The 65561-nt window shown below is 46.1% G+C and overlaps 1 protein-coding gene across 1 annotated transcript; it reads left to right on the top strand.

The window, feature by feature from the left end:
• The first annotated feature begins 4891 nt into the window (after nucleotides 1-4891).
• Nucleotides 4892-50621, top strand: LOC128640596 (zinc finger protein 384-like). The gene is made up of 4 exons (XM_053693066.1): nucleotides 4892-4955; nucleotides 6871-7108; nucleotides 10320-10626; nucleotides 50306-50621. Exons 1-4 carry the CDS (start codon nucleotides 4893-4895, stop codon nucleotides 50619-50621), a joined length of 924 nt encoding a protein of 307 aa, XP_053549041.1. The 5' UTR covers nucleotide 4892.
• Nucleotides 50622-65561: the final 14940 nt, after the last annotated feature.

Here is a 65561-nt window from a genome sequence, read left to right as displayed (position 1 = left end):
TTGTACGTATAGACACACACAGTCCTTTGTACGTATAGACACACACACACACACAGTCCTTTGTACGTATAGACACACACACACAGTCCTTTGTACGTATAGACACACACACACACAGTCCTTTGTACGTATAGACACACACACACACAGTCCTTTGTACGTATAGACACACACACAGTCCTTTGTACGTATAGACACACACACAGTCCTTTGTACGTATAGACACACACACAGTCCTTTGTACGTATAGACACACACACACAGTCCTTTGTACGTATAGACACACACACAGTCCTTTGTACGTATAGACACACACACAGTCCTTTGTACGTATAGACACACACACAGTCCTTTGTACGTATAGACACACACACAGTCCTTTGTACGTACAGACACACACACACACACACACACACACACAGTCCTTTGTACGTACAGACACACACACACACAGTCCTTTGTACGTACAGACACACACACACAGTCCTTTGTACGTACAGACACACACACACAGTCCTTTGTACGTATAGACACACACACACAGTCCTTTGTACGTATAGACACACACACACAGTCCTTTGTACGTATAGACAAACACACACACACAGTCCTTTGTACGTATAGACACACACACACAGTCCTTTGTACGTACAGACACACACACACAGTCCTTTGTACGTATAGACACACACACACAGTCCTTTGTACGTATAGACACACACACACAGTCCTTTGTACGTACAGACACACACACACAGTCATTGTACGTACAGACACACACACACAGTCCTTTGTACGTACAGACACACACACACAGTCCTTTGTAGTAGAGACACACACACACAGTCCTTTGTACGTATAGACACACACACACAGTCCTTTGTACGTATAGACACAACACACAGTCCTTTGTACGTATGACACACACACACAGTCCTTTGTCACACACACACACACAGTCCTTTGTACGTATAGACACACACACACAGTCATTTGTACGTATAGACACACACACACACACAGTCCTTTGTACGTATAGACACACACACACACAGTCCTTTGTACGTATAGACACACACACACACAGTCCTTTGTACGTATAGACACACACACACACAGTCCTTTGTACGTATAGACACACACACACACAGTCCTTTGTACGTATAGACACACACACACAGTCCTTTGTACGTATAGACACACACACACCGTCCTTTGTACGTATAGACACACACACACACAGTCCTTTGTACGTATAGACACACACACACACAGTCCTTTGTACGTATAGACACACACACACAGTCCGTTGTACGTATAGACACACACACACAGTCCTTTGTACGTATAGACACACACACACAGTCCTTTGTACGTACAGACACACACACACACAGTCCTTGTACGTACAGACACACACACACAGTCCTTTGTACGTACAGACACACACACACACAGTCCTTTGTACGTACAGACACACACACACACAGTCCTTTGTACGTACAGACACACACACACCACACAGTCCTTGTAAGTCACACACACACAGTCCTTTGTACGTACAGACACACACACAGTCCTTTGTACGTACAGACACACACACACAGTCCTTTGTACGTACAGACACACACACAGTCCTTTGTACGTACAGACACACACACACAGTCCTTTGTACGTACAGACACACACACACACACAGTCCTTTGTACGTATAGACACACACCACAGTCCTTTGTACGTATAGACACACACACACAGTCCTTTGTACGTACAGACACACACAGTCCTTTGTACGTATAGACACACACACAGTCCTTTGTACGTATAGACACACACACACAGTCCTTTGTACGTACAGACACACACACACAGTCCTTTGTACGTACAGACACACACATACACACAGTCCTTTGTACGTACAGACACACACACACACACACAGTCCTTTGTACGTATAGACACACACACACACAGTCCTTTGTACGTATACACACACACACAGTCCTTTGTACGTATAGACACACACACACACAGTCCTTTGTACGTATAGACACACACACATACAATCCTTTGTACGTATAGACACACACACACAGTCCTTTGTACGTACAGACACACACACACAGTCCTTTGTACGTATAGACACACACACACACAGTCCTTTGTACGTATAGACACACACACACAGTCCTTTGTACGTATAGACACACACACACAGTCCTTTGTACGTATAGACACACACAGTCCTTTGTACGTATAGACACACACACACAGTCCTTTGTACGTATAGACACACACACAGTCCTTTGTACGTATAGACACACACACAGTCCTTTGTACGTACAGACACACACACACACAGTCCTTTGTACGTACAGACACACACACACACAGTCCTTTGTACGTACAGACACACACACACACAGTCCTTTGTACGTACAGACACACACACACACACACAGTCCTTTGTACGTACAGACACACACACACAGTCCTTTGTACGTATAGACAAACACACACACAGTCCTTTGTACATATAGACACACACACACACACACAGTCCTTTGTACGTATAGACACACACACACACACAGTCCTTTGTACGTACAGACACACACACACACAGTCCTTTGTACGTATAGACACACACACACAGTCCTTTGTACGTATAGACACACACACACAGTCCTTTGTACGTATAGACACACACACACACAGTCCTTTGTACGTACAGACACACACACACACAGTCCTTTGTACGTATAGACACACACACACACACAGACCCTTTGTACGTATAGACACACACACACAGTCCTTTGTACGTATAGACACACACACACAGTCCTTTGTACGTATAGACACACACACACAGTCCTTTGTACGTATAGACACACACACACAGTCCTTTGTACGTATAGACACACACACACACAGTCCTTTGTACGTACAGACACACACACACACACACAGTCCTTTGTACGTATAGACACACACACACACACAGTCCTTTGTACGTATAGACACACACACACAGTCCTTTGTACGTATAGACACACACACACAGTCCTTTGTACGTACAGACACACACACACAGTCCTTTGTACGTATAGACACACACACACAGTCCTTTGTACGTATAGACACACACACACACAGTCCTTTGTACGTACAGACACACACACACACAGTCCTTTGTACGTATAGACACACACACACACACAGTCCTTTGTACGTATAGACACACACACACAGTCCTTTGTACGTATAGACACACACACACAGTCCTTTGTACGTATAGACACACACACACAGTCCTTTGTACGTATAGACACACACACACAGTCCTTTGTACGTACAGACACACACACACACAGTCCTTTGTACGTATAGACACACACACACACACAGTCCTTTGTACGTACAGACACACACACACACAGTCCTTTGTACGTACAGACACACACACACAGTCCTTTGTACGTACAGACACACACACACACACAGTCCTTTGTACGTACAGACACACACACACACACAGTCCTTTGTACGTACAGACACACACACAGTCCTTTGTACGTACAGACACACACACAGTCCTTTGTACGTACAGACACACACACACAGTCCTTTGTACGTACAGACACACACACACACACAGTCCTTTGTACGTACAGACACACACACACACACAGTCCTTTGTACGTATAGACACACACACACAGTCCTTTGTACGTATAGACACACACACACAGTCCTTTGTACGTATAGACACACACACAGTCCTTTGTACGTATAGACACACACACAGTCCTTTGTACGTATAGACACACACACACAGTCCTTTGTACGTATAGACACACACACACACACACAGTCCTTTGTACGTATAGACACACACACACAGTCCTTTGTACGTATAGACACACACACACACACAGTCCTTTGTACGTATAGACACACACACACACACAGTCCTTTGTACGTATAGACACACACACACACACAGTCCTTTGTACGTATAGACACACACACACACAGTCCTTTGTACGTATAGACACACACACACAGTCCTTTGTACGTATAGACACACACACACAGTCCTTTGTACGTACAGACACACACACACAGTCCTTTGTACGTACAGACACACACACACACAGTCCTTTGTACGTACAGACACACACACACACAGTCCTTTGTACGTACAGACACACACACACACACAGTCCTTTGTACGTACAGACACACACACACACACACACAGTCCTTTGTACGTACAGACACACACACACACACAGTCCTTTGTACGTATAGACACACACACAGTCCTTTGTACGTACAGACACACACACACACACACAGTCCTTTGTACGTATAGACACACACACAGTCCTTTGTACGTATAGACACACACACAGTCCTTTGTACGTATAGACACACACACAGTCCTTTGTACGTATACACACACACACACAGTCCTTTGTACGTATACACACACACACAGTCCTTTGTACGTATAGACACACACACACACACAGTCCTTTGTACGTATAGACACACACACATACAATCCTTTGTACGTATAGACACACACACACACACAGTCCTTTGTACGTATAGACACACACACACACACAGTCCTTTGTACGTATAGACACACACACACACAGTCCTTTGTACGTATAGACACACACACACATTTATAGACACGTGTAAACATACATGGGAAGAGCTTACTATATACTTTGCATGAGTGTGTGTGTGTGTATAGCACATATATACACATGTGCAAGCTATGGTTGTTAGTCTTTCTTGTTGCTGCTTTATTATATGGATTGTGTCTATGGATTGTGTTTGTCATACACATATCATTCTCGCCTGCAGGAGCCATGGAGGAATCTCATTTCAATTCATCGTACTTCTGGTCTGCAGTTCCCACAGTGTCTGGACAGGTATGTAGCAGCCTAGTCCTCTCCGGCTCCTAGCAGCTTGTGTGCTGTGTATAGTTAGCGAGATCTTAAATAATGTGACGGGACCAGCATGGGTTTAGGCAGCTGTCATGGAGCATCATTTGCTTATGTATTCATGTTGCTTTGTTTTGTGCATCTCCATCATCATGATGCTTCTTGGTGAAGTTAATTGTGTGTTGACTGAGCTTCTTGGTCACTATGATAGTATGCTGATCAGTCAGTGTGATTGTAACTTTTCCAGTGTGTGCTGATGGGTCAGTTTGCTTCTCAGCAGTCGTGACTGTGCTGCTTGACGGGTGTGACTGTGTGCTGCTAGACGGATGCGACTGTGTGCTGCTAGACGGATGCGACTGTGTGCTGCTAGACGGATGCGACTGTGTGCTGCTAGACGGATGCGACTGTGTGCTGCTAGACGGGTGCGACGGGTGTGCTGCTAGACGGGTGCGACGGGTGTGCTGCTAGACGGGTGCGACGGGTGTGCTGCTAGACGGGTGCGACGGGTGTGCTGCTAGACGGGTGCGACGGGTGTGCTGCTAGACGGGTGCGACGGGTGTGCTGCTAGACGGGTGCGACGGGTGTGCTGCTAGACGGGTGCGACGGGTGTGCTGCTAGACGGGTGCGACGGGTGTGCTGCTAGACGGGTGCGACGGGTGTGCTGCTAGACGGGTGCGACGGGTGTGCTGCTAGACGGGTGTGACTGTGTGCTGCTAGACGGGTGTGACTGTGTGCTGCTAGACGGGTGTGACTGTGTGCTGCTAGACGGGTGTGACGGTGTGCTGCTAGACGGGTGTGACTGTGTGCGTGTGACTGTGTGCTGCTAGACGGGTGTGACTGTGTGCGTGTGACTGTGTGCTGCTAGACGGGTGTGACGGGTGTGCTGCTAGACGGGTGTGACGGGTGTGCTGCTAGACGGGTGTGACGGGTGTGCTGCTAGACGGGTGTGACGGGTGTGCTGCTAGACGGGTGTGACGGGTGTGCTGCTAGACGGGTGTGACGGGTGTGCTGCTAGACGGGTGTGACGGGTGTGCTGCTAGACGGGTGTGACGCTAGACGGGTGTGACTGCGTGCTGCTAGACGGATGTGCTGCTAGACGGGTGTGACCTGCGTGCTGCTAGACGGGTGTGACCTGCGTGCTGCTAGACGGGTGTGACCTGCGTGCTGCTAGACGGGTGTGACCTGCGTGCTGCTAGACGGGTGTGACCTGCTTGCTGCTAGACGGGTGTGACCTGCGTGCTGCTAGACGGGTGTGACCTGCGTGCTGCTAGACGGGTGTGACCTGCGTGCTGCTAGACGGGTGTGACCTGCGTGCTGCTAGACGGGTGTGACCTGCGTGCTGCTAGACGGGTGTGACCTGCGTGCTGCTAGACGGGTGTGACCTGCGTGCTGCTAGACGGGTGTGACCTGCGTGCTGCTAGACGGGTGTGACCTGCGTGCTGCTAGACGGGTGTGACCTGCGTGCTGCTAGACGGGTGTGACCTGCGTGCTGCTAGACGGGTGTGACCTGCGTGCTGCTAGACGGGTGTGACCTGCGTGCTGCTAGACGGGTGTGACCTGCGTGCTGCTAGACGGGTGTGACCTGCGTGCTGCTAGACGGGTGTGACCTGCGTGCTGCTAGACGGGTGTGACCTGCGTGCTGCTAGACGGGTGTGACCTGCGTGCTGCTAGACGGGTGTGACCTGCGTGCTGCTAGACGGGTGTGACCTGCGTGCTGCTAGACGGGTGTGACCTGCGTGCTGCTAGACGGGTGTGACCTGCGTGCTGCTAGACGGGTGTGACCTGCGTGCTGCTAGACGGGTGTGACTGCTTAAATAACGCATTCTATCTAATCACAGCTGCAGGAGATGCGCAGCTCCCCAGGTTTAATTTTTCACTGCATATAAAACAACTTTTTCAGCAGATTGATAATTCCATGTTCCTGAGCAAGGTAAAGGAGCAACTGATTCAGGAGAAGGGCTGCAATTTGGGGTCACATTATCCCACTCTGCTGACAGTCCCTACATCAGTGTCGCTGCCACATGGGATCAGTGTGGATGGAGAAAACAAAGTTGAGCTTCATGGGATCCCTAATAGCCAGGCATCCGTTACACAAAACATAACCGTGCTTCCTGTACATTCCACAGGGCTCATGACTGCAAGTAAGTATTAGGTCACACATGATGCCATGCCCCAGTACTTCTCGTGTGATATACCTGTGCCCCAGTACCTCTCGTGTGATATACCTGTGCCCCGGTACCTCTCATGTGATATACCTGTGCCCCAGTACTTCTCATGTGATATACCTGTGCCCCAGTACTTCTCGTGTGATATACCTGTGCCCCAGTACCTCTCGTGTGATATACCTGTGCCCCAGTACCTCTCATGTGATATACCTGTGCCCCAGTACCTCTCATGTGATATACCTGTGCCCCAGTACCTCTCATGTGATATACCTGTGCCCCAGTACCTCTCATGTGATATACCTGTGCCCCAGTACTTCTCGTGTGATATACCTGTGCCCCAGTACTTCTCGTGTGATATACCTGTGCCCCAGTACCTCTCATGTGATATACCTGTGCCCCAGTACCTCTTGTGTGATATACCTGTGCCCCAGTACCTCTCATGTGATATACCTGTGCCCCAGTACCTCTCGTGTGATATACCTGTGCCCCAGTACCTCTCATGTGATATACCTGTGCCCCGGTACTTCTCATGTGATATACCTGTGCCCCTGTACTTCTCATGTGATATACCTGTGCCCCAGTACCTCTCATGTGATATACCTGTGCCCCGGTACTTCTCATGTGATATACCTGTGCCCCGGTACTTCTCATGTGATATACCTGTGCCCCGGTACTTCTCATGTGATATACCTGTGCCCCAGTACTTCTCATGTGATATACCTGTGCCCCAGTACTTCTCATGTGATATACCTGTGCCCCAGTACTTCTCATGTGATATACCTGTGCCCCAGTACCTCTCGTGTGATATACCTGTGCCCCAGTACTTCTCATGTGATATACCTGTGCCCCAGTACCTCTCGTGTGATATACCTGTGCCCCAGTACTTCTCATGTGATATACCTGTGCCCCAGTACTTCTCGTGTGATATACCTGTGCCCCAGTACCTCTCATGTGATATACCTGTGCCCCAGTACTTCTCGTGTGATATACCTGTGCCCCAGTACCTCTCATGTGATATACCTGTGCCCCAGTACCTCTTGTGTGATATACCTGTGCCCCAGTACTTCTCATGTGATATACCTGTGCCCCAGTACTTCTCATGTGATATACCTGTGCCCCAGTACTTCTCATGTGATATACCTGTGCCCCAGTACTTCTCATGTGATATACCTGTGCCCCAGTACTTCTCATGTGATATACCTGTGCCCCAGTACCTCTTGTGTGATATACCTGTGCCCCAGTACTTCTCATGTGATATACCTGTGCCCCAGTACTTCTCATGTGATATACCTGTGCCCCAGTACTTCTCATGTGATATACCTGTGCCCCAGTACTTCTCATGTGATATACCTGTGCCCCAGTACTTCTCATGTGATATACCTGTGCCCCAGTACTTCTCATGTGATATACCTGTGCCCCAGTACTTCTCGTGTGATATACCTGTGCCCCAGTACCTCTCATGTGATATACCTGTGCCCCAGTACTTCTCATGTGATATACCTGTGCCCCAGTACTTCTCATGTGATATACCTGTGCCCCAGTACCTCTTGTGTGATATACCTGTGCCCCAGTACTTCTCATGTGATATACCTGTGCCCCAGTACTTCTCATGTGATATACCTGTGCCCCAGTACTTCTCATGTGATATACCTGTGCCCCAGTACTTCTCATGTGATATACCTGTGCCCCAGTACTTCTCATGTGATATACCTGTGCCCCAGTACTTCTCATGTGATATACCTGTGCCCCAGTACTTCTCGTGTGATATACCTGTGCCCCAGTACTTCTCGTGTGATATACCTGTGCCCCAGTACTTCTCGTGTGATATACCTGTGCCCCAGTACTTCTCATGTGATATACCTGTGCCCCAGTACTTCTCATGTGATATACCTTTGCCCCAGTACTTCTCATGTGATATACCTGTGCCCCAGTACCTCTTGTGTGATATACCTGTGCCCCAGTACTTCTCATGTGATATACCTGTGCCCCAGTACTTCTCATGTGATATACCTGTGCCCCAGTACTTCTCATGTGATATACCTGTGCCCCAGTACTTCTCATGTGATATACCTGTGCCCCAGTACTTCTCATGTGATATACCTGTGCCCCAGTACCTCTCGTGTGATATACCTGTGCCCCAGTACTTCTCGTGTGATATACCTGTGCCCCAGTACCTCTCGTGTGATATACCTGTGCCCCAGTACCTCTCGTGTGATATACCTGTGCCCCAGTACCTCTCGTGTGATATACCTGTGCCCCAGTACCTCTCGTGTGATATACCTGTGCCCCAGTACCTCTCGTGGGATATACCTGTGCCCCAGTACCTCTCGTGGGATATACCTGTGCCCCCGTACCTCTCGTGGGATTTACCTGTGCCCCCGTACCTCCTTGTTTGGTATACCTGTGCCTCAGGACCCCTAGTGATATTTTCCTCCCAGTAGCCCTCATAGCATACCTATGCCTAGTACCTATTTTGCGATTTGCCGTACCATAATACCTTTCATGTGATGTGCTCTTGTTCTCCTTGTGTGACCTGTACTTGCTCAAGTTCCAGTTATGTGACATATCTGTCCCAGTAACCCTCAAGTGACATCGCTGTTCCCCATTTCATTTTGTGTGATGATCTCTTACCATAGTATACCAAGTATTAGACATGCCTGTTCCCAGATCCCCTTTGTGTGATGTGTGCCTTAATACCTATTGAGGTACATGCCTGCACTTCTGTACTTGTGTCCTGTATCCATGGCCCCTGGTAGCCCTTGAGGTCACATGCCCATGTTCCAGTGCCCTTTAAGTTGTCTTTACCCCAGTGTCACTTATATGATATGTCCATTCACTCATACCCATGTGATGTGGCCATTCCCGGGTACACGTCTTGTACGATATACCTGTACCCTAGTTCCCGGGTACACGTCTTGTACGATATACCTGTGCCCTAGTTCCCGGGTACACGTCTTGTACGATATACCTGTGCCCTAGTTGTCATCTTTGTGATGTGATGATCATCTGCCCCAGTAGCGCCTTATGTTGTGCCCATGCCCCAGTGTGTTTTGCCCATATACCAGTACTGCTCATATCCCTTGGCAAAATATACTTTGCATAATGTCCCTTTGCCTCCACTGCCCCTCAGCTATGTGTCTTTGTTTGCAAGACATCTGATTTTATTTTATAATCTCTCTCTATACAGCTGGATTGGTAATTACATCTCCATCAGGGTCTCTGGTCACCACTCCATCATCCTCCGGTCAGACGTTTCCCATTTCTGCCCCTAGTACCATGATTGTGTCAACGCTGCCTGGTTCACAAACCCTGCAAGTTGTATCAGAACTTACAAAAGCTAAGATCTCTGAGGTGGGGACAGCGGGAGCTCCTAAAACAGGCCGAGGCCGCAAAAAGAAACGTCTCCCAGAGCAGACTCTACCCAACCTTAATGACCCATATGATCTGTCTAATGAGGAGGATGAGGATGCACAAAAGGATGGGAAGACATACAGGTGAGATGTAGCCATAGGCAGTTTAATAGCAAGTGGATGTCCTGAGACTGAACGTTTACTGTCTGCGGTTGGGAGGATTAATGCTGCGTAAGTATAGGGGTATTGAGGGCTTATTAGAGGGAAATCAGTCATATAAATGAATGTTATGATGCCAGTTGCTCTCACAAGTGAATGGCTGGCGTACAGTTGTTAGCTTATGTACTGGTTAATTGCACCGTGTATGGCACTACATTAACCCCGGGGTAAGTGAATCATGCATTGCACCTATTAAAGTCTGTGTCTTGTATACCAGGATTATAAAGCTCGTGAGTCTGCTAAACAGGCACCTGACTCTTGACCTACGTAGTTAATCTTAAAGAGACACTCAATCCAAAATTAAACTTTCATGATTCAGATAGAGCAGCAATTTCTCCTGTTAAGTGTGATCAGTCCACGGGTCATCATTACTTGTGGGATATTAACTGCTCCCCTACAGGAAGTGCAAGAGGATTCACCCAGCAGAGCTGCCATATAGCTCCTCCCCTCTACGTCACCCCCAGTCATTCTCTTGCACCCAACGACTAGATAGGATGTGTGAGAGGACTATGGTGATTATATTTAGTTTTTATACCTTCAATCAAAAGTTTGTTATTTTATAATAGCACCGGAGTGTGTTATTCCTTCTCTGGTAGAATTTGAAGAAGAATCTACCTGAGTTTTTTCTATGATTTTAGCCGGAGTAGTTAAGATCATATTGCTGTTTCTCGGCCATCTGAGGAGAGGTAAACTTCAGATCAGGGGACAGCAGGCAGATTAATCTGCAAAGAGGTATGTAGCAGTTTATTATTTTCTGACATGGAATTGATGAGAAAATCCTGCCATACCGTTATAATGTAAACTCAGCCTTGAATGCAGTAGATGTAGCTGATATCAGGCTGTCATGTATGTATATTTTACACTTCAGTATTCTGGGGAATGGTACTTCTCTGGTTTTATACTGTATGCATAGACTTAACCTAATTTGCAGGGACTTGCAATAGGTTTTAAATGACAATTAATTATTGAGGTAAAACGTTTTTTTGCTGGCATGTAAAAACGTTTTTTTCTCTGAGGTACTGGGTGAAAAAATGTTTTGGGCACTATTTTTTCCACTTGGCAATAGTTTTGGTTTAAATTAGAGCAGTTCACTGATCCCTCTCACTGTTATGTGTGTGGGGGAGGGGCCATTTTTGGCGCTTTTACTACGCATCAAAAAAACTCAGTCAGAGGTTAATTTTCTTCCTGCATGATCCGGTTCATCTCTACAGAGTTCAGGGATCTCCAAAGCCTTTTTTGAGGGAAGTAATCATTACAGCAGAGCTGTGCTGATTGTAATTGTGATAAAAAACGTTTATTTGTGTATTTTTTTCTGCTGCCTGGGTTAGTTATCATTTGCTGAGGGGAACAATCCTTTGCTAAAACTGTATATTCTGACAAAGATTGATGCTATAACTTAATTATTTTAACTGTTATAATTTTTTTCTGTGCTTCTTAAAGGCACAGTACGTTTTCATATTATTTGTAAATTACTTTGAAAAGTATTTCCAAGTTGCTAGTTTATTTGCTAGTGTGTTAAACATGTCTGATTCAGAGGAATATCTCTGTGCTCTATGTGTTAATGCCAAAGTTGAGCCCAATAGAAATTTATGTACTAAATGTATTGATGCTACTTTAAATAACAGTCAATCTGTACAAATTGAACATATTTCACCAAACAACGAGGGGAGAGTTATGCCGACTAACTCGCCTCACGTGTCAGTACCTGCATCTCCCGCTCGGGAGGTGCGTGATATTGTAGCGCCGAGTACATCTGGGCGGCCATTACAAATCACATTACAAGATATGGCTACTGTTATGACTGAAGTTTTGGCTAAACTACCAGAACTAAGAGGTAAGCGTGATCACTCTGGGGTGAGAACAGAGTGCGCTGATAATGCAAGGGCCATGTCTGATACTGCGTCACAGTTTGCAGAACGTGAAGACGGAGAGCTTCATTCTGTGGGTGACGGTTCTGATCCAAATAAACTGGACTCAGACATTTCAAATTTTAAATTTAAGCTTGAGAACCTCCGTGTGTTACTAGGGGAGGTATTAGCGGCTCTGAATGATTGTAACACAGTTGCAATCCCAGAGAAAATGTGTAGGTTGGATAAATATTTTGCGGTACCGACGAGTACTGACGTTTTTCCTATACCTAAGAGACTTACTGAAATTGTTACTAAGGAGTGGGATAGACCCGGTGTGCCTTTCTCACCCCCTCCTATATTCAGAAAGATGTTTCCAATAGACGCCGCCACACGGGACTTATGGCAAATGGTCCCTAAGGTGGAGGGAGCAGTTTCTACTTTAGCTAAGCGTACCACTATCCCGGTGGAGGATAGCTGTGCTTTTTCAGATCCAATGGATAAAAAATTAGAGGGTTACCTTAAGAAAATGTTTGTTCAACAAGGGTTTATATTGCAACCTCTTGCATGTATTGCGCCTGTCACGGCCGCAGCAGCATTTTGGTTTGAGTCTCTGGAAGAGACACTTGAATCATCCACACTAGATGACATCACACACAAACTTAAATTCCTTAAGTTAGCTAATTCATTTATTTCAGATGCCGTAGTACATTTAACTAAACTTGCGGCTAAAAATTCAGGATTCGCCATTCAGGCACGCAGAGCTCTGTGGCTGAAATCCTGGTCAGCTGATGTTACGTCTAAATCTAAATTGCTTAATATTCCTTTCAAAGGGCAGACCTTATTCGGGCCCGGCTTGAAAGAGATTATTGCTGACATTACAGGAGGTAAAGGTCATGCCCTGCCTCAGGACAAGGCCAAAGCCAAGGCTAGACAGTCCAATTTTCGTTCCTTTCGTAATTTCAAAGCAGGAGCAGCATCAACTTCCTCTGCACCAAAACAGGAAGGAGCTGTTGCTCGCTACAGACAAGGCTGGAAACCTAACCAGTCCTGGAACAGGGGCAAACAGGCCAGAAAACCTGCTGCTGCCCCTAAGACAGCATGAATTGAGGGCCCCCGATCCGGGACCGGATCTAGTGGGGGGCAGACTTTCCCTCTTCGCCCAGGCTTGGGCAAGAGATGTTCAGGATCCCTGGGCGTTAGAGATCATATCTCAGGGATACCTTCTGGACTTCAAATCCTCTCCCCCAAGAGGGAGATTTCATCTGTCAAGGTTGTCAACAAACCTAGCAAAGAAGGAAGCGTTTCTACGCTGCGTACAAGATCTTTTATTAATGGGAGTGATCCATCCAGTTCCGCGGTTGGAACAAGGACAAGGGTTTTACTCAAATCTGTTTGTAGTTCCCAAGAAAGAGGGAACCTTCAGGCCAATCTTGGATTTAAAGATCCTAAACAAATTCCTAAGAGTTCCATCGTTCAAGATGGAAACTATTCGAACAATTTTGCCCATGATCCAAGAGGGTCAGTACATGACCACAGTGGATTTAAAGGATGCTTACCTTCACATACCGATTCACAGAAATCATTACCGGTATCTAAGGTTTGCCTTTTTAGACAGGCATTACCAGTTTGTAGCTCTTCCATTCGGACTGGCTACTGCTCCAAGAATCTTCACAAAGGTTCTGGGCACTCTTCTGGCGGTACTAAGACCGCGAGGAATTTCAGTAGCTCCGTACCTAGACGACATACTGATACAAGCTTCAAGCTTTCAAACTGCCAAGTCTCATACAGAGATAGTACTGGCATTTCTAAGGTCGCATGGATGGAAGGTGAACGAAGAGAAAAGTTCTCTCTTTCCACTCACAAGAGTTCCCTTCCTGGGGACTCTGATAGATTCTGTAGAAATGAAGATTTACCTGACAGAGGACAGGTTAACAAAACTTCAAAATGCATGCCGTGTCCTTCATTCCATTCAACACCCGTCAGTAGCTCAATGCATGGAGGTAATCGGACTAATGGTAGCAGCAATGGACATAGTTCCTTTTGCACGCCTACATCTCAGACCACTACAATTGTGCATGCTAAGTCAGTGGAATGGGGATTACTCAGATTTGTCCCCCACTCTAAATCTAAATCAAGAGACCAGAAATTCTCTTCTATGGTGGCTTTATCGGCCACATCTGTCCAGGGGAATGCCATTCAGCAGGCCAGACTGGACAATTGTAACAACAGACGCCAGCCTACTAGGTTCGGGCGCTGTCTGGAATTCTCTGAAGGCTCAGGGACTATGGAATCAGGAGGAGAGTCTCCTTCCAATAAACATTCTGGAATTGAGAGCAGTCCTCAATGCTCTTCTGGCTTGGCCCCAGTTAACAACTCGGGGGTTCATCAGGTTCCAGTCGGACAACATCACGACTGTAGCTTATATCAACCATCAGGGAGGGACAAGAAGCTCCCTAGCAATGATGGAAGTATCGAAGATAATTCGCTGGGCAGAGTCTCACTCTTGCCACCTGTCTGCAATCCACATCCCGGGAGTGGAGAACTGGGAGGCGGATTTCTTAAGTCGTCAGACTTTTCATCCGGGGGAGTGGGAACTTCATCCAGAGGTCTTTGCCCAAATACTTCGACGTTGGGGCAAACCAGAGATAGATCTCATGGCGTCTCGACAGAACGCCAAGCTTCCGCGTTACGGGTCCAGATCCAGGGATCCGGGAGCGGTCCTGATAGATGCCTTGACAGCACCATGGACCTTCAGGATGGCTTATGTGTTTCCACCTTTCCCGATGCTTCCTCGATTGATTGCCAGAATCAAACAGGAGAAAGCATCAGTGATTCTAATAGCGCCTGCATGGCCACGCAGGACTTGGTATGCAGATCTGGTGGACATGTCATTCTGTCCACCTTGGTCGTTACCTCTGAAACAGGACCTTCTGATTCAGGGTCCTTTCAAACATCAAAATCTAACTTCTCTGAAGCTGACTGCTTGGAAATTGAACGCTTGATTTTATCAAAGCGTGGCTTTTCTGAGTCAGTTATTGATACCTTAATACAGGCTAGGAAGCCTGTTACCAGAAAGATTTACCATAAAATATGGCGTAAATACCTATATTGGTGCGAATCCAAAGGTTACTCTTGGAGTAAGGTTAGGATTCCTAGGATATTGTCTTTTCTACAAGAAGGTTTAGAAAAGGGGTTATCCGCTAGTTCCTTAAAGGGACAGATCTCAGCTCTGTCCATTCTGTTACACAAACGTCTGTCAGAAGTTCCAGACGTTCAGGCTTTTTGTCAGGCTTTGGCCAGGATTAAACCTGTGTTTAAAGCTGTGGCTCCACCATGGAGTTTAAACCTTGTTCTTAACGTTTTACAGGGCGTTCCGTTTGAACCCCTTCATTCCATTGATATAAAGTTGTTATCTTGGAAAGTTCTATTTTTAATGGCTATTTCCTCGGCTCGAAGAGTCTCTGAGTTATCAGCCTTACATTGTGATTCTCCTTATTTGATTTTTCACTCGGATAAGGTAGTTCTGCGTACTAAACCTGGGTTCTTACCTAAGGTAGTCACTAACAGGAATATCAATCAGGAGATTGTTGTTCCATCCTTGTGCCCAAATCCTTCTTCAAGGAAGGAACGTCTTTTGCACAATCTGGATGTAGTTCGTGCCCTTAAATTTTATTTACAGGCAACTAAAGATTTTCGACAAACGTCTTCCCTGTTTGTCGTCTACTCTGGTCAGAGGAGAGGTCAAAAAGCTTCTGCTACCTCTCTCTCTTTTTGGCTTCGTAGCATAATTCGTTTAGCTTATGAGACTGCTGGACAGCAGCCTCCTGAAAGAATTACAGCTCATTCCACTAGAGCTGTGGCTTCCACTTGGGCCTTTAAGAATGAGGCCTCTGTTGAACAGATTTGCAAGGCTGCAACTTGGTCTTCGCTTCATACTTTTTCCAAATTTTACAAATTTGACACTTTTGCTTCTTCGGAGGCTATTTTTGGGAGAAAGGTTCTTCAGGCAGTGGTTCCTTCTGTATAAAGAGCCTGCCTGTCCCTCCCGTCATCCGTGTACTTTTGCTTTGGTATTGGTATCCCACAAGTAATGATGACCCGTGGACTGATCACACTTAACAGGAGAAAACATAATTTATGCTTACCTGATAAATTCCTTTCTCCTGTAGTGTGATCAGTCCACGGCCCGCCCTGTGTTTTTTACGGCAGGCAAATACTTTTTAAATTATACTACAGTCACCACTACACCCTTTGGCTTCTCCTTTCTCGTTGGTCCTTGGTCGAATGACTGGAGGTGACGTAGAGGGGAGGAGCTATATGGCAGCTCTGCTGGGTGAATCCTCTTGCACTTCCTGTAGGGGAGCAGTTAATATCCCACAAGTAATGATGACCCGTGGACTGATCACACTACAGGAGAAAGGAATTTATCAGGTAAGCATAAATTATGTTTTTAACCAACTTTACAATTTGCTTCCATTGACAAAATGTGCACAGTCTTTTTTTATATTTACACTGAGGAATTCACAGTATATATGTATATGCATTTGTGATTGGCTGATGGCTGTCACATGGTACGTATATGCATTTGTGATTGGCTGCTGGCTGTCACATGGTACGTTTATGCATTTGTGATTGGCTGATGGCTGTCACATGGTACGTATATGCATTTGTGATTGGCTGATGGCTGTCACATGGTACGTTTATGCATTTGTGATACAGGAGGAGTGGAAATAGACATAACTTTGAAATTTGTCAGTAATAATCTACTCATCTGAAGTTTAGACTAAGTACTATTGCATTGTCTTTTTATCATGCATTTGTTGATTATGTAAATCTACTGTATTTACTGGTCCTTTAACCTCGGTTTTGTATAAACAATATTTCTGTCCAATGGCATGGAGAGCCCACAAATGCATTCTAATTACTAGTGGGAATTCAACTCCCAGTCACCATAAAGGAGGCAAAGAACACCTCAGCAAAGCTTTAAGTATCCCCCCCACTTCCCATAATCCCCCAGTCATTCTTTGCCTCTGTGTATCCAGGAGGTGTGCGAAGATGGTGCTCTGAAGAAACTTAAGTTTTAATCCTTTAAAGGGTAATTTCCCTGCAAGTAAGGATTTGGGGTATTGCTGTGTCTACATAATCCTCTTGAGTAAGAGTTGTGATGGCTATTAGCGGTTGGAGGTCGGCAGGGTAGTCCTTGCTTTTCCTCCAACAAATTATGCTAACCCTCATATAGATAACCAGGGTTGGTTACTCTGCTTTTCTTTTCTCTTCAGGTCCCTGTCAGTAGTCGTCTGGATCTGTCAGACCTGAGATGCTGTGACTGCCCTGCAGCTGAACTCCACAGTTTAGTGCTTTTTCCCTTCTAGGTGAGAAGGCTCTAGCACTTTAGGGGTTAACATTCCTCCTTGTTACAGTGGAGACTGGGACAATGTTATATCTCTTCATGTTGGGCAGTGAGAGCAGGGTATTGAGCTGCACTCATTTCTTTATTGGGAAGGCTGTCAATGAGAGGGTTCTGTTGGGTGGTTATCTTTTCTTTATTTGTGGAGCAAGTGTGGATTACTTTAAAGGAGTGGAGTGTATTAGTTTTTATTAGGTGCTTTATGTGACTTTGTAGATTTTACTGCGCAACGTAATTCGCGCACATTTTTTGTATGTCACATTTAGTTTTTGTTTGCGGTCACGTGACGACTGCACGGCCCCTTTCTTCCACCTGAAGCGGATATTTCAGAAAGTTTCAGCGGCTGTATCCGTATCGGAGGGAGAATGTATTTCTAGTCGGTCCATTGATAGAAATGTTTTCTTCTCAACGGCTGCTAGCCTGTGCAGTGAGACCGAAGGGGTGAGTTCACTCCAGCAGAGCTGGGTGTATAGACGTGCCTTCCTGCAATGTATTTCTTATTGTTAAGTTAAGGATCTGCAGGATCATTTTATTTCATTGTGGCTGAAAAATGTATTAGCTGGGCCAATATTCCTTAGGATATAATGAAATCTGATCAGACCCTTTCTATGTCTTTTGAAAAATGCTTATATTGTCTAGAGGCTCAGGTTATTCCTCCTGTGCAGTTTTGCTCCACATGAGTAAAAAATGTTATTTTCAAAAAGTCTTCTTTTTCAAAGAAATTAACCCTCTTAGAGCCATCTGCCTCTCAGGATATTGTTGTCCCTGACATGCCTCAACTTTCTCCTCAGACGTCCCAGTCCCTAGTAGTTACACAAGCAGTGCCCAGCGGTTCCTCTCAGTCAGTGCCTGGGGGGAGTATTTTCGTCATAAATGGAAAGAGTCCACAGCTGCATTCATTACTTTTGGGAAATTCAGAACCTGGCCACCAGGAGAAGGTAAAGACACCCCAGCCAAAAAGCTTAATTACCCCTCCCACTTCTCTCATCCCGCAGTCATTCTTTGCCTTTCGTCCCAGGAGGTTGGCAGAGAAGTGTCAGAAGTTTTAGCTTAGTCTCTTATGGAGGGTAGTACTCTTCGGCATGGGACTAGAGTTTTAAGTATTCCTGTCAGCCTCTCAGAGCATGGATGAAAGTTAGAGTCCGGAGATGCAGGGAGAGTCTTTCTGCGAAACCATCCCGACTCATATTAACAGCTCCACAAGCAATCGGCGTTGACGAGTTTCGCTGCCTGCTTTCTTCTCTCAAGTCCATGGCAGAAGCGATGCTACTATCTTCACACTTGAAGGGCCGTGTTCCTGTTCCACGGCGTAGATTCTGGTAAAATTGTTTCATTTTACTTCATGAAATGTACAGTATTACAGATGGTTTTTCCGAGGGGCTACCACCTCGCGGGACTAACTTATAACACAGGGTCTCAGTGAGGCTCCTTTTGTATCTTGGAATTAAGGGTTAATATCTCCTGAGGGGGGTTATTAAACAGGGTTTTTTTTTATCATGTTTATTATATGATTCAACCTGCTTATGTGTAGTGTTATTTTGGCTCATGGCTTGTGGAACATAACGGCTTTTGGAAAGTGACGCGACCTTACGGTCGGGCGTGCTTTTTTGGACTATACGGTTCATCTGGAGACCGGGCGTGGTCACGTTTTTGGGCTCCATTTCCACATTCCTGACCGTGTCGCGACTGAGAAATTCTGGTCTGCTGGTGTCTGGTTCTTAAGAGGTGGTAAGTGCCCCAGCCATTGTGGGTGTCAGGTGCCGTTTAGATTTCCATCTAAAGGGGAGGAGAGTCCACGGCTTCATTCATTACTGTTGGGAATTAAGAACCTGGCCACCAGGAGGAGGCAGACACCCCAGCCAAAGGCTTAAATACCTCCCCCACCTCCCTCATCCCCCAGTCATTCTTTGCCTTTCGCCACAGGAGGACGGCTGAGAAGTGCTGAAGATCGGAGTAGTGATAGTACTCTTCATAATGGGACTGGAGTTTTAAGTAGTCCTGTCAGCCTCTCAGTTAGAGCATGGATGAAAGTTAGAGTCCGGAGATGCAGGGAGAGTCTTTCTGTGAAACCATCCTGACTCATATTAACAACTCCACAAGCAATCAGCGTTGACTAGTTTTGCTGCCTGCTTTTTACACTCAAGTCCATGTCAGGAGCGAGGCTACTAACCTGTCACACTTGAAGGGCCGTGTTCATGTTCCACGGCGTAGATTCTGGTAAGATAGTTTCATTTTTATTATAGAATGATAACGCAGAAGACAGGGTCACAGTGTGAGGCCTTTTATCTTTAAAGAATCAAGGGTTAATATTCCTGGAAAGGGGATTATTGAACGGGGGGGGGGTTATACATGATATTGTGTGGCACTTTTAGGTGACTTATGTGAGTATGGCGCGGCCCTTTTTTGGCACGTTTTCTCCTTAGGCAGGGGCGGTTCCTGCCGGGCATTCCATGTGACCAGGTGTGGCTATCTATCTTCCTCTGTTGATCAGCGGCTCAGGAGACGAAACGGTTTCTGTAGTCCGGGTCATAGGAGGTGGTAAATGCCCCAGCCATTGGAGGTATAAAGGTGCATATTTATTAAGTTAATCTAGTCCTTAACATCACAAGCTATGGAGGACTGACGCCTTGGAGAGCTCGCCCTCTTTAACTAGGTCTCATTCCTGTGTTTATTGTGAGGAGGTTCTGGTAGATCAGCCTGCTCAACTATGTTCCACATGCCTTAATAAAGTTATGACATCTAAGAGCAAATGGATGTCTAGTACTACTGAGCCGTCCACCTCTGAGGGGTCCCCGTCCCGTGAGGTGCGTTCCCTGCATCCATCTCCTATTGCACATGCAGCGCCCCAGGGACCAACCATTACTCCTGCGGAAGAGATTCGTTGGCCATAAGATTTTGCGGATCAACTGCAAACGGCGATATCGAAAGTGTTCCATGCCTTACCACGTTCTGCTAAGCGCAAGTGTAGGGTGTATCATGGCGGCCCGGCCCAGGGGTTGTCTACGCCCATGGAAATCTCTGAGGCGTTATACGATGACGAGTCCCACTCCGACTCTTCGGAGGAGGCCCCTTCTGGGTCTGAGTCCGTGTCATCTAAACCTCCAGCTGCGGAAGAGCCTGACTTTAGGTTTAGGATGGAGAATTTGCGCTTTTTGCTCAGACAAGTGCGTGCTACTCTGGAAGTTCCGGAACCAAAACTTCCAGAAGAACCTGCGATACCTAAGCTTGATAAGGTATATGAGGACAGGGTGGTGCCTCAGGCCTTCCCGGTTCCTGTTAAGATGGCAAATATTATTAAGAATGAATAGGAGCGATTAGGTTCTTCCTTTTCCCCTTCTTCCTTTAAGAAACTTTTCCCCGTCCCGGCCTGTCAGCTGGAGCTGTGGGGTACTCTCCCTAAGGTGGATGGTGCTATCTCCACGCTCGCGAAGCGGACAACTATTCCCCTCGAGGATAGTTTGTCGTTCAAAGAGCCCATGGATAAAAAGTTGGAAAAAATGTTGAGGAAGATGTTTCAACACACAGGGTTTGTTTTTTAGCCGGCGGCGCCGCAACATATTGGTGTGAATCCCTTTGTGAAAAGGTTGAGGGGGAGACTTCCATTAACGAGATACAGGACAAGATTAAGGCGATGAAGATTGCCAATTCTTTCATATGTGATGCCAATATGCAAATTATTCGCTTGAACGCTAAAGTGTCAGTTTTTTTCCGTTTTATCTCGCAGGGCTCTGTGGCTAAAGTCTTGGTCTGCGGACATGACCTCTAAGTCAAGGCTGTTGTTCCCTGCCTTTTCAAGTAAAAATTCTGTTCAGTCCAGAATTGGATTCGATCATATCCACGGTTACGGGAGGCAAGGGAGCTTTCCTACCGCAGTATAAGAAGGCTAAGCCTAAAGGATCTACTTTTCGTCCCATTCGTGCGGACAAGGCCCAGCGCAAGCAGCATGCCGCAAAAGCGGACCAGTCCAAGGAGAACTTGGAAGCCGGCTCATTCTTGGAACAAGTCCTAAGCAGAGCAAGAAGCCTGCCGAGATCAAGTCAGCATGAAGGGGCGGCCCCCGACCGGTCTCTGGACCAAGTAGGGGGCAGATTATCTCTCTTCTCAGAAGCCTGGTTCCAAGACGTTCAGGATCCTTGGGTTCTGGAAGTTGTCGCCCAGGGCTACAGGATAGGGTTCAGATCCCATCCGCCCAGGGGCAGATTCCTCCTATCAAACCTGTCTTCAAGGCCGGAAAAGAGAGAAGCCTTTCTAGAATGTATGATGGATCTCTCCTCTCTAGGTGTCATTGTACCAGTACCCAAAGCAGAAAGGGGTCTAGGGTACTATACAAATCTTTTTGTGGTTCCAAAGAAGGAGGGCATGTTCCGCACAATTCTGGACCTAAGGTGTTTAAACAAGTTTCTGAGTGTTCCATCGTTCAAAATGGAAACTATCAGATCTATTCTGCCCCTAGTTCAAGAGGGACAGTTCATGACAACTATAGACTTGAAGGACGCTTACCTTCATGTGCCAATCCACAGGGACCACTTCAAGTTCCTGAGATTTGCGATTCTGGCCCTGAGAGTCTTCAAAAAGGTTCTGAGGGCTCTACTTGCGGTGGCCAGAGCCAGAGGCATTGCTGTGGCGCCCTATCTGGACGACATCCTAGTACAGGCCCCGTCACTCAGTCTCGCAGAGGATCATTCAAGGGCTCTTCTTTTTCTGCTCCAATCTCACGGTTGGAAGATCAACTCAGAAAAGAGTTCCCTGATTCCCAGCAACAGGGTGGAGTTCTTGGGTACTATAATAGACTCTCTGTCCATGAAAATTATTCTCACAGACCTTCGACGCAGGAAGATTGCGTCCTCTTGTCTTGCCCTTCAGTCCTCAAGCCCCTCAATGGCTCAGTGTATGGAGGTGATCGGACTCATGGTTTCCAGCATAGACGTCATTCCATTCGCCAGGTTCCATCTCAGACCTCTTCAATTGTGCATGTTAAGACAGTGGAACGGCGATCATTCAGATCTATCACAGCAGATATCCATGGATGCTCGGACTCTGAACTCCCTCTCGTGGTGGTTACGTCCGGAGCTACTGTCCATGGGGACATCTTCTTGAGGCCGTCCTGGGTAATTGTGACCACGGAAGCGAGTCTGGCAGGATGGGGAGCTGTTTGGGGTGCCAGGATGGCACAAGGAAAATGTTCCTGGGAGGAGTCTCTCCTTCCGATAAATATTCTGGAACTCAGAGCAATCTACAATGCTCTGAAGGCATGGCCTCTTCTGGGATAGTTCAGCTTTATCAGATTCCAGACCGACAACATTACCTCGGTGGCTTACATCAACCACCAGGGGGGTACAAGGTGGAGTGGAAGAAGTCCCACAGCTGCTTGCTCTCAGCGATTCACATTCCAGGTGTGGACAACTGGGAAGCAGACTTTCTCAGCAGGCAATCGTTCCATCTGGAGGAATGGTCTCTTCACCCCAAAGTGTTTGCAGAGATTTGTCTCAGGTGGGGATCGGCGGAGGTAGACCCCATGGCGTCCAGACTCATTTACAAGCTACCCCGATACGAGTCGAGGTCCAGGGATCCCCAGGCAGAACTAATAGATGCCTTAGCGGTGCCTTGGGGGTTAAGCCTAGCTTACATTACCACTTCTACCTCGTGTAGTGGCATGCATCAAACAGGAGTGAGCTTCGGCCGTTCTGATTGCTCCATCGTGGCCGCGGAGGATGTGGTTTGCGGATCTGATGGGGATGTCATCCTCTCTGCCATCGAGGTTACCCTGATGCAGGGATCTGCTGGAAGAGGGCCCCTTTCAACATCAAAATCTCAATTTTCTGAGGCTGACTGCGTGGAGATTGAACGTCTAGTCTTGGCCAAGAGATGCTTTTCGGGAAGTGTGATTGACACTCTTATTCAGGCAAGGAAGCCAGTCACTCGTCGCATCTACCATAAGGTGTGGAGGACTTACTTGTCCTGGTGTGAAAAGCATGGATATCCTTGGCATAGGATGAAGGTATCCAGGATTCTGTGTTTTCTCCAAGACGGTTTGGAGAAGGGTCTTGACGCTAGTTCCTTAAAGGGACAGATTTTTGCATGGTCAGTCTTACTGCATAGGAGACTCGCTGAGCTCCCTGACATCCAATCTTTTGTTCAGGCTCTGTCTAGAATCAGGCCTGTCTTTAGACAGTCTGGTCCCCCATGGAGTTTAAACTTGGTCCTTAAGGTTTTGCAGAGGGTTCCGTTTGAGCCTATGCATTCCATTGACATTAAGATTCTGTCCTGGAAGGTTCTCTTCCTGTTGGCCATTGCATTGGCACGCAGAGTATCTGAACTGGCTGCCTTGCAATGTGAGCCGCCTTATCTGTTTTTTCATGCGGATAAGGCTGTGCTTCGCACTGGTTTGGGGTTTCTTCCCAAGGTGGTGTCTAACCGTAACATCAATCAGGAAATAGTGGCTCCTTCTTTGTGTCCTAACCCTTCTTCTAAGGAGAGGTTACTTCATAATCTGGGTGGGGTTCATGCCTTGAAGTTCTATCTTCAGGCTACGTAGGATTTCAGACAGTCTACATCTTTTTGTGGTGTATTCAGGGAAGCGCACGGGCCAGAAAGCCTCTTCTACTTCTTTGTCCTTTTGGTTGAGGAGCTTGATTCGCTTGGCCTATGAGACAGCGGTACATAAGCCTCCTCAGAGGATCACAGCTCATTCAACCAGAGCTGTGGCTTCTTTTTGGGCCTTCAAGAATGAGGCCTCTATGGAGCAAATTTGTAAGGCGACTACCTGGTCCTCCTTAAACACTTTTTTACAAAGTTTTACAAATTTGACGTTTTTGCTGCTGCGGAAGCTGTTTTTGGGAGAGAGGTTTTGCAGGCTGTGGTGCCCTCAGATTAGGGTCCGCCTTTTACCCTCCTGTTTTCATTCAGTGTCCTCTAGAGCTTGGGTATGTGTTCCCAACAGTAATGAATGAAGCCGTAGACTCTCCTCCCCTTTAGATGGAAAACATAAATTATGCTTACCTGATCATTTCTTTTCCATCGAGGGGAGGAGAGTCCACGGCTCCCGCCCGTATCTCCGATGGGCGGACCTAAATTTTATTTATCTTCTGGCACCATTTATACCCTGATATTTCTCCTACTGTTCCTTATTCCCTCGGCAGAATGACTGAGGGATGAGGGAGGTGGGGGAGGTATATAAGCATTTGGCTGGGGTGTCTGCCTCCTCCTGGTGGCCAGGTTCTTAATTTCCAACAGTAATGAATGAAGCCGTGGACTCTCCTCCCCTCAATGGAAATTAAATTATCAGGTAAGCATAATTTGTTTTTTAGTCCATTCTTTTGTGTTCAATATCCTAGTTATGGAGGAGTCTGATATTGTGGAGACGGACGTCTCTGTTTCAGATTCTACCCCGGATGATACAAGCCTATCAGTTATGTTCTGAATGCCGTATTAGAGTGCTCAATTCATCGGGATCATGGAATCAAGGGGCTGCTGAGCCATCTGCCTCTGGGGTTTCTGTCCTCCAAGTGGCGAGTTCCCTTCCACCATCTCTTACTTCGCATGCAGGTAACCCAGACTTTGCTTATCCTTCTTGGAGAAGGTGGCTTATTCCCACTGGGGGTTTCGGCACAATGTTGCATGTCCATAATTTTGGCGCTGTTGGATCTGTAACTTCCAGAAAGTTGCTTCAGATATTGTTAGTGTTCCGTTATCCGGGGCTCCTCAGGCATGGGATGGCCTGTTCAGCTCTCTGGGGGAATGACTGTCCCTGAGGCTTTAGGGGGTCAACCTTCGGGGCCAGTCTCGTCTTTGGCTCCGGCGGGGGTATGCTTTTCGGACCCTGTTCCTGCGGGTGCGTCTGTTCTTATTGGGCGATAACCTACGGGTTGCCTTCTTTATTCACTCCGGTTAGGATGATTGTTTATTGCTTACAGCTCATGTTTGTTTTATTTTTCCTTCGGGAATTTTATTTTCTGGAATAGATACTTGTGACTTTTTGATCTCATTGTTTACTTTTACGGAAGTTTGTTTAGTGGACGTGTTTGGTCCTATGTCATCTGCCGTTTATTCTCTCTCTGGGGGTGAATATGTGAGGCCTTGGGCCCTTGGTTGCAGGCTAGTCCTGCTTGGGTTCAGATCCTTCTGTCCCTATTTCAGAATCGTGGCGCCTGTTCTACCTGGCTGATCCAGGTAGAGCGCAGAGTGCTTCACGTTATTAGTATTCTTGTTTTTAATTTACAAGTTCTGCTGAGCATTCTGGAAGGACCTAAGGGTTTGTGTGGCGTGGAGGATTGGTTCAGTCCTCATTAGCCTTTTTAGCTGGTCGTCTTAGATTCAGTGGAGTTGCGCTGTGACACTCAGTTGTTTTTGATGTCTGTTGGGACTTAGAGTCTTCCTTTCCGCGTAGGTGAGGGTTTGGAGGATTTAGGGCCTCCTTGCCGTTGGTTCCTGGCAGTCTTGCCTTTTAGGGGCTTTTTGGAGACTTCCGGATTTTGTCAGTTATCCTTAGCGGTTTAGCTGCTTTCTGGTAGGGCCTGTGGCCTTTTTCCTGTTTTTGGGAGTTAGTTTTTTCCCTATTGGGGACGATAGGCTGTGTTGTCTCCTCCAAGCTTTGCTTAGGGTTTTTTTTTTTTCTACCGGGGTTGGGATGCTTTGCATTCTTTTTCCTTAGGTGGGTTCCTCTGGTTGCGTACTCTGAGGTGTTTATGGAGACGTTTAGGGGCACACTGGCGTGTCCTCGTGGTTTGCTGTAGCCTTGTTCTACTTCCTCTTCAGACGACTTGGTTCTCTATGTTTTCCCTTGGTCTTGGATGTCTTGGTGGTGTTCTGCATGCCTTTTGGGCTCTAGAGTCTTGTAGTGACTCTGTTGTGCTCTAGCTCCTTTTGGAGTGCTGGACTCCAGCACGGGGTATTCTCTCCCTTTGAGTTGGAAATTTTTGAGTTACTCTTGTTTTCTGTTTTTCTGGTTAGTCCAGTCATTCCCCTGTGAGGTCTGTTTTCAGACGGGGTATTTGTGTTCCCTGGGGTGTGGTTGGTTCCACACATTTCTGGGCTCGGGCCTATAGTTTTTGTCTTGGATCTTTCCGGATGTCCGGAACCTTATGATCCTGTGGCTGGTTCAGTGCGTTCCAGTTTTTCCAGGATACATTGGCTATGACTTAGGGTCTAGTTAGTGAGCTGCTTGCAGCTTGGCCAGGATCTGAGCAGAATCTGGGATCTGGGGTTAGTCCTCGGGTCTTGAGGTACGGTGAGCCTCTTTAAGGTTTAAAACCAAATACACGACAGGCAGAAAATGTGCCTGACCGGTATTTATAAGAGGCGCCAACAAAGTATATTGGAGTAATCTAAATAAAAAATATAATATATAGAAGGGGAAGAAAGGCGCGCTAGACAGCAGATTATTATAATATTACAATGTTCATACAGTTCATGAATAGAGAAAGAGATAAAATCTGTTGGTGGATATTTCTGACCGTAAGAAGTAGTGTTTATAGTGGATGTAAAAAACAAGGCTGCTCCTCTTGATCCCGGAGTGTAGAAAAAGCTGTTAAAAGATATAAACAAGAAGAGGGCGCCTCATAGCATAATACTGTTTGACAAGCACAAATATGCTGTTAAGAAATGCGCTTACCAGATGGAATGGCACTGTACTTTGACCAGTGCAAATCAGCAGGCTAGCACTTAACAGTGGCTAGTACACTGAACCCGGTTTTGGCTTGTGATGATCGCCGCTGATTCCTCAATGCTGCACAGCTGCAGAAAGCTATTCAATCTCTGTTTGAATCGCCAATACCACTGAATAAAAACAAAGGCAACTTCCGATCTTTACTTTAAAAGAATACAACGGTTTATTTTTGTAACGCTTTTCTCGACCAATCTCCTGGTCGTTTCTCCTGGTCTTGTCTGAGGAAACGACCAGGAGATTGGTCGAGAAACTGCAGACACTCAGGCTCGTCTGGAACAGGTGATATCCTCGTCCCACCAGAGGGTGTCCAAGGATGAAGTGTGTGTCTCACTGGATATACCAGGCTACAAGTGATGGAAGTAGCCAATCTTTAATTGAGCCCCCGTAGTAGATAGATGTAGATCCACAGGGATGGCAATAAAGTATCAGATCCAGAAAGAATAGTACAGTGTAGCAGCAAAGGTGACCAGACTCAGTGAGTTTATATGGCAGTACCTTTTAATCTTGACAGCAGCTCCAGCTTCCTCCACCTTGGAAGCTGGAGCTGCTGTCAAGATTAAAAGGTACTGCCGTATAAACTCACTGTGAGTCTGGTCTGGTCATCTTTGCTCAATGGATGTTTTGCAGTTTGAAGGTGGGTTTGGTGCTCTGATCTGGTATAATGGTAAGAGCAACAGCTTGGGTCTTTTGACAACTCAGGTTTGATTCCCATTACTGGGAAGTGTATTTTTATCAAATCTACTTCATCTGCTCTTTACTTGCTCTGCAAGTATTTTTGTTTACAAGTCATCCTGGTATGACTATTGCGTGTGCTTGATGCAGGTGTTTTCTATCTGGGTTTGCAGCACATATTTTGGCTCTGTATATTTTGATATTCTGAGTTCCTTGCGACTTGAGGACTTTGTCTTCAGTTGTTATTTAGGGTGCATTTGCACTGTATTAGGAGAAGTTTTTCTTCTCTGTTTTCAGATCCCGGTCCTAATCTTGTGGTTTCTGTACTCTTTGGGGACTTGGTGTTGCCTCCCCTTGTTTCCCAGGACTGGTTTTCGGTCTCTGTGAGCTTAACTTGGTTCTGGAGTTTTTTCCTTATTTTTTTTTGGATCTTGTTGTACCCTATTTAGGGTCTTCCGGGTATCCTTGTCTGGTTTCTCTGTGTTCTCTTCCTTTTGGGAGTTTACGGAGTTAATCCCTTTCTCTAGTAAGGGGTGTGTTGGGGACCGACTGCTGGGCGATGGTGTCTCCCGGAGGTGTGTTGGCTCCGAGTCTTTTTTCTGCGGTCTCTAGCAAGGCTTGTGATCTTCTGTGGGTCAGTGTCCTTTTTCAAAGTTTTCTCGGCTTCGGACGAAGCAGGTTTTTTGCTGGGTAGCTTGGGTATAGTTTTCCCAAAAGTAATGAATGCAGTTGTGGACTCCTTTCCATTTATGAAGAAAAAACGTAAATTATGCTTATATGATGATTTTATTTTCTACAGATGGAAAGAGTCCACAGCTCCCCACCCGTATTTTTTTCTGTGCAGCGTCTGGTTTTTTTGTTCTTCTGGCACCTTTTTACCCTGATATTTCTTCTGCTGTTCCTTGTTCCTCAGCAGAATGACTGGGGGATGAGGGAAGTGGGAGGGGTATTTAAGCCTTTGACTGGGGTGTCTTTGCCTCCTCCTGGTGGCCAGGTTCTGAATTTCCCAAAAGTAATGAATGCAGCTGTGGACCTGCAAATTATCAGGTAAGCATAATATATGTTTTTTACCAGGTGATTTTGCAGTGCAGCTTACTTCTGTGGTGTCTGCAGCCCTGAGTGCCTTACCGATCTCCGCCTACTACTTAAGGAGGTTTTGGCTACTCTAGAGGATTCAGAAACTACAGTCGCGGAGACTCCTAAGGTCAACAAGCTATGGCAGCCAGTTGCTAGTATGGCGGCAGTCTCAGGTGCGGCCTCTTATTGGTGTGACTCCTTATCGGACCTAATTTTGGAGGAAACTACTGTGGAGGAGATCCAAGACAGGATCAAGGCCTTAAAACTGTCTAATACCTTCATTTGTGATGCCAGTATGCAGGTAGTACGTCTAGTGCAAAGACTAGTCTTGCCATTCTATCTCGCAGAGCCTTGTGGTTAAAGTCTTGGTCTGCAGATATGGTTTCCAAGTCTAGACTTCTGTCTTTTCCTTTTAAAGGGAAGACCTTGTTTGGGCCTGGCCTGGCTGAGATAATCTCCACGGTCATGGGTGGAAAGGGATTCTTTCTACCCCAGGATAAGATGATTAGACCTAAGGGTCGCCAGACTTCTAATTTTCGTTCCTTTTGCAATTTCAAAGGACAGAAATTCTTCTTCTTCTTCTTCTTCTTCTTCTTCTTCTTCTTCTTCTTCTTCTTCTTCTTCTCCTCCTCCTCCTCCTCCTCCTCCTCCTCCTCCTCCTCCTCCTCCTCCTCCTCCTCCTCCTCCTCCTCCTCCTCCTCCTCCTCCTCCCTCCCTCCCTCCCTCCCTCCCTCCCTCCCTCCCTCCCTCCCTCCCTCCCTCCCTCCCTCCCTCCTCCTCCTCCCTCCTCTCCCTCCACTCCCTCCTCACCTTCCTCTCCCTCCTCTTCCTCCTGTCCCTCCTCACCCTCCTCTCCCTCCTCTCCCTCCTCTCCCTCCTCTCCCTCCTCTCCCTCCTCGCCCTCCTCTCCCTCCTCTCCCTCCTCTCCCTCCTCTCCCTCCTCTCCCTCCTCTCCCTCCCTCCTCTCCCCCTCCAACCTTGGAATAAGGGTAAGCAGTCCAAGAAGCCTTCCTCTGAGAAGAAAATCAGCATGAAGCGTTCGCCCCCGATCCGAGTGTGGATCAAGTTCGGGGCAGACTTTCATTTTTTTTCAAGAGGCTTGGATTTGCGATGTTCCCGAACATTGGGCGATGGAAGTAGTCAGGGATACAAGATCGGTTTCAAATCTCGTCCTCAGAGAGGCAGATTTCTCCTGTCAAGATTATCAGCTATCCACGAAAAAAAGAAAGGCATTCTTAAACTGCGTCAGGGATCTCTCTTCTTTAGGAGTGATCGCTACTGTTCCTCTGTCAGAACAGGGTCGAGGATTATATTCCAACCTATTTATGGTTCCCAAGAAAGAGGGAACCTTTCGACCTATTCTAGACCTGAAGTGCCTCAACAAACTTCTCAAGACTATTTCTTCTATTCTCCCCTTAAATTTCGGTCTGATTGACCTATTTCCACCGTTTGCCCTTCTTCCTCGGGTGATAGCCCGTATCAAACGGAAGCAGGCTTCTGTGATTCTAATTGCTCCAGCTTGGCCTTGCAGAATTCTGTTTGTGGACCTGGTGAAGATGTCATCCTCTTCTCCTGTGGAAATTACCGCTGAGGAAGGACCTTCTACTTCAGGGTCCTTTTCTTCATCCAAATCTAGATTCTCTGAAGCTGACCGAGTGGAGATTTAACGCCTAGTCTTGTCTAGACAAGGTTTTTCTGAAAAGGTTATTGACACCGGCAACTTATATACCATGAGGTTTGGCACACATACCTTTACTGGTGCGAATCTCTGGGTTTTCCTTGGCGTAAAGTGAGTGCCCAGTATTCTGTCTTTTCTCCAGGAAGTTCTGGAGAAGGGCTTGTCAGTCAGTTCCCTGAAGGGTCAGATTTCTGCCCGTTCTGTTACATAAGAGTTTGGCCGACTTACCTGATGTTCAGTCCTTTGTTCAGGCCCTGGTCAGAATCAGGCCTGTGTCTAAACCTGTTGCTCCTCCTTGGAGCCTTAATCTTGTTCTTCGGGTTCTGCAGCAAGCTCCGTTTGAGCCTATGCATTCGGTTGATATTAAGTTGTTGTCTTGGAAAGTTTTGTTTTTACTTGCTATTTCTTCTGCTCGTAGAGTCTCAGAGCTTTCGGCTCTACAGTGTGACCCCCCTTATCTTATTTTCCATGATGATTAGGCGGTCATTCGTACCAAATTGGGATTTTTTCCTAAGGTGGTTTCACACCGCAATATCAGGAAATTGTTCCTTCGTTCTGTCCTAATCCTTCTCAGAAAAAACGTCTGTTACATAACCTGGATTTAGTTTGTGCTCTAAAATTCTATCTCCATGCTACTAAGGATTTTCGGCAATCTTCTGCCCTTTTTGTACTGTTTGCTGGCAAATGTAAGGTCCAGAAGGCCACGTCTACTACTCTCTCCTTTTGATTAAGAAGTGTCATTCGGTTGGCTTATGAGACAGCTGGACAGCATCCCACTAGTAATTAGAATGGATTCATGGACTCTCCATGCCAGGAAAGAAAAGAATGTATCAGGTAAGCATAAATTTAGTTTTTGCTGCTTGCTTCAGACATTGTTATACCTGTTCTCAGTCATGTCAGTCCTGGAGTAAGAAGTTCCCCAAGCAATGAAATAATGCAGCCACATATCTCTTGGTGCTGTTTTCCACACTTTTCTGTGAGAGAGCTGCAGACTTCATCTTGTGTAAAGTATCAGCATTCCTCTGCTGATTTAGTGTATGCTGCCAGCTGCAGTCTGACCCTGTGAGAGAGCTGCAGACTTCATCTTGTGTAAAGTAACAGCATTCCTCTGCTGATTTAGTGTTTGCTGCCAGCTGCAGTCTGACCCTGTGAGAGAGCTGCAGACTCCATCTTGTGTAAAGTAACAGCATTCATCTGATCTGCTGATTTAGTGTTTGCTGCCAGCTGCAGTCTGACCCTGTGAGAGAGCTGCAGACTCCATCTTGTGTAAAGTAACAGCATTCCTCTGATCTGCTGATTTAGTGTTTGCTGCCAGCTGCAGTCTGATCTGTGAGAGAGCTGCAGACTTCATCTTGTGTAAAGTAACAGCATTCCTCTGCTGATTTAGTGTTTGCTGCCAGCTGCAGTCTGACCCTGTGAGAGAGCTGCAGACTCCATCTTGTGTAAAGTAACAGCATTCATCTGCTGATTTAGTGTATGCTGCCAGCTGTAGTCTGACCCTGTGTGAGAGCTGCAGACTCCATCTTGTGTAAAGTAACAGCATTCCTCTGATCTGCTGATTTAGTGTTTGCTGCCAGCTGCAGTCTGACTCTGTGAGAGAGCTGCAGACTTCATCTTGTGTAAAGTAACAGCATTCCTCTGCTGATTTAGTGTTTGCTGCCAGCTGCAGTCTGACTCTGTGAGAGAGCTGCAGACTTCATCTTGTGTAAAGTAACAGCATTCCTCTGCTGATTTAGTGTTTGCTGCCAGCTGCAGTCTGACCCTGTGAGAGAGCTGCAGACTCCATCTTGTGTAAAGTAACAGCATTCCTCTGCTGATTTAGTGTTTGCTGCCAGCTGCAGTCTGACCCTGTGAGAGAGCTGCAGACTCCATCTTGTGTAAAGTAACAGCATTCCTCTGCTGATTTAGTGTATGCTGCCAGCTGCAGTCTGACCCTGTGAGAGAGCTGCAGACTCCATCTTGTGTAAAGTAACAGCATTCCTCTAATCTGCTGATTTAGTGTATGCTGCCAGCTGCAGTCTGACCCTGTGAGAGAGCTGCAGACTTCATCTTGTGTAAAGTAACAGCATTCCTCTGATCTGCTGATTTAGTGTATGCTGCCAGCTGCAGTCTGACCCTGTGAGAGAGCTGCAGACTTCATCTTGTGTAAAGTAACAGCATTCCTCTGATCTGCTGATTTAGTGTATGCTGCCAGCTGTAGTCTGACCCTGTGTGAGAGCTGCAGACTCCATCTTCTGTAAAGTAACAGCATTCCTCTGATCTGCTGATTTAGTGTTTGTTGCCAGCTGCAGTCTGACTCTGTGAGAGAGCTGCAGACTTCATCTTGTGTAAAGTAACAGCATTCCTCTGCTGATTTAGTGTTTGCTGCCAGCTGCAGTCTGACTCTGTGAGAGAGCTGCAGACTTCATCTTGTGTAAAGTAACAGCATTCCTCTGCTGATTTAGTGTTTGCTGCCAGCTGCAGTCTGACCCTGTGAGAGAGCTGCAGACTCCATCTTGTGTAAAGTAACAGCATTCCTCTGCTGATTTAGTGTTTGCTGCCAGCTGCAGTCTGACCCTGTGAGAGAGCTGCAGACTTCATCTTGTGTAAAGTAACAGCATTCCTCTAATCTGCTGATTTAGTGTATGCTGCCAGCTGCAGTCTGACCCTGTGAGAGAGCTGCAGACTTCATCTTGTGTAAAGTAACAGCATTCCTCTGATCTGCTGATTTAGTGTATGCTGCCAGCTGCAGTCTGACCCTGTGAGAGAGCTGCAGACTTCATCTTGTGTAAAGTAACAGCATTCCTCTGATCTGCTGATTTAGTGTATGCTGCCAGCTGCAGTCTGACCCTGTGAGAGAGCTGCAGACTTCATCTTGTGTAAAGTAACAGCATTCCTCTGCTGATTTAGTGTATGCTGCCAGCTGCAGTCTGACCCTGTGAGAGAGCTGCAGACTTCATCTTGTGTAAAGTAACAGCATTCCTCTGATCTGCTGATTTAGTGTATGCTGCCAGCTGCAGTCAGACCCTGTGAGAGAGCTGCAAGAGCTGCAGACTCCATCTTATGTAAAGTAACAGCATTCCTCTGCTGATTTAGTGTTTGCTGCCAGCTGCAGTCTGACCCTGTGAGAGAGCTGCAGACTTCATCTTGTGTAAAGTAACAGCATTCCTCTAATCTGCTGATTTAGTGTATGCTACCAGCTGTAGTCTGACCCTGTGAGAGAGCTGCAGACTTCATCTTGTGTAAAGTAACAGCATTCCTCTGATCTGCTGATTTAGTGTATGCTACCAGCTGCAGTCTGACCCTGTGAGAGAGCTGCAGACTCCATCTTGTGTAAAGTAACAGCATTCCTCTGCTGATTTAGTGTATGCTACCAGCTGCAGTCTGACCCTGTGAGAGAGCTGCAGACTTCATCTTGTGTAAAGTAACAGCATTCCTCTGCTGATTTAGTGTTTGCTGCCAGCTGCAGTCTGACCCTGTGAGAGAGCTGCAGACTCCATCTTGTGTAAAGTAACAGCATTCATCTGCTGATTTAGTGTATGCTGCCAGCTGTAGTCTGACCCTGTGTGAGAGCTGCAGACTCCATCTTGTGTAAAGTAACAGCATTCCTCTGATCTGCTGATTTAGTGTTTGCTGCCAGCTGCAGTCTGACTCTGTGAGAGAGCTGCAGACTTCATCTTGTGTAAAGTAACAGCATTCCTCTGCTGATTTAGTGTTTGCTGCCAGCTGCAGTCTGACTCTGTGAGAGAGCTGCAGACTTCATCTTGTGTAAAGTAACAGCATTCCTCTGATCTGCTGATTTAGTGTATGCTGCCAGCTGCAGTCTGACCCTGTGAGAGAGCTGCAGACTTCATCTTGTGTAAAGTAACAGCATTCCTCTGATCTGCTGATTTAGTGTATGCTGCCAGCTGCAGTCTGACCCTGTGAGAGAGCTGCAGACTTCATCTTGTGTAAAGTAACAGCATTCCTCTGATCTGCTGATTTAGTGTATGCTGCCAGCTGCAGTCAGACCCTGTGAGAGAGCTGCAAGAGCTGCAGACTCCATCTTATGTAAAGTAACAGCATTCCTCTGCTGATTTAGTGTTTGCTGCCAGCTGCAGTCTGACCCTGTGAGAGAGCTGCAGACTTCATCTTGTGTAAAGTAACAGCATTCCTCTGATCTGCTGATTTAGTGTATGCTGCCAGCTGCAGTCTGACCCTGTGAGAGAGCTGCAGACTTCATCTTGTGTAAAGTAACAGCATACACTAAATCAGCAGATCAGAGGAATGCTGTTACTTTACACAAGATGAAGTCTGCAGCTCTCTCACAGGGTCAGACTGCAGCTGGCAGCATACACTAAATCAGCAGATCAGAGGAATGCTGTTACTTTACACAAGCTGCAGTCTGACCCTGTGAGAGAGCTGCAGACTCCATCTTGTGTAAAGTAACAGCATTCCTCTGCTGATTTAGTGTATGCTACCAGCTGCAGTCTGACCCTGTGAGAGAGCTGCAGACTTCATCTTGTGTAAAGTAACAGCATTCCTCTGCTGATTTAGTGTATGCTGCCAGCTGCAGTCTGACCATGTGAGAGAGCTGCAGACTTCATCTTGTGTAAAGTAACAGCATTCCTCTGCTGATTTAGTGTTTGCTGCCAGCTGCAGTCTGACCCTGTGAGAGAGCTGCAGACTCCATCTTGTGTAAAGTAACAGCATTCCTCTGATCTGCTGATTTAGTGTATGCTGCCAGCTGCAGTCTGACCCTGTGAGAGAGCTGCAGACTTCATCTTGTGTAAAGTAACAGCATTCCTCTGATCTGCTGATTTAGTGTATGCTGCCAGCTGCAGTCTGACCCTGTGAGAGAGCTGCAGACTTCATCTTGTGTAAAGTAACAGCATTCCTCTGATCTGCTGATTTAGTGTTTGCTGCCAGCTGCAGTCTGACCCTGTGAGAGAGCTGCAGACTTCATCTTGTGTAAAGTAACAGCATTCCTCTGATATATTATCTGCAGGATAAGGCAGATCCTGGGTTCCGTGCCCCACAAGCCACATATCCCTTGGTGCTGTTTTCCACACTTTTCTGTAAGAAGTTCCCCACTCAGAGAAGGTAGCAACTTCCCCTGCACAACTTCACTTCCTGCCAACTATCAGACCTAGTGTTGTAGTGTTTGAATGCCAAGGGCGACTCCTTCCAACAACCTGTTGTCCTAAATTATGTTCAGTTGGACATAAATGGCATCTCTTGCATGTCTTATTCTTCTTGTTAAAGTCCTCAGGACCATTTGCTCACCTCTCTATCTCTTAACATGTGACACTGTCTTTGTAGAAGGAGCCATTTCTCTCTGGCTGTAGCATGGAGCCATCTCTCTGTCTGTAGCATGGGGCCACCTCTCTGTCTGTAGCATGGGGCCACCTCTCTGTCTGTAGCATGGGGCCACCTCTCTGTAGCATGGGGCCACCACTCTGTCTGTAGCATGGGGCCACCACTCTGTCTGTAGCATGAGGCCACCACTCTGTCTGTAGCATGGGGCCACCACTCTGTCTGTAGCATGGGGCCACCACTCTGTCTGTAGCATGGGGCCACCACTCTTTCTGTAGCATGGGGCCACCACTCTGTCTGTAGCATGGGGCCACCACTCTGTAGCATGGGGCCACCACTCTGTCTGTAGCATGGGGCCACCACTCTGTCTGTAGCATGGGGCCACCACTCTGTCTGTAGCATGGGGCCACCACTCTGTCTGTAGCATGGGGCCACCACTCTGTCTGTAGCATGGGGCCACCACTCTGTCTGTAGCATGGGGCCACCACTCTGTAGCATGGGGCCACCACTCTGTCTGTAGCACTGGGTCATCTCTCTGTCTGTCTGTAGCACTGGGTCATCTCTCTGTCTGTAGCACTGGGTCATCTCTCTGTCTGTAGCACTGGGTCATCTCTCTGTCTGTAGCACTGGGTCATCTCTATCTCTTCCTGTAGCAGGGGCCGTCTCTATCTCTTCCTGTAGCAGGGGCCGTCTCTATCTCTTCCTGTAGCAGGGGCCGTCTCTATCTCTTCCTGTAGCAGGGGCCGTCTCTATCTCTTCCTGTAGCAGGGGCCGTCTCTATCTCTTCCTGTAGCAGGGGCCGTCTCTATCTCTTCCTGTAGCAGGGGCCGTCTCTGTCTCTTCCTGTAGCAGGGGCCGTCTCTGTCTCTTCCTGTAGCAGGGGCCGTCTCTGTCTCTCCCTGTAGCAGGGGCCGTCTCTGTCTCTGCAGCAGGGGCCGTCTCTGTCTCTGCAGCAGGGGCCGTCTCTGTCTCTGCAGCAGGGGCCGTCTCTCTCTGTCTGCAGCAGGGGCCATCTCTGTCTCTCCCTGTAGCAGGGGCCGTCTCTGTCTCTTCCTGTAGCAGGGGCCGTCTCTGTCTCTTCCTGTAGCAGGGGCCGTCTCTGTCTCTGCAGCAGGGGCCGTCTCTGTCTCTTCCTGTAGCAGGGGCCGTCTCTATCTCTTCCTGTAGCAGGGGCCGTCTCTATCTCTTCCTGTAGCAGGGGCCGTCTCTATCTCTTCCTGTAGCAGGGGCCGTCTCTATCTCTTCCTGTAGCAGGGGCCGTCTCTATCTCTTCCTGTAGCAGGGGCCGTCTCTATCTCTTCCTGTAGCAGGGGCCGTCTCTGTCTCTTCCTGTAGCAGGGGCCGTCTCTGTCTCTTCCTGTAGCAGGGGCCGTCTCTGTCTCTTCCTGTAGCAGGGGCCGTCTCTGTCTCTTCCTGTAGCAGGGGCCGTCTCTGTCTCTTCCTGTAGCAGGGGCCGTCTCTGTCTCTTCCTGTAGCAGGGGCCGTCTCTGTCTCTTCCTGTAGCAGGGGCCGTCTCTGTCTCTTCCTGTAGCAGGGGCCGTCTCTGTCTCTTCCTGTAGCAGGGGCCGTCTCTGTCTCTTCCTGTAGCAGGGGCCGTCTCTGTCTCTTCCTGTAGCAGGGGCCGTCTCTGTCTCTGTAGCAGGGGCCGTCTCTGTCTCTGTAGCAGGGGCCGTCTCTGTCTCTGCAGCAGGGGCCGTCTCTGTCTCTGCAGCAGGGGCCGTCTCTGTCTCTGCAGCAGGGGCCGTCTCTGTCTCTGCAGCAGGGGCCGTCTCTGACTCTGCAGCAGGGGCCGTCTCTGTCTCTGCAGCAGGGGCCGTCTCTGTCTCTGCAGCAGGGGCCGTCTCTGTCTCTGCAGCAGGGGCCGTCTCTGTCTCTGCAGCAGGGGCCGTCTCTGTCTCTGCAGCAGGGGCCGTCTCTGTCTCTGCAGCAGGGGCCGTCTCTGTCTCTGCAGCAGGGGCCGTCTCTGTCTCTGCAGCAGGGGCCGTCTCTGTCTCTGCAGCAGGGGCCGTCTCTGTCTCTGCAGCAGGGGCCGTCTCTGTCTCTGCAGCAGGGGCCGTCTCTGTCTCTGCAGCAGGGGCCGTCTCTGTCTCTGCAGCAGGGGCCGTCTCTGTCTCTGCAGCAGGGGCCGTCTCTGTCTCTGCAGCAGGGGCCATCTCTCTCTCTCTCTGTCTGCAGCAGGGGCCATCTCTCTCTCTCTCTGTCTGCAGCAGGGGCCATCTCTCTCTCTCTCTGTCTGCAGCAGGGGCCATCTCTCTCTCTCTCTGTCTGCAGCAGGGGCCATCTCTCTCTCTCTCTCTCTGCAGCAGGGGCCATCTCTCTCTCTCTCTGTCTGCAGCAGGGGCCATCTCTCTCTCTCTCTGTCTGCAGCAGAGGCCATCTCTCTCTCTCTGTCTGCAGCGGGGACCATCTCTCTCTCTCTGTCTGCAGCGGGGACCATCTCTCTCTCTCTGTCTGCAGCGGGGACCATCTCTCTCTCTCTGTCTGCAGCGGGGACCATCTCTCTCTCTCTGTCTGCAGCGGGGACCATCTCTCTCTCTCTGTCTGCAGCGGGGACCATCTCTCTCTCTCTGTCTGCAGCGGGGACCATCTCTCTCTCTCTGTCTGCAGCGGGGACCATCTCTCTCTCTCTGTCTGCAGCGGGGACCATCTCTCTCTCTCTGTCTGCAGCGGGGACCATCTCTCTCTCTCTGTCTGCAGCGGGGACCATCTCTCTCTGTCTGCAGCGGGGACCATCTCTCTCTCTGTCTGCAGCAGGGGCCATCTCTCACAGGGGCCATCTCTCTCTCTCTCTCTCTCTCTCTGTCTGCAGCAGGGGCCCTCTCTCTCTTTCTCTGTAGCAGGGTGCATCTCTCTCTGTAGCAGGGGGCATCTCTCTCTCTGTAGCAGGGGGCATCTCTCTCTCTGTAGCAGGCGGCATCTCTCTCTCTGTGTAGCAGGGGGCATCTCTCTCTCTCTGTAGCAGGGGGCATCTCTCTCTCTGTGTAGCAGGGGGCATCTCTCTCTCTCTGTAGCAGGGGGCATCTCTCTCTCTGTGTAGCAGGGGGCATCTCTCTCTCTGTAGCAGGGGGCATCTCTCTCTCTGTAGCAGGGGGCATCTCTCTCTCTGTAGCAGGGGGCATCTCTCTCTCTGTAGCAGGGGGCATCTCTCTCTCTGTAGCAGGGGGAATCTCTCTCTCTCTGTAGCAGGGGGAATCTCTCTCTCTCTGTAGCAGGGGGAATCTCTCTCTCTGTAGCAGGGGGAATCTCTCTCTCTCTCTGTAGCAGGGGGCATCTGTCTCTCTCTCTGTAGCAGGGGGCATCTGTCTCTCTCTCTGTAGCAGGGGGCATCTGTCTCTCTCTCTGTAGCAGGGGGCATCTGTCTCTCTCTCTGTAGCAGGGGGCATCTGTCTCTCTGTAGCAGGGGGCATCTGTCTCTCTGTAGCAGGGGGCATCTGTCTCTCTCTCTGTAGCAGGGGGCATCTGTCTCTTTGTAGCAGGGGGCATCTCTCTGTAGCAGGGGGCGTGTCTCTTGTTCTCTCTCTCTCTCTCTCTCTGTAGCAGGGGGCATCTCTCTCTCTCTGTAGCAGGGGGCATCTCTCTCTCTCTGTAGCAGGGGGCATCTCTCTCTCTGTAGCAGGGGGCATCTCTCTGTAGCAGGGGGCATCTCTCTGTAGCAGGGGGCGTGTCTCTCGTTCGCTCTCTCTCTGTAGCAGGGGGCATCTCTGTCTGCAACAGGGGGCCAACTCTCTCTCTGTAGCGGCAGGACATCTCTGTTTGTAGCAGGGGGCCATGTCTCTAGCAGTGGGCTATCTCTCTCTTTGTCTCTAGCTGTGGGCCACCTTTCTCTGTGTCTGTAGCAGTGGGCATTCTCTCTGTCTGTAGCAGGGAGGCACCTTCCTGTCTGTAGTAGGGAGGCACCTTCCTGTCTGTAGCAGGGAGGCACCTTCCTGTCTGTAGCAGGGAGGCACCTTCCTGTCTGTAGCAGGGAGGCACCTTCCTGTCTGTAGCAGGGAGGCACCTTCCTGTCTGTAGCAGGGAGGCACCTTCCTGTCTGTAGCAGGGAGGCACCTTCCTGTCTGTAGCAGGGAGGCACCTTCCTGTCTGTAGCAGGGAGGCACCTTCCTGTCTGTAGCAGGGAGGCACCTTCCTGTCTGTAGCAGGGAGGCACCTTCCTGTCTGTAGCAGGGAGGCACCTTCCTGTCTGTAGCAGGGGGGCACCTTCCTGTCTGTAGCAGGGGGGCACCTTCCTGTCTGTAGCAGGGGGGCACCTTCCTGTCTGTAGCAGGGGGGCACCTTCCTGTCTGTAGCTTGGGGCATCGCTATATATGTTAGTATAAAGTATGTTGTTTTGCATTTATTATCTGATAAAGACAATTGTGTACAGATATGTAGCAGGGTCACATAGTCATTATGTTAGTGCGTATATGTTGTGTTATTTGTTAGATGTACTGACGTAGCCGTGTGCTTAGTGTGTATGTGTCATGTTACTTGTTAGACGTACTGACGTTACTGTGTGCTTAGTGTATGTGTCATGTTACTTGTTAGACGTACTGACATAACTGTGTGCTTAGTGTGTATTTGTGTCATGTTACTTGTTAGACGTACTGACGTTACTGCTTGCTTAGTGTGTATATGTCATGTTACTTGTTAGACGTACTGACGTAACTGCGTGCTTAGTGTGTATGTGTCATGTTACTTGTCAGACGTACTGACGTAACTGCGTGCTTAGTGTGTATGTGTCATGTTACTTGTCAGACGTACTGACGTAACTGCGTGCTTAGTGTGTATGTGTCATGTTACTTGTCAGACGTACTGACGTAACTGCGTACTTAGTGTGTATATGTGTCATGTTACTTGTCAGACGTACTGACGTAACTGCGTGCTTAGTGTGTATGTGTCATGTTACTTGTTAGACGTACTGACGTTACTGCGTGCTTAGTGTGTATGTGTCATGTTACTTGTTAGACGTACTGACGTTACTGTGTGCTTAGTGTGTATATGTGTCATGTTACTTGTTAGATGTACTGACGTAACTGTGCTTAGTGTGTATTTGTGTCATGATACTTGTTAGATGTACTGACGTAACTGTGCTTAGTGTGTATATGTGTCATGTTACTTGTTAGATGTACTGACGTAACTGTGCTTAGTGTGTATTTGTGTCATGTTACTTGTTAGATGTACTGACGTAACTGTGCTTAGTGTGTATTTGTGTCATGATACTTGTTAGATGTACTGACGTAACTGTGCTTAGTGTGTATTTGTGTCATGATACTTGTCAGACGTACTGACGTAACTGCGTACTTAGTGTGTATATGTGTCATGTTACTTGTCAGACGTACTGACGTAACTGCGTGCTTAGTGTGTATGTGTCATGTTACTTGTTAGACGTACTGACGTTACTGCGTGCTTAGTGTGTATGTGTCATGTTACTTGTTAGACGTACTGACGTTACTGTGTGCTTAGTGTGTATATGTGTCATGTTACTTGTTAGATGTACTGACGTAACTGTGCTTAGTGTGTATTTGTGTCATGTTACGTGTTAGACGTGGAAACTGCAGCAAAGAAGAAAAAGACAGCGCACATCCGATTCAAGGTAGGGGTATTTTATTCACAAAGACACACACTAGTAATCAACTTACTAGATTAAAAATATGAAACAGCAGGATATAACAAAAATGAACAGCTTCACCACAGTAGACCGAAGGCAACAGCAGATAGAAGGCGTCCGTCTGAAAGTAGTATTCAAAAGTTCCCGGCAAAGTGAAAGACGATAACACCATAGGGATACGTCATCAAACCGCCTTGCGTCTGTGCCTACGGATACCCAATACAGCCACAATACCTCAACGCGTTTCGCCGGTGACACCCCGGCTTTTTCAAGAGTAGTAGCCTGTAAACTTGTGTGTCTGAAGTTAGTAGCAACAGGATCCACTGCGTCGGACACACAAGTTTACAGCCTACTACTCTTGAAAAAGCCGGGGTGTCACCGGCGAAACGCGTTGAGGTATTGTGGCTGTATTGGGCATCCGTAGACACAGACGCAAGGCGGTTTGATGACGTATCCCTATGGTGTTATCGTCTTTCACTTTGCTGGGAACTTTTGAATACTACTTTCAGACTGACGCCTTCTATCTGCTGTTGCCTTCGGTCTACTGTGGTGAAGCTGTTCATTTTTGTTATATCCTGCTGTTTTATATTTTTAATCTAGTAAGTTGATTACTAGTGTGTGTCTTTGTGAATAAAATACCCCTACCTTGAATCGGATGTGCGCTGTCTTTTTCTTCTTTGCTGCAGTTTCCATGTTACTTGTTAGATGTACTGACGTAACTGTGCTTAGTGTGTATTTGTGTCATGTTACTTGTTAGATGTACTGATGTAACTGTGCTTAGTGTGTATTTGTGTCATGTTACTTGTTAGATGTACTGATGTAACTGTGCTTAGTGTGTATATGTGTCATGATACTTGTTAGATGTACTGATGTAACTGTGCTTAGTGTGTATTTGTGTCATGTTACTTGTTAGATGTACTGACGTAACTGTGCTTAGTGTGTATTTGTGTCATGTTACTTGTTAGATGTACTGACGTAACTGTGCTTAGTGTGTATATGTGTCATGTTACTTGTTAGACGTACTGACGTAACTGTGCTTAGTGTGTATATGTGTCATGATACTTGTTAGACGTACTGACGTAACTGTGCTTAGTGTGTATGTGTGTCATGTTACTTGTTAGATGTACTGACGTAACTGTGCTTAGTGTGTATATGTGTCATGTTACTTGTTAGATGTACTGACGTAACTGTGCTTAGTGTGTATTTGTGTCATGTTACTTGTTAGATGTACTGACGTAACTGTGCTTAGTGTGTATTTGTGTCATGATACTTGTTAGATGTACTGACGTAACTGTGCTTAGTGTGTATTTGTGTCATGTTACTTGTTAGACGTACTGACGTAACTGTGCTTAGTGTGTATTTGTGTCATGTTACTTGTTAGACGTACTGACGTAACTGTGCTTAGTGTGTATATGTGTCATGTTACTTGTTAGATGTACTGACGTAACTGTGCTTAGTGTGTATTTGTGTCATGATACTTGTTAGATGTACTGACGTAACTGTGCTTAGTGTGTATTTGTGTCATGTTACTTGTTAGACGTACTGACGTAACTGTGCTTAGTGTGTATTTGTGTCATGTTACTTGTTAGATGTACTGACGTAACTGTGCTTAGTGTGTATATGTGTCATGTTACTTGTTAGATGTACTGACGTAACTGTGCTTAGTGTGTATATGTGTCATGTTACTTGTTAGACGTACTGACGTAACTGTGCTTAGTGTGTATTTGTGTCATGTTACTTGTTAGATGTACTGACGTAACTGTGCTTAGTGTGTATATGTGTCATGTTACTTGTTAGATGTACTGACGTAACTGTGCTTAGTGTGTATATGTGTCATGTTACTTGTTAGATGTACTGACGTAACTGTGCTTAGTGTGTATTTGTGTCATGTTACTTGTTAGATGTACTGACGTAACTGTGCTTAGTGTGTATATGTGTCATGTTACTTGTTAGATGTACTGACGTAACTGTGCTTAGTGTGTATATGTGTCATGTTACTTGTTAGATGTACTGACGTAACTGTGCTTAGTGTGTATATGTGTCATGTTACTTGTTAGATGTACTGACGTAACTGTGCTTAGTGTGTATTTGTGTCATGATACTTGTTAGATGTACTGACGTAACTGTGCTTAGTGTGTATTTGTGTCATGTTACTTGTTAGATGTACTGACGTAACTGTGCTTAGTGTGTATTTGTGTCATGTTACTTGTCAGACGTACTGACGTAACTGTGCTTAGTGTGTATTTGTGTCATGATACTTGTTAGATGTACTGACGTAACTGTGCTTAGTGTGTATGTGTCATGTTACTTGTTAGATGTACTGACGTAACTGTGCTTAGTGTGTATATGTGTCATGTTACTTGTTAGATGTACTGACGTAACTGTGCTTAGTGTGTATTTGTGTCATGTTACTTGTTAGATGTACTGACGTAACTGTGCTTAGTGTGTATTTGTGTCATGATACTTGTTAGATGTACTGACGTAACTGTGCTTAGTGTGTATTTGTGTCATGTTACTTGTTAGACGTACTGACGTAACTGTGCTTAGTGTGTATATGTGTCATGTTACTTGTTAGATGTACTGACGTAACTGTGCTTAGTGTGTATTTGTGTCATGTTACTTGTTAGATGTACTGACGTAACTGTGCTTAGTGTGTATATGTGTCATGTTACTTGTTAGATGTACTGACGTAACTGTGCTTAGTGTGTATTTGTGTCATGATACTTGTTAGATGTACTGACGTAACTGTGCTTAGTGTGTATTTGTGTCATGATACTTGTTAGATGTACTGACGTAACTGTGCTTAGTGTGTATTTGTGTCATGTTACTTGTTAGATGTACTGACGTAACTGTGCTTAGTGTGTATATGTGTCATGTTACTTGTTAGATGTACTGACGTAACTGTGCTTAGTGTGTATTTGTGTCATGATACTTGTTAGATGTACTGACGTAACTGTGCTTAGTGTGTATTTGTGTCATGATACTTGTTAGATGTACTGACGTAACTGTGCTTAGTGTGTATTTGTGTCATGATACTTGTTAGATGTACTGACGTAACTGTGCTTAGTGTGTATTTGTGTCATGTTACTTGTTAGACGTACTGACGTAACTGTGCTTAGTGTGTATTTGTGTCATGTTACTTGTTAGACGTACTGACGTAACTGTGCTTAGTGTGTATTTGTGTCATGTTACTTGTTAGATGTACTGACGTAACTGTGCTTAGTGTGTATATGTGTCATGTTACTTGTTAGATGTACTGACGTAACTGTGCTTAGTGTGTATTTGTGTCATGATACTTGTTAGATGTACTGACGTAACTGTGCTTAGTGTGTATTTGTGTCATGATACTTGTTAGATGTACTGACGTAACTGTGCTTAGTGTGTATTTGTGTCATGATACTTGTTAGATGTACTGACGTAACTGTGCTTAGTGTGTATTTGTGTCATGTTACTTGTTAGACGTACTGACGTAACTGTGCTTAGTGTGTATTTGTGTCATGTTACTTGTTAGATGTACTGACGTAACTGTGCTTAGTGTGTATATGTGTCATGTTACTTGTTAGACGTACTGACGTAACTGTGCTTAGTGTGTATATGTGTCATGTTACTTGTTAGATGTACTGACGTAACTGTGCTTAGTGTGTATATGTGTCATGTTACTTGTTAGATGTACTGACGTAACTGTGCTTAGTGTGTATTTGTGTCATGATACTTGTTAGATGTACTGACGTAACTGTGCTTAGTGTGTATTTGTGTCATGTTACTTGTTAGATGTACTGACGTAACTGTGCTTAGTGTGTATTTGTGTCATGTTACTTGTTAGATGTACTGATGTAACTGTGCTTAGTGTGTATATGTGTCATGTTACTTGTTAGACGTACTGACGTAACTGTGCTTAGTGTGTATATGTGTCATGTTACTTGTTAGACGTACTGACGTAACTGTGCTTAGTGTGTATATGTGTCATGTTACTTGTCAGACGTACTGACGTAACTGTGCTTAGTGTGTATTTGTGTCATGTTACTTGTCAGATGTACTGACGTAACTGTGCTTAGTGTGTATTTGTGTCATGATACTTGTCAGACATACTGACGTAACTGTGCTTAGTGTGTATTTGTGTCATGATACTTGTCAGACGTACTGACGTAACTGTGCTTAGTGTGTATTTGTGTCATACTTGTCAGACGTACTGACGTAACTGTGCTTAGTGTGTATATGTGTCATGTTACTTGTTAGATGTACTGACGTAACTGTGCTTAGTGTGTATTTGTGTCATGATACTTGTCAGACGTACTGACGTAACTGTGCTTAGTGTGTATTTGTGTCATGATACTTGTCAGACGTACTGACGTAACTGTGCTTAGTGTGTATGTGTCATGTTACTTGTTAGACGTACTGACGTAACTGTGCTTAGTGTGTATTTGTGTCATGATACTTGTTAGATGTACTGACGTAACTGTGCTTAGTGTGTATATGTGTCATGTTACTTGTTAGACGTACTGACGTAACTGTGCTTAGTGTGTATATGTGTCATGATACTTGTTAGACGTACTGACGTAACTGTGCTTAGTGTGTATATGTGTCATGTTACTTGTTAGACGTACTGACGTAACTGTGCTTAGTGTGTATTTGTGTCATGATACTTGTTAGATGTACTGACGTAACTGTGCTTAGTGTGTATATGTGTCATGTTACTTGTTAGACGTACTGACGTAACTGTGTGCTTAGTGTGTATTTGTGTCATGATACTTGTCAGACGTACTGACGTAACTGTGCTTAGTGTGTATATGTGTCATGTTACTTGTTAGACGTACTGACGTAACTGTGCTTAGTGTGTATATGTGTCATGTTACTTGTCAGACGTACTGATGTAACTGTGCTTAGTGTGTATATGTGTCATGTTACTTGTTAGATGTACTGACGTAACTGTGCTTAGTGTGTATTTGTGTCATGTTACTTGTTAGATGTACTGACGTAACTGTGCTTAGTGTGTATGTGTCATGTTACTTGTTAGATGTACTGACGTAACTGTGCTTAGTGTGTATATGTGTCATGTTACTTGTTAGACGTACTGACGTAACTGTGCTTAGTGTGTATATGTGTCATGTTACTTGTTAGACGTACTGACGTAACTGTGCTTAGTGTGTATATGTGTCATGATACTTGTTAGATGTACTGACGTAACTGTGCTTAGTGTGTATATGTGTCATGTTACTTGTTAGACGTACTGACGTAACTGTGCTTAGTGTGTATATGTGTCATGTTACTTGTTAGATGTACTGACGTAACTGTGCTTAGTGTGTATATGTGTCATGTTACTTGTTAGATGTACTGACGTAACTGTGCTTAGTGTGTATTTGTGTCATGATACTTGTTAGATGTACTGACGTAACTGTGCTTAGTGTGTATTTGTGTCATGTTACTTGTTAGATGTACTGACGTAACTGTGCTTAGTGTGTATTTGTGTCATGTTACTTGTTAGATGTACTGACGTAACTGTGCTTAGTGTGTATTTGTGTCATGTTACTTGTTAGATGTACTGATGTAACTGTGCTTAGTGTGTATATGTGTCATGTTACTTGTTAGACGTACTGACGTAACTGTGCTTAGTGTGTATATGTGTCATGTTACTTGTTAGACGTACTGACGTAACTGTGCTTAGTGTGTATTTGTGTCATGTTACTTGTCAGATGTACTGACGTAACTGTGCTTAGTGTGTATTTGTGTCATGATACTTGTCAGACATACTGACGTAACTGTGCTTAGTGTGTATTTGTGTCATGATACTTGTCAGACGTACTGACGTAACTGTGCTTAGTGTGTATTTGTGTCATACTTGTCAGACGTACTGACGTAACTGTGCTTAGTGTGTATATGTGTCATGATACTTGTTAGATGTACTGACGTAACTGTGCTTAGTGTGTATATGTGTCATGTTACTTGTTAGATGTACTGACGTAACTGTGCTTAGTGTGTATATGTGTCATGTTACTTGTTAGACGTACTGACGTAACTGTGCTTAGTGTGTATTTGTGTCATGTTACTTGTTAGATGTACTGACGTAACTGTGCTTAGTGTGTGTATGTGTCATGTTACTTGTTAGACGTACTGACGTAACTGTGCTTAGTGTGTATATGTGTCATGTTACTTGTTAGATGTACTGACGTAACTGTGCTTAGTGTGTATTTGTGTCATGATACTTGTCAGACGTACTGACGTAACTGTGCTTAGTGTGTATTTGTGTCATGATACTTGTCAGACGTACTGACGTAACTGTGCTTAGTGTGTATTTGTGTCATGTTACTTGTTAGATGTACTGACGTAACTGTGCTTAGTGTGTATATGTGTCATGTTACTTGTTAGACGTACTGACGTAACTGTGCTTAGTGTGTATTTGTGTCATGTTACTTGTTAGATGTACTGACGTAACTGTGCTTAGTGTGTATTTGTGTCATGTTACTTGTTAGACGTACTGACGTAACTGTGCTTAGTGTGTATATGTGTCATGTTACTTGTTAGACGTACTGACGTAACTGTGCTTAGTGTGTATTTGTGTCATGTTACTTGTCAGATGTACTGACGTAACTGTGCTTAGTGTGTATTTGTGTCATGATACTTGTCAGACATACTGACGTAACTGTGCTTAGTGTGTATTTGTGTCATGATACTTGTCAGACGTACTGACGTAACTGTGCTTAGTGTGTATTTGTGTCATACTTGTCAGACGTACTGACGTAACTGTGCTTAGTGTGTATATGTGTCATGTTACTTGTTAGATGTACTGACGTAACTGTGCTTAGTGTGTATTTGTGTCATGATACTTGTCAGACGTACTGACGTAACTGTGCTTAGTGTGTATTTGTGTCATGATACTTGTCAGACGTACTGACGTAACTGTGCTTAGTGTGTATTTGTGTCATGTTACTTGTTAGATGTACTGACGTAACTGTGCTTAGTGTGTATATGTGTCATGTTACTTGTTAGACGTACTGACGTAACTGTGCTTAGTGTGTATTTGTGTCATGTTACTTGTTAGATGTACTGACGTAACTGTGCTTAGTGTGTATTTGTGTCATGTTACTTGTTAGACGTACTGACGTAACTGTGCTTAGTGTGTATGTGTCATGTTACTTGTTAGACGTACTGACGTAACTGTGCTTAGTGTGTATTTGTGTCATGTTACTTGTTAGATGTACTGACGTAACTGTGCTTAGTGTGTATATGTGTCATGTTACTTGTTAGATGTACTGACGTAACTGTGCTTAGTGTGTATATGTGTCATGTTACTTGTTAGACGTACTGACGTAACTGTGCTTAGTGTGTATTTGTGTCATGTTACTTGTTAGATGTACTGACGTAACTGTGCTTAGTGTGTATTTGTGTCATGTTACTTGTCAGACGTACTGATGTAACTGTGCTTGGTGTGTATATGTGTCATGATACTTGTTAGATGTACTGACGTAACTGTGCTTAGTGTGTATTTGTGTCATGATACTTGTTAGACGTACTGACGTAACTGTGCTTAGTGTGTATTTGTGTCATGTTACTTGTCAGACGTACTGATGTAACTGTGCTTGGTGTGTATATGTGTCATGATACTTGTTAGATGTACTGACGTAACTGTGCTTGGTGTGTATATGTGTCATGATACTTGTTAGACGTACTGACGTAACTGTGCTTAGTGTGTATTTGTGTCATGATACTTGTTAGATGTACTGACGTAACTGTGCTTAGTGTGTATATGTGTCATGTTACTTGTTAGATGTACTGACGTAACTGTGCTTAGTGTGTATTTGTGTCATGATACTTGTTAGATGTACTGACGTAACTGTGCTTAGTGTGTATGTGTCATGTTACTTGTTAGATGTACTGACGTAACTGTGCTTAGTGTGTATGTGTCATGTTACTTGTTAGATGTACTGACGTAACTGTGCTTAGTGTGTATATGTGTCATGTTACTTGTTAGACGTACTGACGTAACTGTGCTTAGTGTGTATTTGTGTCATGATACTTGTTAGATGTACTGACGTAACTGTGCTTAGTGTGTATATGTGTCATGTTACTTGTTAGACGTACTGACGTAACTGTGCTTAGTGTGTATTTGTGTCATGATACTTGTTAGATGTACTGACGTAACTGTGCTTAGTGTGTATTTGTGTCATGATACTTGTCAGACGTACACTTTCCGGCACCTGTAGCTGCTTCTGCGTATTGCTGATTTGTTTTGTGAAATATGATGTTTATATTTGGGAATTTTCTCTGCCTGGCCCTTCATGTCTCCCTGGTTATTACATGGGAGCCATGCTGTCGTCCGTGGGTGCGACTGTTTGTTTGTTAGAATGTTGTATTATTGTAGTTATGTCATCATGATGTGATATCTCTGTCACTTTTCCAGGTGTCGCATGTGCTCCATCACTTTCTTCTCCAAATCTGAGATGCAAATTCACTCCAAGTCGCACACAGAGGCCAAGCCCCACAAGTGTCCGCACTGCTCCAAAACCTTTGCCAACAGCTCCTACTTGACACAGCACGTGCGCATCCACTCGGGGGCCAAGCCGTACAGCTGTAGCTACTGCCAGAAAGCCTTCCGCCAGCTCTCTCACCTTCAGCAGCACACACGGTACGGAAATGAGCAGACAGATATGCGATTGTTTCAGTCATCGTGGGAGGGTGTAGTTATGTCACTCACTGTGTACAGTAGGAAGTCATGAGTGTGTGCATTATAGACAAGAATATCTCTAAAGCCCCGCAATCCCCCCTGACACAGGTGCATATACAGTACAGGATCCAGACTGCATATCGTAGATTTCCTCTTACACTTGCTACGTGTGCTCAGACATTTTCCTGCAGAATCCAACCTAATTACAGAGTGGGAAGGCAGCTTTTCCATTCAGACACTGTAACAAATTTCCCTTACTTTGTCTACTTAGCTGCAATTAAATGCTTCATCATCCATCCTGCCACGTACACACCTATACAAAACTATGCCTTTCACCCCATCTGTATATAGCACTGACACACTGTGCCGGTCACCCCTTCTGTATATAGCACTGACACACTGTGCCGGTCACCCCATCTGTATATAGCACTGACACACTGTGCCGGTCACCCCATCTTTATATAGCACTGACACACTGTGCCGGTCACACCTTCTGTATATAGCACTGGCACACTGTGCCGGTCACCCCTTCTGTATATAGCACTGACACACTGTGCCGGTCACCCCTTCTGTATATAGCACTGACACACTGTGCCGGTCACCCCATCTGTATATAGCACTGACACACTGTGCCGGTCACCCCTTCTGTATATAGCACTGGCACACTGTGCCGGTCACCCCTTCTGTATATAGCACTGACATACTGTGCCGGTCACCCCATCTGTATATAGCACTGACACACACTGCCGGTCACCCCATCTATATATAGCACTGACACACTGTGCCGGTCACCCCATCTGTATATAGCACTGACACACTGTGCCGGTCACCCCATCTGTATATAGCACTGACACACTGTGCCGGTCACACCTTCTGTATATAGCACTGACACACTGTGCCGGTCACCCCTTCTGTATATAGCACTGACACACTCTGCCGGTCACCCCATCTGTATATAGCACTGACACACTGTCCCGGTCACCCCTTCTGTATATAGCACTGACATACTGTGCCGGTCACCCCTTCTGTATATAGCACTGGCACACTGTGCCGGTCACCCCTTCTGTATATAGCACTGACATACTGTGCCGGTCACCCCATCTGTATATAGCACTGACACACTGTGCCGGTCACCCCATCTGTATATAGCACTGACACACTGTGCCGGTCACCCCATCTGTATATAGCACTGACACACTGTGCCGGTCACACCTTCTGTAAATAGCACTGACATACTGTGCCAGTCACCCCATCTGTATATAGCACTGACACACTGTGCCGGTCACCCCATCTTTATATAGCACTGACACACTGTGCCGGTCACCCCATCTTTATATAGCACTGACACACTGTGCCGGTCACCCCTTCTTTATATAGCACTGACACACTGCCGGTCACCCCATCTTTATATAGCACTGACACACTGCCGGTCACCCCTTCTGTATATAGCACTGACACACTGTGCCGGTCACCCCATCTGTATATAGCACTGACACACTGCCGGTCACCCCTTCTGTATATAGCACTGACACACTGTGCCGGTCACCCCATCTGTATATAGCACTGACACACTGTGCCAGTCACACCTTCTGTATATAGCACTGACACACTGTGCCGGTCACCCCTTCTGTATATAGCACTGACACACTGTGCCGGTCACACCTTCTGTATATAGCACTGGCACACTGTGCCGGTCACCCCTTCTGTATATAGCACTGACACACTGTGCCGGTCACCCCTTCTGTATATAGCACTGACATACTGTGCCGGTCACCCCTTCTGTATATAGCACTGACACACTGCCGGTCACCCCATCTTTATATAGCACTGACACACTGTGCCGGTCACACCTTCTGTATATAGCACTGGCACACTGTGCCGGTCACCCCTTCTGTATATAGCACTGACATACTGTGCCGGTCACCCCTTCTGTATATAGCACTGACACACTGTGCCGGTCACCCCATCTTTATATAGCACTGACACACTGTGCCTGTCACCCCTTCTGTATATAGCACTGACACACTGCCGGTCACCCCATCTTTATATAGCACTGACACACTGCCGGTCACCCCTTCTGTATATAGCACTGACACACTGTGCCGGTCACACCTTCTGTATATAGCACTGACACACTGCCGGTCACACCTTCTGTATATAGCACTGACACACTGCCGGTCACACCTTCTGTATATAGCACTGACATACTGTGCCTGTCACCCCTTCTGTATATAGCACTGGCACACTGTGCCGGTCACCCCTTCTGTATATAGCACTGACATACTGTGCCGGTCACCCCTTCTGTATATAGCACTGACACACTGTGCCTGTCACCCCTTCTGTATATAGCACTGACACACTGCCGGTCACCCCATCTTTATATAGCACTGACACACTGCCGGTCACCCCTTCTGTATATAGCACTGACACACTGTGCCGGTCACACCTTCTGTATATAGCACTGACACACTGCCGGTCACACCTTCTGTATATAGCACTGACACACTGCCGGTCACACCTTCTGTATATAGCACTGACACACTGCCGGTCACCCCATCTTTATATAGCACTGACACACTGCCGGTCACCCCATCTTTATATAGCACTGACACACTGCCGGTCACCCCTTCTGTATATAGCACTGACACACTGTGCCGGTCACCCCATCTTTATATAGCACTGACACACTGCCGGTCACCCCATCTGTATATAGCACTGACACACTGTGCCGGTCACCCCATCTGTATATAGCACTGACACACTGTGCCGGTCACCCCATCTTTATATAGCACTGACACACTGTGCCGGTCACACCTTCTATACGTAGCACTGATACGTTGCACTTAGGTTTCTGATTGTTGTCTCCAACTACTTAATGTTGAGTTCTCTCTAAAAGTCCACAATGGACTTCACAAGCAGATGCTAGTAAAGCTGGTTTAATTGGATGGGCTTTCTGTCCGCCATCCACCATTCAGATAGCTACTGTTCAATACCAAAGCCTGAACCAGATTAGAGTGCAAAACGACTATACTGGAGATACAGAGCATGTGTCAGCATGTTACTATCCCCAGACAGAGGAGCAGATAGCTTAACTTCAGAGGCAGAGTGTGTACTGGCTTGTTACTATCCCCAGACAGAGGATCATATAGCTTAACCTCAGGAGCAGAGGCTGTACTGGCTTGTTACTATCCCCAGACAGAGGAGCAGATAGCTTAACTTCAGGGGCAGAGTCTGTACTGGCTTGTTACTATCCCCAGACAGAGGATCATATAGCTTAACCTCAGGAGCAGAGGCTGTACTGGCTTGTTACTATGCTCAGAGGAGCAGATAGCTTCACTTCAGAGGCAGAGTGTGTACTGGCTTGTTACTAACCACAGACAGAGGAGCAGATAGCTTCACTTCAGGAGCAGAGTCTTTACTGGCTTGTTACTAACCACAGACAGAGGAGCAGATAGCTTCACTTCAGGAGCAGAGTCTTTACTGGCTTGTTACTAACCACAGACAGAGGAGCAGATAGCTTAACCTCAGGAGCAGAGGCTGTACTGGCTTGTTACTATGCTCAGAGGAGCAGATAGCTTAACTTCAGGAGCAGTGTGTGTTGGTGGCTGGAGTTTTTTGATGTTTATGGATACTGAAGAGACCTGGCAAGTCTACTACTCTGTGCCCCACTGAAAGAACGTACAGGTGTGCTGTTTCCACTATTTTGAATTTGTTGTTACTATCCCCAGACAGAGGAGCAGATAGCATAACTTCAGGGGCAGAGTGTGTACTGGCTTGTTACTATCCCCAGACAGAGGAGCAGATAGCTTAACTTCAGGGGCAGAGTCTGTACTGGCTTGTTACTAACCCCAGACAGAGGAGCAGATAGCTTAACCTCAGGAGCAGAGTCATTACTGGCTTGTTACTATCCCCAGAGGAGCAGATAGCTTAACTTTAGGGGCAGAGTCTGTACTGGCTTGTTACTATCCACAGAGGAGCAGATAGCTTAACCTCAGGATCAGAGTCTGTACTGGCTTGTTACTATCCCCAGACAGAGGAGCAGATAGCTTAACTTCAGGGGCAGAGTCTTTACTGGCTTGTTACTTTCCCCAGACAGAGAAGCAGATAGCTTAACTTAAGGAGCAGAGTGTGTACTGGCTTGTTACTATCCCCAGACAGAGGAGCAGATAGCTTAACCTCAGGAGCAGAGTCTCTACTGGCTTGTTACTATGCTCAGAGGAGCAGATAGCTTAACTTCAGGGGCAGAGTCTGTACTGGCTTGTTACTATCCCCAGAGGAGCAGATAGCTTAACTTTAGGGGCAGAGTCTGTACTGGCTTGTTAATATCCACAGAGGAGCAGATAGCTTAACCTCAGGATCAGAGTCTGTACTGGCTTGTTACTATCCCCAGACAGAGGAGCAGATAGCTTAACTTCAGGAGCAGAGTGTGTACTGGCTTGTTACTATCCCCAGACAGAGGAGCAGATAGCTTAACCTCAGGAGCAGAGTCTGTACTGGCTTGTTACTATCCCCAGACAGAGGAAGAGATAGCTTAACTTCAGGGGAAGAGTCTGTACTGGCTTGTTACTATCCCCAGACAGAGGAGCAGATAGCTTAACTTCAGGGACAGAGTCTGTACTGGCTTGTTACTATCCCCAGACAGAGGAGCAGATAGCTTAACTTCAGGGACAGAGTCTGTACTGGCTTGTTACTATCCCCAGACAGAGGAGCAGATAGCTTAACTTCAGGAGCAGAGTCTGTACTGGCTTGTTACTATCCCCAGAGGAGTGATAGCTTAACTTTAGGGGCAGAGTCTTTACTGGCTTGTTACTATCCACAGAGGAGCAGATAGCTTAACCTCAGGGGCAGAGTCTGTACTGGCGTGTTGCTATCCCCAGACAGAGGAGCAGATAGCTTAACTTCAGGAGCAGAGTCATTACTCTCTGCAGGCAGGTACTATTCATTGGCCAACATAGTAGAGTTTCCTAGAGAATGGAGCAGACAGCAGAGCCTGTGCAGGTTGGGTTCATTGAGTGGTAATTATGTAGCATTGTTTTATGCGCCCTTATCTTTGGTGCTCACTTGCCTGATTAAAGTTTTTCTTTTTTGCCAGTTTGTTTATTGAATGCGATAAGTTAAGTGGTCGCCATGGATAACCAAGACAGAAAGCAGAGGAGATTATTTTACATCAATGTACCTGAGGCGGTATGCAGCAGAGATAGTGGTCTTGATTAGTAGCACAAAGCTCTAGCAAGCCTGTCCATGTGGGCTGGTAACCAGTGCTGAGGTGCCCAGACCAGTAATAGGATTTAGGGCCTGGACAGTGGGTTTATGCCTGAATATGTAAGTGGACTTGGCTTTTAATGAGACAACCTGTTGCCACATTGTCATGTGTGCTTATCATTGGCAAAAAGCGGATTGTTCTCTACTGGTGCCGCTCGCTCACTCTCTGTAATTAGTGCAAGACACAATGCTCCACACAGCACTGGGGCCGGAACGCTTGTTTATTGTGACAATGAGTCTTTTAGACCTGTAGGTTATTTTTCTTTTTTATGACACGATGAGTCCACGGATCATCTTAATTACTAATGGGATATTCACCTCCTGGTCAGCAGGAGGAAGCAAAGAACACCACAGCAGAGTTGTTAAATAGCTCCTCCCTTTCCTCCCACTCCAGTCATTCTCTTTGCCTACATTAGTGATAGGAAGAGGTAAAGTGAGGTGTTAGATTAGATTCTTCAATCAAGAGTTTATTATTTTTAAAGTAGTGCCAGAGTGTGCTACTTTGTCCTAGGGTGTAGCCATAGTCCATATCAGTCTCGTCAGTAGAGTTTTGGTGGCTTTAGAGCAATGGGAACTTGTGGGACATAATTCTCACTGCGCCTCCCATATATTGATGCTGCCCTGCCTCTGGAAAACCTGAGAGATTCTAACTCAGGACTTTCTCTTCATTTACTGGAAACTGCCTTGCTGCCAGGCAGAAGATGAGGTAAGTGCTGACTTTATTTCTGGGGGGGAAATCTCAGAGAAAGTTTGGGCACTTGATTTTTTTTACACAAAGACCTCATCGAAAATTGGGCTTAGACACCTCCTCCCTAGTACTTCCGGTTATCGGAGGGAGTGCAAAAAGTTATGTCAGAGTGTTACGCTTAGAGACAGCGCTACAACTGTTAGGATTTTAACAGAAGGACTGGCAGGCACCTCAGCGGGGTTATGCTGAGGTGTATAAGAGTCTTCTGTACTTATGTATGTCATGTATTTTCTTAGCACTTTTTTTACTGCCGTTATAAGTAAAAAGTTTCCACTTTAAATCTTAAAGAGACAGTAACAGTCTTTTTAGGTGTTTATTTGGATATAATTCAGTTAAGACCTTATGGGATTAATCATCCATACGTCAGTCTGATGGCCCAAGTGACCCTGCTATGCAAGGGTTATCACTATAGTGACTCCTTCTGTTGTTAAACGAAGGTGGCCATTTCCCTGTTCTTTGTACTGAGAATTTTTCTATAGATAAAGAGGGATTCTCATTATGTGTTCATAAAATATTACAGTCCGCCCATGCAGTGCCCTGCGCTCCTCATCAACTCCGTCTGGAGTTTTCTTAGCAAGACATTGCTTTTCTAATAAATCTTTGGCGATATCTGTTGCATTGTCTGGTTTTCCCATGCCATGTATTTAATCACAAACTATTCAGAATGTTTTATTCCCTGAAGTTTAAAGTGGAAGATACTTCGGTAGTAGATAAGGGAAACATCTCAGACTTCGTCTGGGTGGTTCCTTTGTCTGATATTGAAGTGGTTTTTCTGGTTCACCTCCGTTTGCTACCTAAGGAGGTTCTAGTTACCCTGAAGGGCTCCTGTATGACTGGCCCTTTTCTCTATCTATTAGCTAAGAGAACTACTATACCCATAGAGGATAATTGTGCTTTCAAGGATGGAATGGAGATCAAAAGATTAGTGGGGTTACTCAATGAGAATGTACACCAGGGCTTACAATGGCAGCCAGCTGTGTGCATTGCTACCGTCACTAGAGCGGTGGCATATTGGTATGCTGCTATTACGACAGAAACTCCCCTGGATGAAATCCAGGATAGGATAAAAGCTCTTAATTTGACTAATTCCTTTATTACGGATGCTTCCCTTCAAGTTATCAATCTGGGAGCAAAGATTTCAGGTTTCTCTGTTCTAGCTTTCAGAACCTTATGATTAAAACCTTGGTCTGCGGATGTATCCTCTAAGTCTAAGTTTTTTAGCGATTCCTTACAAGGGGAGGACCTTGTTTTAGTCTGGCTTGACGGAAATTATCTATGAGATTGCGGGAGGTAAGGGTAATCTTCTCCCTTAGGATAAGAGGAACAACCAAAAGGGACGACAGAGTAATTTTCATTCCTTTCGAAATTTCAAGGGAAATTCTTCTGCTTCCTCCTCCCAGCAGGATCAGTCTAAACCTTCCTGGAGACCCGATCAGTCTTGGAATAAGGGAAAACAATCCAAGAGCCTGCTTTTGAATCAAAAACAGGCCGGACAGATAGCTTAGCATGCCTAAGGCACTGTGGTTGAGCTCTGTAGCAACCAATGGGTTGCAGGTTTGATCCCCGGCGAGGTCCACTCAGCCTTTCATCCTTCCGAGGTCGATAAAATGAGCAGCACCTTGAGACCCTAACGGGTGATTAGCCGCGCTTTACAAGTACCCAATACATACATACATGCAGGATCTTGTAGGGGGCAGACTCCTTCGCTCAGGCTTGGGTTAGAGATGTTCAGGATACCTGGGCAATCGAAATAGTGTCACAGGGATACAAACTAGAGTTCAAAAGTTTTCCTCCCAGAGGCAGGTTTCTGCTTTCAAGATTATCTGTAGACCAGACAAAAAGAGAGGCGTTCTTACTCTGTATCAAGGACATCTCCGGCTTGGGAGTGAGAGTCCCTTTTCCGTATCAGGAACAGGGTCTGGGATTTTCTTCCAATCTGTTCGTGATTCCCAAAAATGAGTGAATTTTTTCAAGAGTCTAAACAAATTTCTCAGAATACCGTCCTTCAAGATGGAAACTATTCGTTCCATTCTTCCTTCGATTTAAGGGGATTTAAAGGACGCGTACCTGCATGTTCCCATTCACAGGGGTCATCACAAGTTCCTAAGGGTTGCCTTTCTGGACAAATACTTCCAGTTTGTGGCTATACTCTTCGATCTTGCTGCAGCTCCCAGAATTTTCCAAGGGTTCTGGGTTTGCGGTTGGCGGGACTTCGGTTACGGGGCATTGTAGTGGCGTCCTATCTAGATGACACTTTAGTCCAGGCGCCATCCTTACAACAAGCCAGATAATACTGGGACTGGGTGTTAGCCTTCCTGCGATCTCACAGGTGGAAGGTAAATTTGGAAAAGAGTTTCTTGGTCCCAAATACAAGGGTAATTTTCTTGGGAACCATTATAGATTCCCTATCAATGAAGATTTGCGATACATGTCTAGCCCATCAGTCCACTACTCGGCCTTCAGTGGCTCAGTGCATGGAGGTAATCGGACTGGTGGTGGCGGCGGCAATGGTCATCATTCCGTTTGCTCGGTTTCTTCAGACCTCTGCAGTTAGACATGATCAAGCAATGGAGTGGAGATTATGCAGACTTATCTCTTTGAATACTTCTCAGAGACAAGGGACTCTCTACAATGGTGGTTGTCTCTGAATCATCTCTTCCAGGGAACCTGCTTTCACAGACCATCTTGGGTGACTGTGACAACAGATGCCAGCCTTCTAGGGTGGGGAGCAGTCTGGGGCTCTCTAAAGGCTCAGGGAACATGGACTCAGTCAGAGTCTGTTCTACCCATAAACTTTCTGGAACTAAGAGCGATCTACATTGCTCTTCTGGCCTGGCCTCAGTTAGACTCGGTACAGTTTCAGTTTCCAGTCGGAAAAACAGAGGTATCCAAAATACTTCAGTGGGCGGAGGCCCATTCTCGCTGCCTGTCGGCGATCCACATCCCAGGGGTGGTCTACTGGGAGGCGGACTTTCTGAGCAGGCAGACCTTTCATCTCTGGGAGTGGGAACTCCATAAGGAAGTGTTTTCCAGCCTGATTCTCAAGTGGGGTCAGCAGGCATTAGATCTCATGGCATCACGACAGAATGCCAAGCTCCCGAGATACGGGTCGAGAGCCAGGGACCCCCAGGCGGAATTGATCGATGCTCTGGCGGCCCCTTGGACCTTCAATCTAGCATACCTGTTTCCTCCGTTTGCTATTTCTTCCTCGAGTAATTTCTCAAACGGAAAATGGCCTCGGTGACCCTCATAGCACCGGCCTGGCATCACAGGATTTGGTATGCAGATCTAGTGGAGATGACATCTCTACCACCTTGGAGACTTCCGTTGAGGAAAGACCTTCTGATTCCTGGGTCCTTCCTTCACCTAAGTCTAGTTTCTCTGCAGCTGTCTGCTTGAAGATTGACCGCTTAATTTTATCCAAGCGGGGTTTCTTTTACAAGATATGACGAGTCCACGGATTTCAGCTCCACAGCAGAGCTGCATAAATAGCTCCTCCCTTCCCCCCCCCCCCCCCCAGTCATTCTCTTTGCCTGTGTTAGTGATAGGAAGAGGCAAAGTGAGGTGTTAGTTATAGATTCTTCAATCAAGTGTTTATTATTTTTAAAGTAGTGCCACAGTGTGCTACTTTGTTCTGGGGTATAGCCTAGACCAAATCACTCTCTTCGATGCAAAAAGAGAAGCATTTGATGGCTTCAAAGCAGTGGGGACTTGTGGAACATAATTTTCACGGCGCCTCCCATAGATGTATGCTGCCCTGCTTGTAAAAGTCTGAGGGAGTCAATGCTCAGTACTTTTTATTGCCACAGGCCAATGTGAAGAGAAGGAAAGAACTTCACAAGCTGGGTGAGATGCCTTGCTGCCGGGGAGACAAAGTCTAAGGTAAGTGCTAATCTTTATTTTCTGGAGAATATGCATACAGAAATGACTTAGCACTCTATTTGTGGACTATCCCTGGGAATGGGGGTTCTGTACCTCAGAAACGGCTTATTAATACTTTGACAGCCGGTGGAGAGGCTTATCCTTTTTCACTACTTAGGTGTTATACAGGATTCCGGTAAGGGTATGTGACATGTTACTTTTTCCTGTGTCTTACGCTTGCTATTACTGAAAAGCTGACAGGGTGCTCCTATCTAAGCATCATGTGCTCTAACATAATGTTCCAATGTTTTTATTCCAAAGATAACAATGGGAACTGACTGGGAGATTTATTATGCTTTAGTGACAGCTGCATTTCTAACACTGTCCCTGCTCACTTCGGCTTACACCGGGCATTGCGTCCTCAGCTGACAGGGAAATTTCTGTGTCCCAATCATGCAGAGTTTACTGAGACGGCACCTGGACAGGGAATTGGTGCTTTTTCTTTTTAGTATTTATTACTTTACTACTGACTGGGGCTACCGGAGGCTCCATTTTGTTTTTGCAAAATTTGCCTCACACAGATTGAGCTCGATACGCCCACGGTGGGCGGAGCTTCGTTACGCGCCATTGTGTGTGCGCCATTTACTTCCTAAAAGATGCTTCGTTTTATTTTCCCCTCGCACTAATTATTTGCATACACCCACAATGGGGCGTTGTTAGTGCCATTGTGTGTGTGCGCTATTTGGCTCATTTCTCTGACGGGTCGCATGGTGCCTCCTCGGCTGTGTTTCAAAAAAACAACATACAGCTGGGAGGTTCTTCTTGCGCCGTCTAGAGAGTTGTTTAGAGAGCTTTTAGAGTGTGGTGACGGCTTTGCTGTCACGATGGGCAGCGGGGCGTCACAAGTTGCACGAGTTCCAAGTACAGTTAAAATCTATTGGAGGTGCAACTAAAATGATCTGTATTAGTTTATATGAAACATTACATACATCTAGTAACATTACATACATCTTGTCCCTTATATGAAAGGAACAGATGGGGTTGTTCCCCATGTGTTATGAGAACTACCTTCAGTATTAGTTCCTATAAGCTGCATTTTGACTCTTGGCATGTCAGCTTTTATACCTCAGATCAATTCCCTATACTAAAGGGGAAATATATATTTTAAGAGTCTTGCCTCTAATTCTTTTGAATAAATTAAGCATGCTGTTGCAAGATTTCTTTACATAATGAACACTGCTTAGGGAATTAACCAGTTCCATTGGCATATTTTTTCTGAGGGGTCACTTCGTTATGCAATATTGCATGAGTTTTTATTTTTCTACTGTTTATTGGTGTATCCCCGTTCTTTGTGACTTAGAATGGCACACACGCGCACAACTATACTTTTCTCTTTAAATTTAAAGAGATACAAGACAGAATTTGAGTTCTTAATTAGCTACTTCATCTAATACAGCTACTCCTTTACTGATTACAAAACCAAGGAGCTGAGTTGATCTGGGCAGGCGTTCTCTAAGGAAGCGTACGACTGCCCTTATTGAGGACAATTGTGCTTTCAAAGACCCCATGGATAAAAAAGTTGGAGGGTCTTCTCACAAAGTTATATGTTCATCAAGGACTTCTATTGCAACTGATGGCCTGCATTGTAACTGTCACAACTGCGGCTTTGGTTTGACACTCTAGAATGAGTCTCTTATGACTGAAACTTCTTTAGGGGAAATGCCGGATAGCATTAAGGCTCTTAGGCTGGCTAATTCTTTTGTTACGGATGCCGCCTTTCAGATCGCCAAATTGGCGGTTAAGAATACACGATTTTCCATTCTAGCGTGCAGAGACTTATGGTTAAAATCTTGGTCTGCGGATGTGTCCTCTAAATCCAAACTGTTGGCTATTCCTTTCAAGGGAAAGACCCTATTCGGGCCTGACTTGAAAGAGATCATTTCTGATATTACGGGAGGTAAGGGTCATCTCCTACCTCAAGATAAAACATCTAAGCAGAGGGGTAGACAGAGTAATTTTCATTCCTTTCGAAATTTCAAGAGAGTCCCCTCTTCCGCTACACAGGAGGGGAATTTTGCACAGACCAAGTCCGTCTGGAGACCCAACCAGGCTTGGAACAAGGGTAAACAACCCAAGAAGCCCGCTGCTGCTCCCAGGACAGCATGAAGGGGCAGCCCCTGATCAGGGACCGGATCAAGTAAGGGGCAGACTTTCTCTCTTTTTTTTCCAGGCTTGGATAAGAGACGTTCAGGATCCCTGGACACTGGAAATTGTGTCTCAAGGGTATCAGTTGGAGTTCAAAAATTCTTTCCCAAGGGGAAGGTTTCTTCTTTCACGATTGTCTGTAGACCAGATAAAAAGAGAGGCGTTCTTACGTTATGTAAGAGACCTCTCCACTATGGGAGTAATTTGTTCCGTTCCAATACAGGAGCAGGGACAGGGATTTTACTCAAATCTTTTCGTGGTTCCCAAAAAAGAGGGACCATTCCGCCCCATTTTAGATCTCAAGAGTCTAAACAAGTTTCTCAGATTCTTATCCTTCAAGATGGAGACTATTCGGACGATTCTTCCATTGATCCAGGAGGGTCAATATATGACTACCGTGGACTTAAAGGATGCATATCTTCATATTCCTATCCACAAAGATCATCACCAGTTTTCTAAGGTTTGCCTTCCTGGACAAACATTTTCAGTTTGTGGCTCTTCCTTTCGGGCTGGCCACAGCACCCAGGATCTTCACGAAGGTTCTATGGTCTCTACTGGCGGTTCTCAGACCGCGGGGCATTGCAGTGGTGCCTTATCTGGACAATATTCTGATCCAGGCGTCGTCTTATCTCATACAGACATGGTTCTGTCTTTTCTAAGGACTCACGAGTGGAAGGTGAATCTAGAAAAGAGTTCACTAATTCCACAGACAAGGGTTCCTTTCCTGGGAACTCTAATAGATTCTATATCCATGTAAATTTTCTTAACGGAAGTCAGAAAGTTAAAGATTCTGAATACATGCCAAGCCCTTCAGTCCAATCCTCGGCCATCAGTGGCTCAGTGCATGGAGGTAATTGGATTGATGGTGGCGGCAATGGACATCATTCCGTTTGCTCGTTTTCATCTCAGACCTCTACAGCTGAGCATGCTCAGACAGTGGAATGGAGATTATGCAAATTTGTCTTCTCAGATAGATCTGGATCAAGAGACAAGAGACTCTCTTCTTTGGTGGTTGTTGCTGGATCATCTGTCCCAAGGGACGTGCTTCCGCAGACCTTCATGGGTGATAGTGACAACGGACGCCAGTCTACTAGGATGGGGTGCAGTCTGGAATTCCCTGAAGGCTCAGGGTGTGTGGACTCAGTCGGAGTCTCTTCTTCCAATCAATATTCTGGAATTGAGAGCAATATTCAATGCGCCTCAGTTGGCTTGGGCCAGATTCATCCGCTTTCAGTCAGACAACATCACGACTGTAGCTTATATCAATCATCGGGGAGGAACAAGGAGTTCCTTAGCGATGACAGAAGTATCCAAGATAATTCGGTGGGTGGAGGCTCACTCTTGTTATTTGTCAGCAATCTACATCCCAAGAGTGGACAACTGGGAGGCGGATTTTTTGAGCAGCCAGACTTTTCATCCGGGGGAATGGAAACGCCACCCGGAGGTCTTTGCCAACCTGATTCTCAGGTGGGGCAAGCCGGAGCTGGATCTTATGGCATCTCGTCAGAATGCCAAGCTCCCGAGATACGGATCCAGGTCCAGGGATCCTCAGGCCGCACTGATAAATGCCTTGGCAGTGCCTTGGTCGTTCAACCTAGCTTATGTGTTTCCACCGTTTGCTCTCCTTCCTCGGGTGATTGCTCGGAGCAAACAGGAGAGGGTTTCGGTGATTCTCATCTCTCCTGCGTGGCTTCGCAGGACTTGGTATGCCGATCTGGTGGACATGTCATCTCTGCCACCGTGGAAGCTTCCATTGAGGCAGGACCTTCTCATTCAGGGACCCTTCCATCATCTAATTTCTCTGCAGCTGACTGCGAGATTGAACGCTTGATTTTATCTAAGCGAGGGTTCGGGATTCGGTCATTGATACCTTGATTCAGGCATGTAAGCCTGTTACTAGACAGTTTTACCATAAGATATGGCGTAAATATCTTTATTGATATGAATCCAAGGGCTACTCATGGAGTAGGGTTAGGATTTCCAGAATTTTATCCTTTCTCCAAGAAGGATTGGAGAAAGGGTTGTCAGCAAGTTCATTAATGGGACGGATTTCTGTTTGTCTATTTTGCTTCACAAGCGTCTGGCAGATGTTCCAGATGTTCAATCCTTTTGTCAGGCTCTGACTAGATTCAGGCCTGTGTTTAGACCAATTGCTCCTCCTTGGAGTTTGAATTTAGTTCTTAATGTTCTTCAAGGGGTTCCGTTTGAACTCATGCATTCCATCAATATTAAGTTATTATATTGGAAAGTTTTATTTTTGGTTGCTATTTCTTCTGTTCGCAGAGTTGCTGAGCTTTCGGCATTACAATGTGATTCTCTTAATCTTATTTTCCATTCTGATAAGGTGGTGTTACGTACCAAACCTGTTTTTCTTCCTATGGTTGTTTCTGACAAGAATTTTAATCAGGAAGTTGTTCCTTCCTTGTGTCCTAACCCTTCTTCTAAGAAGGAGCGACTGTTACATTATTTGGACGTAGTACATGCCTTGAAGTTCTACTTGCAGGCAACTAAGGATTTTCGTCAAACATTTTCATTATTGGTTGTTAACGTATGGGTTAGAAAGCTACGGCTACCACTTTTTCTTTTTGGCTGAAGAGTATCATCCGTGTTGCATATGAGACTGCTAGACAGCAGCCTCCAGAACGAATTACGGCTCATTCCACTAGGGCGGTGGCTTCCTCATGGGCTTTTAAAAATGATGCTTCTGTTGAACAGATTTGCAAGGCTGCAACTTGGTCGTCTCTTCACTTTTTCTTTCCAAATTTTCCAAATTTTATACTTTTGCCTCGTCTGAGGCTGTTTTTTTGGGAGAAAGTTTTTCAAGCAGTGGTGCCTTCTGTTTAGGTTCCTGTCTTGTCCCTCCCTTTCATCCGTGTCCTATAGCTTTGGTATTGTATCCCATAATAAGGATGAAAT

The sequence above is a fragment of the Bombina bombina genome, chromosome 9, assembly GCF_027579735.1.
Source record: "Bombina bombina isolate aBomBom1 chromosome 9, aBomBom1.pri, whole genome shotgun sequence".
Taxonomy (NCBI): domain Eukaryota; kingdom Metazoa; phylum Chordata; class Amphibia; order Anura; family Bombinatoridae; genus Bombina; species Bombina bombina.
Note: the sequence above shows the minus strand (reverse complement) of the source record. Positions and strands in the feature narration are given on the sequence as shown.

Coding starts and splice junctions, on each gene's coding strand:
- LOC128640596 (XM_053693066.1), top strand. CDS start 4,893: ATGGAGGAATCTCATTTCAATTCATCGTACTTCTGGTCTGCAGTTCCC. Junction 4,956..6,870: donor TTCCCACAGTGTCTGGACAG/GTATGTAGCAGC, acceptor CTTTTTCAGCAG/ATTGATAATTCCATGTTCCT. Junction 10,627..50,305: donor AAGGATGGGAAGACATACAG/GTGAGATGTAGC, acceptor TCACTTTTCCAG/GTGTCGCATGTGCTCCATCA.